This window comes from Gossypium hirsutum, chromosome A01 (genome assembly GCF_007990345.1).
Source record: "Gossypium hirsutum isolate 1008001.06 chromosome A01, Gossypium_hirsutum_v2.1, whole genome shotgun sequence".
NCBI lineage: Eukaryota > Viridiplantae > Streptophyta > Magnoliopsida > Malvales > Malvaceae > Gossypium > Gossypium hirsutum.
In genome coordinates this window covers 34,901,439-34,973,527 of record NC_053424.1, presented here as the reverse complement: position 1 = coordinate 34,973,527, position 72,089 = coordinate 34,901,439, and the positions used below count along the sequence as shown (strand labels likewise).

The 72,089-nt window shown below is 35.9% G+C and overlaps 2 non-coding genes across 2 annotated transcripts; one reads left to right on the top strand and one right to left on the bottom strand.

The window, feature by feature from the left end:
• The first annotated feature begins 35,478 nt into the window (after nt 1-35,478).
• LOC121207769 (small nucleolar RNA R71) lies at nt 35,479-35,584 on the top strand. The gene has a single exon (XR_005902881.1). It is a non-coding gene; the product is annotated as a small nucleolar RNA R71 (small nucleolar RNA).
• Nucleotides 35,585-45,128: 9,544 nt separating this feature from the next.
• Nucleotides 45,129-45,235, bottom strand: LOC121207496 (small nucleolar RNA R71). Its single transcript, XR_005902591.1, has one exon. It is a non-coding gene; the product is annotated as a small nucleolar RNA R71 (small nucleolar RNA).
• Nucleotides 45,236-72,089: the final 26,854 nt, after the last annotated feature.

Genomic DNA, 72,089 nt, shown 5'->3' with positions numbered 1-72,089 from the left:
GACAGCAGCAGTAACATGAATTTAGAAAATCACCATAAATTGTTGGAGTTGAATTAGAGGCTGAATAAATTATGAAATTAAAGCTTAATGAGTCTAGTTTCTTATAAAAGAAACCGTGTAAGAAAATTAATTTCCGATAATGAGATATTTAAAGTTGTGTGAGACAGTGCAGAATGACACTGTAATCCTCTGTTCTGTTTTTAGAAAATCATTATAAATTGTACAAAAATTTTTAAAAGACAAAATTTATATTCTAGATTCCTTAGTGAGTCTAGTTTCAAATGAAATAAACAAGAACATATTTCGAATTTTGTACAATGAGAAATTTGATTTTTAGTGAAGAGTGGTCAGAATAGTCAAACAGTGAAATAGGGGAAACTTTAAGAAAAATCTGGTATTGATTGGCGAAACCAAAAATTCTGAAAATTTTATGGATAAAATATATATGAGTCTATTTTCAGGGAAAATTAACGGCACTTCATTTGGAGTTTCGTAGCTCCATTTACGAATAATTTAGTGACTATTGCTCAGGAAAAACAGCTCGTAGTGAATATGTGATTTTGTTGTAAACATGGATAAAACTGTTTTAGTTGCTCATAAGCTATTGATTAAACCCATACGTGAATTCTAAATAGTGATATTGTAAAACGATATATGAGTATTCGAATATGAAATGATAGTATGGCGTGAAATTGAATTATTCATTGGAAAATGATTGATGTAGATTCGGCCAAGATAAAGTGTATACATGATAGTATGTGTGGTATGTGAAGTATATTTGGACAATTGTGATGTGAATACATGAAAATTTATATTTTGATTTAGGATTTTATGTGATGAATGTGAATGTGCATATATGTGATAAGGCCTAATAGCCGATGTGATGAATGCGAAAGTGTATATATGTGATAAGGCCGAATGGCCAATGTGATGAATGTGAAAGTGTATATATATGTGATAAGGCCTAATGGCCGATGTGATGAATGTGAAAGTGTATATATGTGATAAGGCCGAATGGCCAATGTGATGAATGTGAAAGTGTATATATATGTGATAAGGCCTAATGGCCGATGTGATGAATGTGAAAGTGTATATATGTGATAAGGCCGAATGGCTAATGTGATGAATGTGAAAGTGTATATATATGTGATAAGGCCTAATAGCCGATGTGATGAATGTGAAAGTGTATATATGTGATAAGGCCTAATGGCCGATGTGATGAATGTGAAAGTGTATATATGTGATAAGGCCTAATAGCCGATGTGATGAATGTGAAAGTGTATATATGTGATAAGGCCGAATGGCCAATGTGATGAATGTGAAAGTGTATATATATGTGATAAGGCCTAATGGCCGATGTGATGAATGTGAAAGTGTATATATGTGATAAGGCCGAATGGCTAATGTGATGAATGTGAAAGTGTATATATATGTGATAAGGCCTAATAGCCGATGTGATGAATGTGAAAGTGTATATATGTGATAAGGCCTAATGGCCGATGTGATGAATGTGAAAGTGTATATATGTGATAAGGCCTAATAGCCGATGTGATGAATGTGAAAGTGTATATATGTGATAAGGCCTAATAGCCGATGTGATGAATGTGAAAGTGTATATATGTGATAAGGCCTAATGGCCGATGTGATGAATGTGAAAGTGTATATATGTGACAGGGCCGAGTGGCCAACGTGATGGATGTGAAAGTGTATAAATGTGATAAGTCCCGAAGGGCATTTGTGTCAGTACTATATCCGGGTTAAAACCCCGCAGGCTTTATGCGAGAATATTATCACTGATTAATGTCCGTAAGCTTCGTGCTCGTACTATATCCGAGCTCTAAAGACCCGATGACTACGTGTGGAGATTTTGTCCGGGTAAGACCCGATAACTTCGTGTGGAGATTTCGTCTGAGCTAAAGGTCTTACCGATAATCCGAGTAGAGGTTAAAGCTATAAGACTTCGTAATAAGAATTGCTTGTAAATATATTCAATGCGAAAGGTTAAACAGGTATGTACTCCAAGTTTATATGTGAGCTTGATTTGCACTAAATCATAAGGTAGTTATGTGATGCATACGAGAGCAATCTATGAGACTATTCCTATGATTATGTGACATCGGATCAGTGTGAGAGGTTATGTGAAATCATACGATATATCTATGTCACATGAGCTCACTTTTATGTGAAAGTTTATCTGCCTATTGTATATGATGAGATGTGCATATTTGGTAAATGGATGGTATGCCCGAAGGAAGAGTGAAATAAAAATACGAACAACTATGTTATAATTTGATTGTTATCTGTTGACACTGCTTAAAACTTACTAAGCATTGTAATGCTTACTCCGTTTACTCTGTTTCCTCTGTTTTATAGATCTCATTTGGAAGCTACAGGCTCGGGGATCATCAGCAACTAGTCACACTATCACTATCCATTGTTTGGTACTGCTACGTTTTGGATTATCTTATGGCATGTATAGAATAGACTAGTGGCGGAAGAATATTTTTGGTTAATGTATATAAGCCATGCGAAAATGGCATCCTTTGAATGTTTACTTAGAGAAGTTTAAATTTTATCCCTGGCTGTGCTTAGTACTTATTTAAATGAATGATCTTTATTTCAAGAAAAAGTTCAAAATTTTACTGTTCTGACATGAGTTACAAGTCCGGTAATGCCCCTTACCTATTCCGGCGACGGTTACGGGATAGGGGTGTTACAAAATGTCCATAGTCGTGTAGTGCAGGACGAAAGAAAAACGACAAATACAAATTAATGTTTTTAGGCTCGAGTTTTGTGATAAGGTTCATCAAGAAGTGTTAACAGGCTCAAAAATTGGTACTAAGGGTGAATAAATATAGGTTAGTTTTTTTGGCTCTAGGCATGTTCCAAACAATGCATTAGGTTATCCCTTAAACATATCAGTATGCACAAATTTATTCAATCAAAGAAACTCAAATTCAACCATTTATCATTAATACTAGCATGCTCGTTTCCTTGTATTTTCTATATCATTTGGTACAGTCGACAGTTTAATGCCTATTTACAGTTTAAGATACAAAACATAGTAGTTTAATAATCAAAAGTTTAAAATCACCTATCATCATGCCAAATTTATTTGTAAACACAAGCAACCTATCTACATGCTCCTAACAAATCACATGTATTTTTACAAGCTCAAGAACACAAAAGAAAAAGAAAAAAAATCAAAGAACAACATAAAAATTAAAACAAATTTTCTATGTTATTCCCTCACAGTTTAGTTGACACATTGTCCTCAATGTGTAGCCCATAAAAAGATAAGGAAAGAAATTACACGAATGATTATGGTTATTCTAACTACTAACAGTGGGTGTTTCCTCCTTTGATTGTGTAAAGTTTGAATTGTTTGTGTCTCCTTTATGTTGGGTTCTTACATAGAAAACTTAAAATGCAACATAAATTAAGAGTCTACTATTAATCCTACTCCTACAAAGTTTACATTAAAACCTTCCAAAAAATAATACGAGTTTCTTAAAAACAAAATTATAAAAATGTTCAATCTTCCTTATCAAAATCCATCTCCTCGGTTTCGTTGTCCTCCTCATCCTCTCCTTCCTCTTTGTTTTCACGCACCTCTTCTTCGTGTTCCAAATTTGTTGCCCCAAACATGTTATGTGTATAATTGGGGACCCAGATGTTGTTTCAACTAGCAAATTCTTGAAAAATTGGCCTCGACTCTTGCATCCAATGCATCATCCAATCTAGCTTTAGATTACTACTCTCACTAACATCTTGTTGAGCTCGTGCCAACCTCTGTGATGAAGGTAGTTTAGCTATTGCTTCTTGTTGTCGTTTGTTATAATATTTTATTTGTTTGGCTCACAACTCTATGTATTATTAGAACAAGGTGTCTCCAATAAGACTTTGGGAATGTTTTAGTGACTGCTCAGTGGATGTCGTAGGTACACTTGCCTTTTTTGCATAAGGTTGTCACCAAGTGGGGAAAGAAAACTCCCATCTTCTAGCCACTAATACATCTTTTCATGTTTTGGTGGATCTATTTTCCAATACACCTATTTTTCTGTGAAATTGCATACAGTAAAACTGCTTGAAAGGTATTAACATTAGAAACGTTTAAAGCAGGAACTATTTGCGTGCACACAAATTGAACCCACAATGTGACAGCCCAAAATTTACCCTAGTCGGGAAGTGGTTTCGGGACCACAAGACCGAGTCGTAAAAATAATTACTTGCTATATTCTATGCTTATTATGTGTGAACATGAGTATGTGGAAGTTTCACTCCCTAATTTTACCAATTGCATGAGAAATTATTAATTGGGATCAATTTGAGACATTGTAAAAATATGATAGTCTAATTCAAATGGTCTATTAGTGCATGTACCAAAAAGAGTGGTTTTGCATGTCAAATTGCCCAAAAGATGATGGGTGGCCGGCCAAGGAGTGATAATGCTCCACTCATTCTAATTTAAAATGTTTCTTTGGTGAACAAATGATGGGATTAATAATAGAAAAGGGAACAAAAAAAAGGGTGTCATACTTGCCATCACCTAGCCGAAAAACCAAGAAAAAGAAGGGGAGAAAAGAACTTGGGGGGGATTCGGCCATTGCTTGCCTAGGGAGAGTGTTTGATGTTGTGGCATGAAAAATGAGGGAGTTTGAATGCTTAACAAGGAGGGAAGAAGGAGTGTTCATATTTTCTTTCTTTTGCAATTGTTCTAACTAGAGGAAGAAGGGGAAACAAGATTCGGCCAAGGTGGTCCTTTAGACCAAGGTATGTTTAATGTTGTCTTAGAGATGCATGCATGTTTTAAATAGCCCATGTTCAAACCTTGAATCTTGTTGATAACATGAGCAATCGGTCATGAGAAAGTGTTCAAGGAATGGTTGTTGTTCATGTTATTTGGATGAGAAATGGTGAGTTTTGTTGTTTCATGTTAAAGTTAGGTGAATGATGATAGAGGAGTGGTTGAACTATATAAAAAAAGAAAAGAAGAATCGGCTACCTTGTTATGAGCTAGGGCCGAATGTGAGTTTGGTTGTGTTTGAATATTACATGCTTGGTAGAATGGTGGATGAAGATGCCGATTGTATGTTGGATTGATAGAGTCTTCAAATTGATTTTATGTGTGCATGCATGACCGAATATACGTGGTCACATGAGTAAGGAAGTAAGTTATTTGATATGTGGTAAAAGTTAGGTACTAAATCGAAGGTTGCTAAAAATTGCCATTTCTTAGCCGAATATGTGCTTGAACAATGAAGGAATTGTTGAAGAAAATAGGTGAACTTGGTGAGAGCAATCGGCCTAGTGTATAAATGATATGAAGATTTTAGGAAATTGTTTTGGTTAGGTGTATGTATGATTAAGTATATTCGGCAATATACTTAAAGTGGGTACATGATATTACATTATAATTATTGAGCTTGAGTATATGGATATGTGTATATGTGGTCATATAATGACATCTTGGTTTGAAAATTTAATGATGTGTGATTGCCGAATGTGACAAATAAATTCATGTTATTGAGTTAAATATTGAATACTCTTATTTGTATTATTTAAGCTCAAGAACCTAAAGAAGAGGCGTCCAACAAGGGGAAATCGAAGGTCATCGAGTAGCCGACTCGGAATTATTTTACCCAACATAAAGTAAGTCATTAAGCATGTAGTGGGTAGTATATCAAATGGTCATAATGTGTATGTATTGATGCTGATTGGAATGAATAAATATACATATATATATGCATGTACGTATGTGATGATGAAATTGTTGAATGAAAGAGAAGAGGTAAGATGTAATGAGTTGTTGATCTCGGCACTAAACGTGCGGGATAACCATTTATGACCATGAGATTGGCGCTAAGTGCGTGGGATTAAATTGTACAGCACTAAGTGTGCGATTTGACTATGTTGCACTAAGTGTGCGAAATGAATATGATGCACTAAGTGTGCGGATTGACCATGCGGCACTAAGTGTGCGAGATGGACTATGTGGCACTAAGTGTGCGATTTGATTACGTAGCACTAAGTGTGCGAGTTGATTATATAGCACTGAGTGTGCGGGCTCAATAAATATTCGTGAATCATTATGGACACTATGTGTGCGACATTATTGAGTCGATCGCGGACAGCGGATCGGGTAAGTGTCTCAAGTACGTGGCTAATAGGTGCTATGCTTATACTTGGTGTTGAGCTCGGTAAGTTCGAACCTATGTGACAAATATACTTGAAGTCACGTACATAAAATTTATCGTAGGATGGGTGAAAGGCCGTATAGTCGTTTGGTTGTAACGAAAATAAATCGATTTATGAAATTGCTTCAATGTCCTATTGATGAGTATATAGAATGTGAATGCATGAATTGATATGAAATTGAATTGATAAGTTGGAGGAACTATGGTATGGTTCGGTATGGATGGAGTAAATTGTCTCGTTCCATTTTGTTTCCTCTTGTGATAATGTTGTTGATAGATGGTAGTGCATTGCTTATGACTTACTGAGTTATAAACTCACTCGATGTTTCCTTGTCACCCACTATAGGTTGCTTGGACTCATCTATTTTTTTTGCGGGGTCGGGCCGTCGTTGAAGTCATCACACCGGATAGCAAGTTTTGGTACTTTCTTCTTAGTGTGTTTAGAAGATCATTTTGGCATGTATAAGCTAGTACGTTGTGTTTGAATTATGGCATGTAAACTTTAAGCCATGCGAAAATGGCACGAATGTTCGATTGAATTGGATCAAGGGTAGGCATGAAATGGACCTAGTTACTTTCGTAACAGATGCTGGCAGCAGCAGTGTCATGAGATTGAAAAATCACTAAAAATAGTGGGAGTGGAATTAATTGATGAATAAATTATGTAATCGAAGCTCGATGAGTCTGCTTTCATGAGGAAGTAACAAAAAGATCATATGGGCAGTATATTAAGAGATAATCAGATTTTAGTGGGACAGGGCCAGAACGGTTTCTGGATTCCCTGCTCCGACTTTGGAAATTCATTATAAATTAACCAGAGATAATTACGGGTCGTACCATATATGTGCAGATTCCTCTCTGAGTCTAGTTTTTATAGAAACAAACGGCAACAGTATTGAAGCCCCGTGCAGGGAGATATCCCAGTCGTAATGGGCAAAGGTCAGTGTAGTCGACCCCTGCAACTTGGGGGACTTTGACTAATAAACTGTACTAATTGGCCCAACCAAAAATTCTACAAAAAAATACATAGATGGGCACATGAGTCTAGTTTCTGGGAAAAATTACGAAACTGATTTTCGAGTTACGAAACTCAAGATATGATTTTTAAAGCGGCTAGTACGCAGATTGGGCAGTGTCTGGAAAATAAATTTTGTAAGGGGTTAAAGCCAGTTAACACCTTGTGTTCGACTCCGGTGTCGGTTTCGGGTTCGGGGTGTTACATTTTATTGGTATCAGAGCTATGGTTTAGTCGGTTCTAGGACTACCATAGCACGTATGAGTCTAGCTATACATGCCATAATGTTAATGTTTAAAAGGGTGATGACTTCTGACGGTTGAAATGTTTTTGTCTTGATTAGTAAATGGATCCCGGTGAAGAAAGAACCCTAGCGGATGACGTTGAGAGCGTAGCGGCTGCTCCTGCACAAGGGATGCCGCCTGTTGAACCTCAGTCATCTGCGAATAATCAAGGTGAGGGGGCTAAACAAGCCTTCTTTACCATGATGAATGAGTGGGTCGCGCAGTATGCCCGAGCCAACCCGGCTGTCCAACAATTCCCAAATTTGAATAATCCACCCCAAGAGCCTGTAATGCCATCAGTCGCTGATCCTGTGAGGCTGAGTAAGCCACCTGTAGACTTGATTAGGAAGCGTGGGGCCGAGGAGTTCAAGGCCATAGTAACTGATGATGCCGAAAGGGCCGAGTTCTGGCTTGATAACACCATTCGGGTGTTCGATGAATTGTCATGCACACCCGATGAATGTCTAAAATGTGCTGTATCTTTGTTGCGAGACTCAGCCTACTATTGGTGGAGGACCTTGATTTCCATAGTCCCGAACGAGCGAGTAACTTGGGACTTCTTTCAAACGGAATTCCGGAAGAAATTTATTAGCCAACGGTTCATTGACCAGAAGCGTAAGGAGTTCTTGGAACTCAAGCAAGGCCGTATGACGGTATCTGAATACGAACATGAATTCGTAAGACTTAGTAGGTATGCCCGGGAGTGTGTAGCTGATGAGGTTGCTATGTGCAAAATATTTGAGGAAGGATTGAATGAAGATTTAAAGCTACTAATGGGTATTTTGGAAATAAAGGAATTTGTAACACTAGTCGAACGAGCCTGCAAGGCGGAGGAACTTGGAAAGGAGAAGAGGAAGGCTGAATTTGAAGCTAGAGATTATCGTAAAAGATCGACGGGTAAAGCTCCGTTCTCAGCTGTGAAGAAGTTAAGGGAGGACATTAATAAGTCGAGGGCGACTGCGGGAATTTCCATCAGGGCAAGACCATCGATGGGCTCCCGAGCTACTTCGGTAGCTAGTGTGGGCAATAATCGTCACGAGAAACCTGAATGTCCCCAATGTGGAAGACGACACCTAGGTGAATGTTGGGGCAAGTCTACTAACAGGGCCTGTTACGGATGTGGTTCGAAGGACCACTTCATTAGAGATTGCGCGGAGCTGGATGAGAAGAATAAGATTCAAGGTGCAAGACCTAGTGGAGTGACATCTAGAGGTAGACCACCGAGAATATTAGGAGGCAGGGGTGGTAGTCAGAGGGGGGCCTCTGATACGGCCGATCGCGCCGAGAACCGTACTCCTGCTAGAGCATATGCCATTCGCGCACGAGAGGAGGCATCCTCCCCCGACGTCATCACTGGTACCTTCACTCTCTTTGATACTAATGTGATTGCATTAATTGACCCTGGTTCTACTCATTCATATGTATGCGAAACCTTAGCAACCAGTAAGACTCTACCTGTTGAGTCTACTGAGCTCGTAATTCGAGTATCAAACCCTTTGGGTCAATGCGTACTTGTTGATAAAGTGTGTAAGAGATGCCCTCTAATAATCCGAGAATCCTGTTTTCCGGCTGATTTGATGCTTTTGCCTTTCGACGAGTTTGATGTTATTCTTGGTTTGGATTGGTTAACCGCGCATGATGCGGTTGTGAATTGCAAAAGCAAGACTATCGATTTGAGGTGCGCAAATAACGAGATAATCCGAGTTGAGTCTGCGGACTTAAGGGGGTTGCCAGCTGTAATATCAGCAATGTTGGCCCAGAAATATGTAAGGAAAGGGTCCGAAGCATACCTCGCGTATGTACTTGATGACAAGGAGTTAGAAAAGAAACCCGAATCGGTGCCGGTGGTCTGTGAATACCCGGATGTTTTTCCTGAAGAGTTACCGGGTTTGCCACCTGTTCGGGAGGTAGAGTTTGGTATTGAGCTTGTACCTGGAACTACGCCTATTTCGATCGCTCCGTATCGTATGGCACTAACCGAGTTAAAAGAGTTGAAAGCTCAGTTGCAAGAATTGACGGATAGAGGTTTCGCTCGACCGAGTTTCTCACCTTGGGGTGCACCAGTATTGTTCGTGAAAAAGAAGGACGGAACCATGAGGTTGTGCATTGATTATCGTCAACTGAATAAAGTGACGATAAAGAATAAATATCCGTTGCCGCGTATTGATGATCTGTTCGATCAATTAAAGGGGGCATCGGTGTTTTCAAAGATAGATTTGAGATCGGGTTATTATCAGTTGCGGATTCGAGATTCGGACGTACCCAAAACTGCTTTCAGAACGAGGTACGGTCACTACGAGTTCTTAGTGATGCCGTTTGGGCTCACTAATGCCCCTGCGGTGTTTATGGATTTGATGAATCGGATCTTTAGGCCGTATTTGGATCGGTTCGTAGTTGTGTTTATTGTTGACATCTTGGTCTATTCAAGAGATGAGGCCGAACATGCTGAGCATCTGAGGCTAGTGTTGCAAATTTTGCGGGATAAGCAGTTATATGCTAAGTTCAGTAAGTGTGAGTTCTGGCTAAGAGAGGTTAGCTTCTTGGGTCATGTGGTATCCGCATCGGGTATTCGGGTTGACCCGAGCAAAATTTCAGCCATACTTAACTGGAAGCCTCCGAAAAATGTTACCGAAGTCCGGAGCTTTCTAGGGCTCGCCGGTTACTACCGACGATTTGTCAAAGGTTTCTCGATGATAGCCACACCAATGACGAAGCTACTTCAGAAGGATGTTAAGTTCGAATGGACGGAGAAATGTCAGAAAAGCTTCGATCAACTGAAAACTCATCTGACTGAAGCTCCAATTTTGGTACAACCCGAATCGGGTAAGGAGTTTGTCGTTTATAGTGACGCATCCCTACTCGGGTTGGGTTGCGTATTGATGCAAGAAGGTCGAGTTGTGGCCTATGCGTCGAGACAATTGAAGCCACACGAGAGAAATTATCCGACCCATGATCTCGAACTAGCCACCATTGTGTTTGCATTGAAAATATGGCGACATTATTTGTTTGGTGAGAAGTGCCATGTGTTTTCGGATCACAAAAGTCTCAAATATTTGATGACTCAACGGGACTTGAATCTGCGACAAAGACATTGGCTTGAATTGTTGAAAGATTACGAGCTTGTCATTGATTACCACCCGGGAAAGGCTAATGTGGTTGCGGACGCCTTAAGCCGGAAATCACTGTTTGCTTTGCGAGCGATGAATGTACACTTGTCTGTTCTACCTGACAATGTGTTAGTAGCTGAATTAAAAGCCAAACCATTATTGACTCATCAAATTCGTGAAGCTCAGAAAGTCGATGATGAATTGGTTGCAAAACGAGCTGAGTGTGTTCCGAACAAGGAATCGGAGTTTCAGATTGATGATGATGGTTGTTTGAGGTTTAGAAGTCGTTTGTGCGTTCCAAGGAATTCGGAACTCATTCCGATGATCCTGAACGAAGCCCATTGTAGCCGAATGTCAATTCACCCGGGGAGCACGAAAATGTACAACGACTTGAAACGTCGATTTTGGTGGCATGGTATGAAGCGAGACATCTCCGACTTTGTTTCGAGATGTTTAATATGTCAACAAGTGAAAGCGGAACATCAAGTGCCTTCAGGGTTACTTCAGCCGATCATGATACCCGAGTGGAAATGGGACCGAGTCACAATGGACTTTGTGTCCGGACTGCCAGTGTCCGCAAGTAAGAAGGATGCGATTTGGGTTGTTGTTGATAGGCTGACTAAGTCGGCTCACTTTATCCCCGTGCGTACGGATTTTTCATTGGATAAACTAGCCGAATTGTATGTTACTCAGATTGTGAGATTTCATGGAGTACCTATTTCTATCGTGTCGGATAGAGATCCGAGATTCACCTCGCGATTTTGGAAGAAATTGCAAGAAGCTCTGGGTACCAAGCTGCATTTTAGCACCGCTTTTCATCCCCAAACCGATGGTCAATCCGAGCGGATAATTCAGATACTCGAGGACATGCTGAGATGCTGCATCCTTGAGTTTAGTGGTTCATGGGAACGGTATGTACCTTTGATCGAATTCGCTTACAACAATAGTTTCCAATCAAGTATTAAGATGGCACCTTACGAGGCTCTGTACGGTCGTAAATGCCGTACGCCATTGTTTTGGACCGAGCTCGGTGAAAATAAAATTTTCGGAGTTGATTTGATTAAAGATGCCGAACAGAAAGTAAAAGTAATCCGTGAAAGTTTGAAGGTAGCCACAGATCGTCAGAAATCGTATGCGGATCTTAAACGGAAGGACATTGGATATCAGGTGGGAGATAAAGTGTTCCTTAAAGTTTCGCCTTGGAAAAAGGTACTTAGGTTTGGCCGTAAAGGCAAGTTGAGCCCGAGATTCATTGGGCCGTACGAAATCTCTGAACGAGTGGGGCCGATTGCATATAGATTGATTTTGCCCCCTGAACTTGAAAGGATACACGATGTCTTTCATGTTTCGATGCTTCGACGCTATAGGTCTGATCCTTCGCACCTAATTAGTCCGTCGGAGGTTGAAATTCGAGCCGATATGAGTTATGAAGAAGAGCCGATGTGTATCCTAGCTCGTGAAGTGAAGGAGTTGCGAAACAAAAGGGTTCCATTAGTAAAGGTGTTATGGCTCAAACACGGGATCGAGGAAGCTACTTGGGAAACCGAGAGTTCGATGAAAGAACGATACCCAAACCTATTTACCGGTAAGCTTTTCGGGGACGAAAATTTCTTAAGGGGGGGAGAGTTGTGACAACCCAAAATTTACCCTAGTCGGGAAGTGGTTTCGGGACCACAAGACCGAGTCGTAAAAATAATTACTTGCTATATTCTATGCTTATTATGTGTGAACATGAGTATGTGGAAGTTTCACTCCCTAATTTTACCAATTGCATGAGAAATTATTAATTGGGATCAATTTGAGACATTGTAAAAATATGATAGTCTAATTCAAATGGTCTATTAGTGCATGTACCAAAAAGAGTGGTTTTGCATGTCAAATTGCCCAAAAGATGATGGGTGGCCGGCCAAGGAGTGATAATGCTCCACTCATTCTAATTTAAAATGTTTCTTTGGTGAACAAATGATGGGATTAATAATAGAAAAGGGAACAAAAAAAAAGGGTGTCATACTTGCCATCACCTAGCCGAAAAACCAAGAAAAAGAAGGGGAGAAAAGAACTTGGGGGGGATTCGGCCATTGCTTGCCTAGGGAGAGTGTTTGATGTTGTGGCATGAAAAATGAGGGAGTTTGAATGCTTAACAAGGAGGGTTCATATTTTCTTTCTTTTGCAATTGTTCTAACTAGAGGAAGAAGGGAAAACAAGATTCGGCCAAGGTGGTCCTTTAGACCAAGGTATGTTTAATGTTGTCTTAGAGATGCATGCATGTTTTAAATAGCCCATGTTCAAACCTTGAATCTTGTTGATAACATGAGCAATCGGTCATGAGAAAGTGTTCAAGGAATGGTTGTTGTTCATGTTATTTGGATGAGAAATGGTGAGTTTTGTTGTTTCATGTTAAAGTTAGGTGAATGATGATAGAGGAGTGGTTGAACTATATAAAAAAAGAAAAGAAGAATCGGCTACCTTGTTATGAGCTAGGGCCGAATGTGAGTTTGGTTGTGTTTGAATATTACATGCTTGGTAGAATGGTGGATGAAGATGCCGATTGTATGTTGGATTGATAGAGTCTTCAAATTGATTTTATGTGTGCATGCATGACCGAATATACGTGGTCACATGAGTAAGGAAGTAAGTTATTTGATATGTGGTAAAAGTTAGGTACTAAATCGAAGGTTGCTAAAAATTGCCATTTCTTAGCCGAATATGTGCTTGAACAATGAAGGAATTGTTGAAGAAAATAGGTGAACTTGGTGAGAGCAATCGGCCTAGTGTATAAATGATATGAAGATTTTAGGAAATTGTTTTGGTTAGGTGTATGTATGATTAAGTATATTCGGCAATATACTTAAAGTGGGTACATGATATTACATTATAATTATTGAGCTTGAGTATATGGATATGTGTATATGTGGTCATATAATGACATCTTGGTTTGAAAATTTAATGATGTGTGATTGCCGAATGTGACAAATAAATTCATGTTATTGAGTTAAATATTGAATACTCTTATTTGTATTATTTAAGCTCAAGAACCTAAAGAAGAGGCGTCCAACAAGGGGAAATCGAAGGTCATCGAGTAGCCGACTCGGAATTATTTTACCCAACATAAAGTAAGTCATTAAGCATGTAGTGGGTAGTATATCAAATGGTCATAATGTGTATGTATTGATGCTGATTGGAATGAATAAATATACATATATATATGCATGTACGTATGTGATGATGAAATTGTTGAATGAAAGAGAAGAGGTAAGATGTAATGAGTTGTTGATCTCGGCACTAAACGTGCGGGATAACCATTTATGACCATGAGATTGGCGCTAAGTGCGTGGGATTAAATTGTACAGCACTAAGTGTGCGATTTGACTATGTTGCACTAAGTGTGCGAAATGAATATGATGCACTAAGTGTGCGGATTGACCATGCGGCACTAAGTGTGCGAGATGGACTATGTGGCACTAAGTGTGCGATTTGATTACGTAGCACTAAGTGTGCGAGTTGATTATATAGCACTGAGTGTGCGGGCTCAATAAATATTCGTGAATCATTATGGACACTATGTGTGCGACATTATTGAGTTGATCGCGGACAGCGGATCGGGTAAGTGTCTCGAGTACGTGGCTAATAGGTGCTATGCTTATACTTGGTGTTGAGCTCGGTAAGTTCGAACCTATGTGACAAATATACTTGAAGTCACGTACATAAAATTTATCGTAGGATGGGTGAAAGGCCGTATAGTCGTTTGGTTGTAACGAAAATAAATCGATTTATGAAATTGCTTCAATGTCCTATTGATGAGTATATAGAATGTGAATGCATGAATTGATATGAAATTGAATTGATAAGTTGGAGGAACTATGGTATGGTTCGGTATGGATGGAGTAAATTGTCTCGTTCCATTTTGTTTCCTCTTGTGATAATGTTGTTGATAGATGGTAGTGCATTGCTTATGACTTACTGAGTTATAAACTCACTCGATGTTTCCTTGTCACCCACTATAGGTTGCTTGGACTCATCTATTTTTTTTGCGGGGTCGGGCCGTCGTTGAAGTCATCACACCGGATAGCAAGTTTTGGTACTTTCTTCTTAGTGTGTTTAGAAGATCATTTTGGCATGTATAAGCTAGTACGTTGTGTTTGAATTATGGCATGTAAACTTTAAGCCATGCGAAAATGGCACGAATGTTCGATTGAATTGGATCAAGGGTAGGCATGAAATGGACCTAGTTACTTTCGTAACAGATGCTGGCAGCAGCAGTGTCATGAGATTGAAAAATCACTAAAAATAGTGGGAGTGGAATTAATTGATGAATAAATTATGTAATCGAAGCTCGATGAGTCTGCTTTCATGAGGAAGTAACAAAAAGATCATATGGGCAGTATATTAAGAGATAATCAGATTTTAGTGGGACAGGGCCAGAACGGTTTCTGGATTCCCTGCTCCGACTTTGGAAATTCATTATAAATTAACCAGAGATAATTACGGGTCGTACCATATATGTGCAGATTCCTCTCTGAGTCTAGTTTTCATAGAAACAAACGGCAACAGTATTGAAGCCCCGTGGAGGGAGATATCCCAGTCGTAATGGGCAAAGGTCAGTGTAGTCGACCCCTGCAACTTGGGGGACTTTGACTAATAAACTGTACTAATTGGCCCAACCAAAAATTCTACAAAAAAATACATAGATGGGCACATGAGTCTAGTTTCTGGGAAAAATTACGAAACTGATTTTCGAGTTACGAAACTCAAGATATGATTTTTAAAGTGGCTAGTACGCAGATTGGGCAGTGTCTGGAAAATAAATTTTGTAAGGGGTTAAAGCCAGTTAACACCTTGTGTTCGACTCCGGTGTCGGTTTCGGGTTCGGGGTGTTACACACAATTTAGCCTTTGGAAACATAATAGCTTGATGAAATGATGTGCAGATATTGGTACCTTGGTGATATTTCCATATGCCCCTTCCTTCATTGAAAAAGTTTATAATGTTATCCATATCTATGTCCTGGAAATACTCTAAATCAGTTTCATCGATAAACTTTTTTTCATAGTATGGAGTATTATAAAAGTTGCTAATAATTCAAGGGGTTACTCGTACTTCTTTCCCTCGCATAGGTACTATATCCTACATATGGCCTTCAACATTATCTTTTGGGATTGTCCAGAAACACTCCCACCTATGATAACTCACCACAAGCCATATTTCCTTACAAAGAATCATGGATGGATCAAATCCCATCTCTTGAATGAATTTTTTCCTTGAAGTTCATTAAAATAATTTTCAACATTCGGATTCGAAAAACTAGAGGGATTTTGAATCATCTATGGCTATGGTTCCATAGTTCCTCTAACTTTTCTAGGAGGCATGTTTAATTCTACTAACTAAGCAAGTGACTTTAATAGAATAGTAAAAGTTGAGTTAGGAACCCTTAACCTCATGTCTAGACATTTGGTTTCTTTGTCACGCATTGTTTTCATCATCCCTTGATATGCTTCCTTCTTTTTCTTACACCAAATAAGAGTACAAGATCAAATTTTTCTAAACAAATAAAGAAAAAAAAGTAATGGATTTTTAAGGTTTAAAAGGTTTGAGAGATTTTTGGGAGATTAGATGATTAAAGATATTAAACTAAAGGTAAAATATGGTTTTAGGTTATAAAATAAGTGTTTTAATGGTTACTAGGTAAAATAGGGTTTAGTTGCTAGGTTGCGCGAATGGGTCGGGTCAACCCTCTAGAAAATTGTAGCCAAGTCGTGACACGAAGGTTCTATGTCGTGACATGCCTGGTAGATTACCATTGTTGTAACACTGGGTTCGATGTCGCAACACACTCTAGATTTTTAAATTTCTGAGTACACTGACTTTGGTGTCATGACACTAAAAGTCTGTGTCACGACATCTAAAGAATTTTTTCAATTTTGTTAAAGCTGCCTTTACTGTTGCGACACAAGGGTCCTGTGTTTTGACACTAGCTCTATTTTCACTCAAAATTCCATTTTCTATAGTGCTACGGTTTCTATAAAATGCAAAGTTATTGAAAATTAAAATCTATACTAAACAGTTAACCAAATATATAATAATTTATAAAATTTTAGCATCAATTATAATAATTTAAGTTTTATTGCCAGATTCATCCGATAGTATCATCAATTCACAACTGGATAATTCTTCCGTTCTATCAGTATTAGTCCATCGTGCCATTCTACCTCTGCCTGCTTGTCCCTTTCCTAAATCATGTTTATTCTTTCTACATATATAAAAGGAAGCATATCCCTTGGCTTGGGAGTGTTAGAAAAAATAATTCTTTACACTGCTCCACTAACTTCCTCCTACCGTCCTCTTCACTCGATTGATGACCGCATTTAAAGAATTCAGTCTCACTATTTATTTTCATGGATAATTCATTTTTCTCTAAATCGATGGTGGGACCTAAAAGTGGCTAGAAAAGGTCTACATAATAAGATCGATATCTCACGATCTTTTTCAAAATCTAGAACCACAAAATCTACTGGGATAATGGAGCTACGCACTTTGACCAACACATCTTCCAATACCCCTTTTAGATGTACTGAAGACCTATCAGCCAATTGGAATGTTATTTGAGTAGTTTTGAGATCCCCCAACCTGAGTTTTTGAAAAATGGATAAAGGCATTAAATTAATACTAGCTCCTAAGTCACATAGAGCTCTATTAAAATGAATGTCCCCTACCTTTATGGGAATAGTAAAACTTCTCAGGTCTTTCAATTTTTAGGGAACCTGTCTTGAAATAATAATGTAACACCCCGAACCCGAGGCCGTCGCCGGAGTCGAACACGAGGTGTTAACAGACTTCAAACCACTTATTAAATTTTTTCCAGACAAGTTGTCAATCTGCGTACTAGTCGCTTTAGAAATCATATCTTGAGCTCTGGAACTCAAAATCCAGTTCCGTGAATTTTCACTGAAACTAGACTCATATTCCCATCTACATATTTTTTCTAGAATTTTTGGTCAGGCCAATTAGTACAGTTTATTAGTCAAAGTCTCCCATGTTACTGGGGTCGACTACACCGACCTTTGCGCATTACGACCTCGATATCTCCCTGTACAGAACTTCCATACTGATGCCGTTTCTTTCTATAGAAACTAGACTCAGAGAGGAATCTATACATATATGGTATGACTCCTAATTATCTCTGGTTAATTTATAATGAATTTCCAAAGTCGGAGCAGGGAATCCAGAAACCGTTCTGGCCCTGTCCCACGAGAACCTGATTATCTCTTAACATACTGTCCATATGATCCTTTCGTTACTTCTATATGAAAATAGACTCATCGAACTTCGATTACATAATTTATTCATCAATTAATTCCACTCCTACTATTTTTAGTGATTTTTCAATCTCATGTCACTGCTGCTGCCAGCATCTGTTACGAAAGCAACTATGCCCACTTCGTGTTTACTCCTTGATCTAACTAATAATTCATCATGCATATCACAAATTATGATCATGACTAACCATGCCAAAGGCTAATCACTGTCAAACTTCCCCCTACTACACTATTGCCATATCATGAATTTTAACACCAAAATAATCAACCATGACGTATGGCATAAAAAGGTCGAATTATCAAGATTTGCGACCTAACGTTATGAATCCAAACCCAACCGAACATTTATGCCATTTTCGCATGGCTAAAAGATTACATACCAAAGTTCAAACACAACATAATAGCCTATACATGCCGAAATGTTCTCCTAAGCCAACTAAGAAGAAAGTACCAAAACTTGCTATCCGGTGTGATGACTTCGATGACGGCCCGACCACGCAAAAGGAGATGAGTCCAAGAAACCTAGAATAGGTGACAAGGAAACACCGAGTGAGTTTATAACTCAGTAAGTCATAAGCAATACACTACCATCCATTAATAACATTATCACAAGAGGAAACAAAATGGAACGAGGCTAGTTACTCCATCCATACCGAACCATACCATAGTTCCTCCGACCTATCGGTTCAATCTCATACCAAATCATGCATTCACATTCCATATACTCATCAATAGAATATTCGAGGCATTTTCATAAATCATTTTATTTTCGTTACAATCATACAACTAAACGGCCTTTCACCCATTCCACGATAAATCTTATGTACGTGACTTCAAGTATATTTGTCACATAGGTTCAACTTACCAAGCTCAACTCCAAATATAAACATAGCACCTATTAGCCATGAACTCAAGATACTTACCCGATCCGCTATCCGTGATCGACTCAATAGTGTCGCACACTTAGTGTCCATAATGATTCAAGAATATTTATTAAGTCCGCACACTCAGTGCTATATAATCAACTCGCACACTTAGTGCTACATAATCATACTCGCACACTTAGTGCTACATAGTCAACTCGCACACTTAGTGCTACATAGTCAAACTCGCACACTTAGTGCTACATATTCAATTCGCACACTTAGTGCTGCACAATTTAAACCCGCACACTTAGCGCCAATCTCATGGTCATAAATGTTTATACCCACACATTTAGTGCCGAGATCAACAACTCAATACATCTCACCTCTTTTCTTTTCATTCAACACTTTCATCACCACATACGTACATGCATATATATATTTATTCATTCCATTCAGCATCATTACATAAACGTTATGACCATTTGAATTAATACCAACTATATGCTTGATGACTTACTTTATGTTGGGTAAGACGGTTCCAACTCGGCTACTCGATGATCTTTTCTTTGCCTTTGCTTGATTCTCTCCCTTTGATGTCTTGATCTATAATAAACACATTTAGTAGTTTAATTTTCTTGCTGGATACTTATGTATAATTTAACGGTTTTCACTCCATTTCACGATTATCCTTGTTCAAAATATCAAAACCTTAACCATATTCGATTAATGCTTCAAGGCCGAATGCATTATCGCTATTATGGTAACCTAGTCTTGAGTATTTTTGATTCTAATATACAACATCATGAATCAACTCAACCTTATAAGCCAATATTACTCCCTTAATTGGTTATCAAGAGTTAACAAAAATAGTATCACAAACATATACACCTATATGGCCGAATATACCAAATTAAATTTGACCTTACGTATGTGATTACCTATAGTTAATATACATCAAATTTCATACATTTAACCCTTAATTTCCACCACATAACAAGCATAAATCGGGTTTATGGATATACCATGGCCGATTCAATCTAATCACTTCCAAAATCATCAACCATTTTCAATGCATATAACATATATAAACATGAATAAGTTTCATATAATCTCTTAACACATTAACTTCTTCCATCAACAACCTTTTGTTTCTTTATCCATCAAAACTTAAAGGAAATAATCAAATTCCTTCTTTAATAGCCATAGCCGAATGGTCCATCCATCCATCAAAGTTTTTTTAAAAAGAATTAGCATGGTCTAAGTAAGAACCATGATAATTAACCTAAAACAAGCTAAAATTTCACAACTTTAACACAATATACTAACCTTATTAAACATTCAAATGGCCGAAAGTTCTTTGCCCCTATTCCTTCCTTCAATTCGGCCAAGAAGACAAGAATGAAGCCCCTTTTTTTTTCATCACATTTTCATTCTTTTCTTTTATTTATTAAATCCCATAACCCAATATCAATTTCAACAAATATTTTGCCCATCATCAACCCACCTTGGCCGGCCACTATAAGGAAAATTGGGCAATTTGACATGCAAGTCCTCCTTTGTGTTGACATGCACTAATAAGCCCCTTTAAAATTAACCTATCATTTTTCACCATGTCTCATGTTGATCCCTATTTAATAATTCCTCATGCAATTGGCAAAATTAAGGCATGAAACTTCCACATATGCATGTACACACATAATAAACATAGAATATAACAATTAATTATCTTCATAACTCGGTTTTGTGGTCCCGAAACCACTTCCCGACTAGGGTAAATTTTGGGCTGTTACAACTCTCCCCCACTTAAGAAATTTTCGTCCCCGAAAATCTTACCGGTAAATAGGTTTGGGTATCGTTCTTTCATCCAGCTCTCGGTTTCCCAAGTAGCTTCCTCGATCCCATGTTTGAGCCATAACACCTTCACTAACGGAACCCTTTTGTTTCGCAACTCCTTCACTTCACGAGCTAGGATACGTATCGGTTCTTCTTCATAACTCATATCGGCTTGAATTTCAACCTCTGATGGGCTAATTATATGCGATGGATCAGATCGATAGCGTCGAAGCATCGAAACATGAAAGACATCGTGAATCTTTTCAAGCTCAGGGGGCAAAATCAATCTATACGCAACTGGCCCCACTCGTTCGGAGATTTCGTACGGCCCAATGAATCTCGGGCTCAACTTGCCCTTACGGCCAAACCTAAGTACCTTTTTCCAAGGCGAAACTTTAAGGAACACTTTATCCCCCACCTGATATTCAATGTCCTTTCGTTTCAGATCCGCATACGATTTCTGACGATCTGTGGCTGCCTTCAGACTTTCGCGGATTACCTTTACTTTCTGTTCGGCATCTTTAATCAAATCAACTCCGAAAACTTTACTTTCACCGAGCTCGGTCCAAAACAATGGTGTACGGCATTTACGACCGTACAAAGCCTCGTAAGGTGCCATCTTAATACTTGATTGAAAACTATTGTTGTAAGCGAATTCAATCAAAGGTACATACCGTTCCCATGAACCACTAAACTCAAGGATGCAGCATCTCAGCATATCCTCGAGTATCTGAATTATCCGCTCGGATTGACCATCGGTTTGGGGATGAAAAGCGGTGCTAAAATGCAGCTTGGTACCCAAAGCTTCTTGCAATTTCTTCCAAAATCGCGAGGTGAATCTCGGATCTCTATCCGACATGATAGAAATAGGTACTCCATGTAATCTCACAATCTGAGAAACATACAATTCGGCTAGTTTATCCAATGAAAAATCCGTACATACAGGGATAAAGTGAGCCGACTTAGTCAGTCTATCGACAACAACCCAAATCGCATCTTTCTTACTAGTTGACAATGGTAACCCAGATACAAAATCCATCGTGACTCGATCCCATTTCCATTCAGGTATCATGATTGGCTGAAGTAATCCCGAAGGCACTTGATGTTCCGCTTTCACTTGTTGACATATTAAACACCTTAAAACAAATTCCGAAATGTCTCGTTTCATGCCCGGCCACCGAAATTGACATTTCAGATCGTTGTACATTTTAGTACTACCCGGGTGGATAGACATTCGGCCACTATGAGCCTCATTCAAAATCATCGAAATAAGTTCTGAATTCCTTGGAACACACAAACGACTTCTGAACCTCAAACAATCATCATCATCCATTTGAAACTCCGATTCCTTGTTCGGAACACACTCAGCCCGTTTTGCAACCAATTCATCATCAACTTTCTGGGCTTCACGAATTTGATGAATCAATAATGGTTTGGCTTTTAATTCAGCTACTAACACATTGTTGGGTAGAACAGACAAGTGCACATTCATCGCTCGTAAAGCAAACAGCGATTTCCGGCTTAAGGCATCCGCAACCACATTAGCCTTTCCCGGGTGGTAATCAATGGCAAGCTCGTAATCTTTCAACAACTCAAGCCAACGTCTTTGTCGCAGATTTAGGTCTCTTTGAGTCATCAAATATTTGAGACTTTTGTGATCCGAAAATACATGGCACTTTTCGCCAAACAAATAATGTCGCCCTATTTGCAAAGCAAATACGATGGCGGCTAGCTCGAGATCATGGGTGGGATAATTTCTCTCGTGTGGCTTCAATTGTCTCGACGCATAGGCCACAACTCGACCTTCTTGCATCAATACGCAACCCAACCCGAGTAGGGATGCGTCACTATAAATGACAAACTCTTTGCCTGATTCGGGTTGCACTAAAATTGGAGCTTCAGTCAAATGAGTTTTCAGTTGATCGAAGCCTTTCTGACATTTCTCCGTCCATTCGAACTTAGCATCCTTTTGAAGTAGCTTCGTCATTGGTGTGGCTATCATCGAGAAACCTTTGACAAATCGTCGGTAATAACCGGCGAGTCCCAAAAAGCTCCGAACCTCAGTAATATTTCTCAGAGGTTTCCAGTTAAGTATGGCTGAGATTTTGTTCGGGTCAACTCGAATACCCGATGCGGATACCACATGACCCAAGAAGCTAACCTCTCTTAACCAGAACTCACACTTACTGAACTTAGCATATAACTTCTTATCCCGCAAAACTTGCAACATTAATCTCAAGTGTTCAGCATGTTCGATCTCATCTCTTGAATAGACCAAGATGTCATCAATGAACACAACTACGAACCGATCCAAATATGGTCTAAAGATCCGATTCATCAAATCCATAAATACTGCAGGGGCATTAGTGAGCCCAAACGGCATCACTAAGAACTCGTAGTGACCGTACCTCGTTCTGAAAGCAGTTTTGGGTATGTCCGAATCTCGAATTCGCAACTGATAATAGCCCGATCTCAAATCTATTTTTGAGAACACTGAGGCTCCCTTCAGTTGGTCGAACAAATCATCGATGCGCGGCAACGGATATTTGTTCTTTATCGTCACTTTATTCAGTTGACGATAGTCAATGCACAACCTCATGGTTCCGTCCTTCTTTTTCACGAACAATACTGGTGCACCCCAAGGTGAGAAACTTGGTCGAGCGAAACCTCTATCCGTCAATTCTTGCAACTGAGCTTTCAACTCTTTTAACTCAGTTAGTGCCATACGATACGGAGCTATCGAAATTGGCGTAGTTCCAGGTACAAGCTCAATACCAAACTCTATCTCCCGAACAGGTGGCAAACCCGGTAACTCTTCAGGAAAAACATCCGGGTATTCACAAACTACCGGCACAGATTCGGGTTTCTTTTCTAACTCTTTGTCATCAAGTACATACGCAAGGTATGCTTCGCACCCTTTTCTCACATATTTCTGGGCCAACATTGCTGATATTACAGCTGGCAACCCCCTTAAGTCCGCAGACTCAACTCGGATTATCTCGTTATTTGCGCACCTCAAATCAATAGTCTTGCTTTTGCAATTCACAACCGCATCATGCGCGGTCAACCAATCCAAACCAAGAATAACATCAAATTCGTCAAATGGCAAAAGCATCAAATCGGCCGGAAAACAGGATTCTCGGATTATTAGAGGGCATCTCTTACACACTTTATCAACAAATACGCATTGACCCAAAGGGTTTGACACTCGAATTACGAACTCAGTAGACTCAACAGGTAGAGTCTTACTGGATGCTAAGGTTTCGCATACATATGAATGAGTAGAGCCAGGGTCAATCAATGCAATCACATTAGTATCAAAGAGAGTGAAGGTACCAGTGATGACGTCAGGGGAGGATGCCTCCTCTCGTGCGCGGATGGCATAAGCTCTAGCAGGAGTACGGTTCTCGGCTCGAACAGCCGTATCAGAGGCCCCTCTCTGACTACCACCCCTACCTCCCAAAATTCTCGGTGGTCTACCTCTAGTTGTCACTCCACTAGGTCATGCACCTTGAATCTTATTCTTCTCATCAAGCTCCGTGCAATCTCTAATGAAGTGGTCCTTCGAACCGCATCCGTAACAGGCCCTGTTAGTAGACTTACCCCAACATTCACCTAGGTGTCGTCTTCCGCATTGGGGACATTCAGGTTTTTCTAGACGATTATTGCCCACACTAGCTACCGAAGTAGCTCGGGAGCCCGTCGATGGTTTTGCTCTGATGGAAATTCCCGCAGTCATCCTCGACTTATTAGTGTCCTCCTTGAACTTCTTTACAGCTGAGAACGGAGCTTTACCCGTCGATCTTTTGCGATAGTCTCTAGCTTCAAATTCAGCCTTCTTCTTCTCCTTTCCAAGTTCTTCCGCCTTGCAGGCTCGTTCGACTAGTGTTACGAATTCTTTTATTTCCAAAATACCCATTAGTAGCTTTAAATCTTCATTCAATCCTTCTTCGAATCTTTTGCACATAGCAACCTCATCAGCTACACACTCCCGGGCATACCTACTGAGTCTCACGAATTCATGTTCGTATTCAGATACTGTCATACGGCCTTGCTTGAGTTCCAAGAATTCCTTACGCTTTTGATCAATGAACCGTTGGCTAATATATTTCTTTCGAAATTCCGTCTGAAAGAAGTCCCAAGTTACTCGTTCGTTCGGGACTATGGAAATCAAGGTCCTCCACCAATAGTAGGATGAGTCTCGCAACAAAGATACAGCACACTTTAGACATTCATCAGGTGTGCATGACAGTTCATCGAACACCCGAACGGTGTTATCAAGCCAGAACTCGGCCCTTTCAGCATCATCAGTAACTATGGCCCTGAACTCCTCAGCCCCGCGCTTCCTAATCAAGTCTACAGGTGGCTTACTCAGCCTCACAGGATCAGTAACTGATGGCATTACTGGCTTCGGGGGTGGATTATTCAAATTCGGGAATTGTAGGACAGCCGGATTGGTTCGGGCATACTGCGCGACCCACTCATTCATCATGGTAAAGAAGGCTTGTTTAGCCCCCTCACCTTGATTATTCGCAGATGACTGAGGTTCACTAGGCGGTGTCCCTTGTGCAGGAGCAGCCGCTACACTTTCAACGTCATCCGCTAAGATTCTTTCTACACTGGGATCCATTTACTAATCAAAACATAAATTTTAACCGTCAGAAGTCATCACACAGTTAAACATTAACATTCGGCATGTATAGCTAGACTCATACATGCTATGGTAGTCCTAGAACCGACTAAACCATAGCTCTGATACCAATCAAATGTAACACCCCGAACCCGAGGCCGTCGCCGGAGTCGAACACGAGGTGTTAACAGACTTCAAACCACTTATTAAAATTTTTCCAGACAAGCTGTCAATCTGCGTACTAGTCGCTTTAAAAATCATATCTTGAGCTCTGGAACTCAAAATCCAGTTCCGTGAATTTTCCCTGAAACTAGACTCATATTCCCATCTACATAGTTTTTTCTAGATTTTTTGGTCAGGCCAATTAGTACAGTTTATTAGTCAAAGTCTCCCATGTTACTGGGGTAGACTACACTGACCTTTGCGCATTACGACCTGGATATCTCCCTGTACAGAACTTCCATACTGATGCCATTTGTTTCTATAGAAACTAGACTCAGAGAGGAATCTATACATATATGGTATGACTCCTAATTATCTCTGGTTAATTTATAATGAATTTCCAAAGTTGGAGCAGGGAATCCAGAAACCGTTCTGGCCCTGTCCCACGAGAACCTGATTATCTCTTAACATACTGTCCATATGATCCTTTCGTTACTTCTATATGAAAATAGACTCATCGAACTTCGATTACATAATTTATTCATCAATTAATTCCACTCCTACTATTTTTAGTGATTTTTCAATCTCATGTCACTGCTGCTGCCAGCATCTGTTACGAAAGCAACTATGCCCACTTCGTGTTTACTCCTTGATCTAACTAATAATTCATCATGCATATCACAAATTATGATCATGACTAACCATGCCAAAGGCTAATCACTGTCAAACTTCCCCCTACTACACTATTGCCATATCATGAATTTTAACACCAAAATAATCAACCATGACGTATGGCATAAAAAGGTCGAATTATCAAGATTTGCGACCTAACGTTATGAATCCAAACCCAACCGAACATTTATGCCATTTTCGCATGGCTAAAAGATTACATACCAAAGTTCAAACACAACATAATAGCCTATACATGCCGAAATGTTCTCCTAAGCCAACTAAGAAGAAAGTACCAAAACTTGCTATCCGGTGTGATGACTTCGATGACGGCCCGACCACGCAAAAGGAGATGAATCCAAGAAACCTAGAATAGGTGACAAGGAAACACCGAGTGAGTTTATAACTCAGTAAGTCATAAGCAATACACTACCATCCATTAATAACATTATCACAAGAGGAAACAAAATGGAACGAGGCTAGTTACTCCATCCATACCGAACCATACCATAGTTCCTCCGACCTATCGGTTCAATCTCATACCAAATCATGCATTCACATTCCATATACTCATCAATAGAATATTCGAGGCATTTTCATAAATCATTTTATTTTCGTTATAATCATACAACTAAACGGCCTTTCACCCATTCCACGATAAATCTTATGTACGTGACTTCAAGTATATTTGTCACATAGGTTCAACTTACCAAGCTCAACTCCAAATATAAACATAGCACCTATTAGCCATGAACTCAAGATACTTACCCGATCCGCTATCCGTGATCGACTCAATAGTGTCGCACACTTAGTGTCCATAATGATTCAAGAATATTTATTAAGTCCGCACACTCAGTGCTATATAATCAACTCGCACACTTAGTGCTACATAATCATACTCGCACACTTAGTGCTACATAGTCAACTCGCACACTTAGTGCTACATAGTCAAACTCGCACACTTAGTGCTACATATTCAATTCGCACACTTAGTGCTGCACAATTTAAACCCGCACACTTAGCGCCAATCTCATGGTCATAAATGTTTATACCCGCACATTTAGTGCCGAGATCAACAACTCAATACATCTCACCTCTTTTCTTTTCATTCAACACTTTCATCACCACATACGTACATGCATATATATATTTATTCATTCCATTCAGCATCATTACATAAACGTTATGACCATTTGAATTAATACCAACTATATGCTTAATGACTTACTTTATGTTGGGTAAGACGGTTCCAACTCGGCTACTCGATGATCTTTTCTTTGCCTTTGCTTGATTCTCTCCCTTTGATGTCTTGATCTATAATAAACACATTTAGTAGTTTAATTTTCTTGCTGGATACTTATGTATAATTTAACGGTTTTCACTCCATTTCACGATTATCCTTGTTCAAAATATCAAAACCTTAACCATATTCGATTAATGCTTCAAGGCCGAATGCATTATCGCTATTATGGTAACCTAGTCTTGAGTATTTTTGATTCTAATATACAACATCATGAATCAACTCAACCTTATAAGCCAATATTACTCCCTTAATCGGTTATCAAGAGTTAACAAAAATAGTATCACAAACATATACACCTATATGGCCGAATATACCAAATTAAATTTGACCTTACGTATGTGATTACCTATAGTTAATATACATCAAATTTCATACATTTAACCCTTAATTTCCACCACATAACAAGCATAAATCGGGTTTATGGATATACCATGGCCGATTCAATCTAATCACTTCCAAAATCATCAACCATTTTCAATGCATATAACATATATAAACATGAATAAGTTTCATATAATCTCTTAACACATTAACTTCTTCCATCAACAACCTTTTGTTTCTTTATCCATCAAAACTTAAAGGAAATAATCAAATTCCTTCTTTAATAGCCATAGCCGAATGGTCCATCCATCCATCAAAGTTTTTTAAAAAGAATTAGCATGGTCTAAGTAAGAACCATGATAATTAACCTAAAACAAGCTAAAATTTCACAACTTTAACACAATATACTAACCTTATTAAACATTCAAATGGCCGAAAGTTCTTTGCCCCTATTCCTTCCTTCAATTCGGCCAAGAAGACAAGAATGAAGCCCTTTTTTTTTTCATCACATTTTCATTCTTTTCTTTTATTTATTAAATCCCATAACCCAATATCAATTTCAACAAATATTTTGCCCATCATCAACCCACCTTGGCCGGCCACTATAAGGAAAATTGGGCAATTTGACATGCAAGTCCACCTTTGTGTTGACATGCACTAATAAGCCCCTTTAAAATTAACCTATCATTTTTCACCATGTCTCATGTTGATCCCTATTTAATAATTCCTCATGCAATTGGCAAAATTAAGGCATGAAACTTCCACATATGCATGTACACACATAATAAACATAGAATATAACAATTAATTATCTTCATAACTCGGTTTTGTGGTCCCGAAACCACTTCCCGACTAGGGTAAATTTTGGGCTGTTACAAATAACACTATAGGAGGCACTTAAATTAACTTGTTCTCCTACCTTAATTTTCCTATTCCTAGGCATAATTTCTTTTAAAAACATGGCGTACTTAGGGACTGTCTCAATTAACTTGATTAAAGGAAGGTTTACATTTAGTGTGTTGAACAAGTTTAGGAAACTTACAAACTCATTTTCATCCCAATTTTCTTTTCTTCTAGTGTTGAAGGGAATGAGATTTTTGTAACGACATCATTTTTAGTTATTTCTTTCTCTGGCTCCACTGCTGGTGCAATTACCTTGTTTAATTCTGGTTCATCTTCAACCTCTAGGGATATCTGTAACACCCTATACCCGTAACCCACGCTGGGGAGGAGTACAAGGCATTACCTAACGTGATCTCATGCATACAACAAAATTCAAGTCACCGAGACTTGGTCCAAACTTTAAACTTTTTCAATATCTACTTTAAACTTCTTATTATAGGCCTACAAGCCCCAAATTGATCATTGAAAACTATTCGAAACCATTCTGGGTCCTTAAACCAACCTTAAGAAATTTGCCTTTAAAATAGGGACACGCCCGTGTGACCATTTCGATATGGTCGTGCTGATGGCCCGTTTGGCTCACACGGCCTAAGCACCCTAGGACATGCCCGTGTCCCACACCCGTGTAGAATTAATTTCTAATTCACACCTACAAGGGTTTTCACATGGCCAGGCACACGCCCGTGTCCCTCACACGGCCACGACACGCCCGTGTCCTAGCCCGTGTGCAAAAACATGGACATTTTGTTTCTGACATCAGCATGCTCATGATGTCACACGGCCATGGCACACGTCCATGTGCTAGGCCGTGTCCTCCACACGGTTGAGGCACATGGTCGTGTCTCTACCCATGTGTTTATTATCATGCATACTGACTTGAAATTTTTACGTACAGGGGACACACGACCAGACCACACGCCCATGGGGCAGATCGTGTGTCACACACGGCCTAGACACACGCCCATGTGCCTACCTGTGTTGACAGTTTAAGGCTATTTACCAAGCCTCATTGCCACCCTTACATATATAGTTCCATACAAATACCAACCAATATCAAGACAAGTATAATCCCTATAACTAAATCAACCATAATAGACATTCATTCAACCATGAGAATGTATCTTTCATAAACTCAAAATGAATATTAACTATCATTCAAAGATTAATACAAATTAAAGGGTTTCCAATCCAAGCCAACACATTTGGCCAATTCTCAAAGACACAAAATAATAAAGTCTAAGTCCTATACATTCCATATTCAAAAATATAAATCCAACTATACCGAATGCTTCGGTTGATAGTGTGATCGATATATCTGACTTCTGGGATCCTTGAGCTAGTTAGGCGGCACTGTAAGGAAATGCAAAGGAAATGGGGTAAGCATAAAAGCTTAGTAAGTTGCATATAAGTAAGTACACAACAATAACATTTTATCAATGATCCACATGCTTATGATACCAAAGTAGACATAAGCATAACTTACTCATCACCATCCATGCTAGTCAAATATTGTTCAATGAGCTCATATCTCATACGTACCAATTAGGTACCTGTACCACTCACAACACGGTTATATTTTCCTCATTAGCTTAAGAACATAACGTTCACTATTAAACCATTTGGAACACTACTAGATATTCATTAAGCGTAAAACATGGGTAAAGTGCCGATGCCATGTCCCAGACATGGTCTTACACTAGCTATCATCTAGTAGCCGACGCATGTCCCAAACATGTCTTACACTGGCTTACGTCTCGAGGCCGATGCATGTCCCAGACATGTCTTACACTAGCTCTCGTCTCAATGCCAATGCAATGTCCTAGACATGGTCTTGCACTGGCTCTCATAATGTGGCTGATGCATGTCCCAGACATGTCTTACACTAGCTCACAAACAAATGACCCAAACGTCACGGCATGAATATCCGATTTATTTCCTAGGTTCTAACAGGAACTCTACTATCTTTATTATCATCATACCATCTCAATTTCACAATCAAGAAATTCATGCTATATTAATTCAAATACAATTCAACACATACATTAGTAATGTAGTTGTAATATTTACATACAACTTACCTCGGACTACAAAACATATACGACTAGTCGCTTTAGTCAATTTGCTTGGTTTTCCCCCGGTCCAGGTTTGGACTTGGAAATTCTTGATATAAAATAGAAAAATGCACTCATTTAATCAATAAATAAAATTAAGCAATTAAAAATTCACATATTCAGTAAAATGACCATTTTGCCCCTAGACTTTGGCAAAATGACCATTTTACCCCTATGCTTGAAAATCGATTTTTATCAAATTTCTACACATCTTAAGCCTAGCTGAATTATTTTTAATCTTATAGTGACTCCAAAATATCTCTATTTCACACATTTATCAATCATTTCACAACTTGTGCAAAATAGTCCCTTTAGGTGTTTTCATGGTAACACCTTTCACAAAAGTTGTCTATTACACAACTAAGACTCATATTCTTCCATAAAATTTCAGAAAACACTCTAAATAATGTCATGGAAAAACCCTAGGCCTTCAACCATTTTGCAAGATGTACCCCTCATTTGAAAGCTCATGCTACAAGGGTTTCAAAAATGCAAAAATCATCAACAAAGGGTATGGAAATCACTTACTTGTGAGTGCTTCAAGTTGCTAAAATTTTAAGCTCTCAAACCCCCCTTTAATGGAAAATTTTTTATGGATAAAGGAGATGAGAAATGGATGATATCATCCTTCTTTTATTTATTTCTATTTTAGTCAAAATATGTCACCTAACCCACCAAATTTTAAAATTTTATCTCCTTTTTGACTCTATGGCTTGCTATGCTTCCTAAAAAGGGTATAATTACCCTTTAAAATCCCTAAATTTTTATTCTATAATAAAATAACACCTTTTAGCTATCAAAATAGAACTTTTGCACTTTATGCGATTTAGTCCTTTTTTGCAATTGGGCTCACAAACGTCAAAATTAACTCACCAAATTTTTCATGTACTAGTATAGACATGCTATGACTACAAAATAATAATAATAATAAAATAATTTCTCCAACTCTGGATTTGTGGTCCTCAGACCACTATTCCGTCTAGCCCTAATATTGGGCTGTTACAATTTCTCTGGAGGATCATTAGCATTCTCCATATTTATCTCTAGAGTAGGATTTTCTGGGTGAATCAGTACTTTGCCCAGTCGGAGCACTATTGCTTTCACGTGCTCCTCACCTTCTCTCTGAGGATTATTTTCTATGTTGCTGGGAATTCTGGTGCCAATTTTCCTTTTATTGTAACCCAACATGCTCATTAATTGGATCATCTGGTCCTCAAGTTTAGTCAATGTTTTGATTGAATTGGCACAATCAGACTGCACTTGATTTACGTCTGTTCTTATTGACTACACCTCTCCCTCAATTCTGTCCAACTGTTGACCACATGCATTATGGTTGGCTGGGTTGCCCTATCCTGAGGTTTCTGTAGATAAGGAGGGTGAAAATTTGCATTTTTGGCTTTATTCAAACTATTACCTCCTCATTGGTTTCCTTCCCATCTCAAATTTGGGTGATCTCTCCAGCCGAGATTGTAGATATTTGAATAAGGGTTTTCACCCTTATTTCTGATATAATTCACATCTTCGGTAGAATTATTGATATAGTGGAAGAGTGATTTGTTCTCTCCACACATAGACGGTTTATTAGCAGATTCAATACGGTTACGTCTATACACTAACTGTAATGACCCAAAATTCACGGGCATCGAAAAAGTACATTATTGGGCCTCCGTCTTAGTGAATTAGATTCATAAATAGTTATTAGAAATATTTATAAGTCTAGTAGCGTGTCTAATTATGTTTTAATTAGGCGAATTTAGTTTAATTTGGAGAAAATAGAAAAAAAGATTAAATTGAATTAATGATAAAAGTTGAATTATAGAACAATAGAAAGTAAAAAGGGCTAAAATGGGAATTAAGCCAATTTGCTATAGTTGAGGCGGCATAAGAGAATAAAATCTAAGGTTTTATTTGTTTTAAATTATATAATTAATGATATATAAATATAATTTATATAATATGAATATAAATATAAATATAATTTATAAATATAATTAATGATATATATAATTTATATAATATGAATTTATGATAATTAAATTATAATGATATTATATTATTAAATAAATTTATGCCAATTGTGTGGATATGATAAAATACATGTGTAATGCTTGTATTTATACAATTGTAAAATATATGTATATTTTCTTAAATAATAGGTAAAATATATTTATTAGTTATTAATTAAATTATTATATTATAAGATTTTTATTTATTAAATTAATTAGATTAAGACAAATGTATGGCATACAATTAATACAATTTATACATGTGTAAAAATTATATTAGTACAATTGTAAAATAAATAATTAAATTACTTATTATTTAAGTTAAAGATATTTATTAAATTAAATAATTAAATTATATGATTTTTGTATAATAAACAAATTGAATAATGACAATTGTAATAAGAATACTAGTACATTTGCTATAAAAGAATTTGTTTATTTAATATTAAAGTAATAGATAATTAGAATTAAAGTATTAATATAAAACAAATAAATTAAGGTAAATTAAAGTAAATAGAATAAAACGAAAGTAAAGGAAAAAGAAACAAAAGCCAACAAACAGAATAAGAAACAAAGAGCATTCGAAAAACAGGGGCAGAATAGGGAAAGAAAAGAAAAGGGGAAAATTGGGATTCTAAGCTTCAAGTTTGTTTCGTAAGCTAAATTTAGTCCTTTTCTCTTAAATTTGATGTTTTAGAAGTCTTAAAACAAGGTTTTGATGAAATTAATTTGACAGTTTGAAAGTTTATAAGCTTTTAAACAAAGTTCCTGTTGAAGAAAAAGATGAATTAGGGATAGAATTGAATAAATTTTAAGTTAGAATTAGTAAAAGGATTAAATTGTAAAGTAAGCTATAAGTTTTTTATTAGAGGGATTAAATTAAAAGAAAATTTAAATTATGGTTATATTATGAATACTTGATAGTTAGGATGAATATGGAAGAAAAATGAATAGAATTGAAGTATGAAATAAATGAAACAAATAAAAGAGTCAATTAGGATTAAATTTAAAATTAGGCATAAATTGAGTAGAAATTTAATTAATTATTTAAATTAATGTTGTAATTAATAATGTAAAATGTTATTTTTATTTTTATTTTCGTAGCTAACAAGGAAAACGAGGAATCGACATCCAAAGGAAAAAAAATCGTTGAGGAGTAAACTCGTATTATTACTATAACTCAAACTATTTATTAAATGTATATTGAATTTATAGTTATGGAATAATTAAGATAAGGTAAGTATTATATTTGAAATTAAATATGAGTATGTGTGAAAATTAATTTGTATATGAATTAAGATAGTAGATTTTTTAATTGATTGAGTACTGAAAACTTTTGTGGAAATGAAATTGAAATTGGAAAAGTAAAATAATATCCTATTAACTTGTCGGACTAGATTTGATACAAATGGCATGCCATTGGATTTGTGATGTGATGAGGAGGTTTGTAGTTTAGCTAAAAAGATGTTTCTGTTATTATATATTCGGTTTATCTGAAAAGGCATTTAATGCCTTATTGGTGTGTTATGGAGGATTTATAATATTTTGGGTGTGTTTGGGCTGGATATTCTGGTGTGTTTGGGTGGAATCCGTGTATCTTCCAGAGTCCGAGCCTTGTTAATAGGGTAAATAATTTAAATGAAATTTTGAAAATGTGATTAATTATGTTGGCACTATTGAAAAGTATGAGAAAGAATGTATGAGTTAAATTATGAATTGAGTTAGTATGTGAAAAATGAAATATGAATTTAAGAGTTATGAAGTAATATAATTATATATAATTAGTTTAAATGATTATAAAGTTTATGGTTGGTGTTTGTAATTTATTAATGTTAAATAGTTTTGATTTATAGTAAGACCATTGAGTATGAAATACTCACTGTACGGTTGTTTCCGTGCGTAGGTCATTAGAGTTTCGGATCCGGTCCAGCATCCAAATCAAACCCGCCTGAATCCAACAAGAAAATTTTGGTGATGTATTTCTTCCTTTTGTTAAGTGGCATGTACTAGGTAGTTGAATATGAATTATGTATATACATTTAGGTTAAATGATTTTGGTTGTATATAAATGATTATAATATTTTGGATTATGAATATGATATAAAGTTATAAAATGGTAAATTTGGTATTAAATAATTGAAATGAAATACAAGTTATTAATTATACATATATACTAATATGTTATATTGTTTAAACTAAGGTATTAAATTATTATTTTGATAAAAATTGGATGTATTTAGTATACCTAATCATTGGTTAGAGTATTGATATTGGATTGTTTTGGGTTTGAATTTTGCAGGGGTTTTATGTAAAAATAAGCAAAAATGCTATCGAAATTTTTATAAAAAAATTACAAAAAATTTCCGGAGAATTCGAACAAGTTCCGTTTCACTTTTAATTTATGTTTTGGCTTAGAGCGTCTATTATTGGGACTTAACTATTACATTATACTATGAATGCTATTTTATTTGTGAATTATTTTGTAAGTTGTCTGATATGTTTGGTAATGTCTCGTAACCCTATTCTGGCGACGGTTTGGGGTTAAGGGGTGTTACACTAACTATTGATACTTGTTATCCTCTTGGATAACTTTCACCGTTGCAAGTTTCGGGCGATATGTGAATCTTTCAATGGGCCAATGATTGGAGTTTAATGTCATGTTTTCAATTATTTCATACGCATCCTCATACGTTCTATTTTTGAGGGCTCCTACTGTTGCTCCGTCTAGTCCTGATCTTGCATTTGCATCCATTCAGGGAATTTATGGTGTGGGCAGTTTTGAATAAACTTTTTGAAGTGCTCCCATGACTCATTAAAACTTTCCTCTTCCATCTATCTAAAGATAACAATCTCTCTTCTTAGTTGAACTGCTTTATTAATAGGGAAGAACTTTTGCAAGAACTTTCTATCAAGCTCATCCCGTGTCATGATAGACCTTGGAGCCTACGAATCTAACCAAGAAAAGATGTTATCAATAAAAGAAAAGGGGAATTCAAAGATGAATAGCGTCGTCAGTGACCCTGTTATTGTAACATCCCAATTTTAGCTAAATCAGAACAGTGGTTTTGAAACCAAAAATTGAATGTCAAAAAATTATTTTAATATTTTTTTTGGTGTTTGCAATATATTATTTGATATGTGTGAAAATTTCGCGAGCTAATTTTGTTGTTTGAATAGTCAATTTGAGAAAAAGAACTAAATCGCATAAAATGTAAAAGTTTCATTCTATTTGTTAAAGGTGTTTAACTGCTATGATTTATTAAACCAAAGGTATTTATGATGATATTATACCATTGGTATTGTAAGTGGGAAATTATGGCCATCCATTATAAGTTTTTATATGTTTATAACCAAGGGTATTATAGTAAATTAGTTATTAATTGATGATTTAGAGAAACAAAAGAAAAATGCTTTCATATTCTTCTTCATTCCACCAAAAATAGAGCTTGAGAAAGCCATTAAACAAGCTTGAGCATTTGGCACATTCCTAGCTTAATTAAGGTACGATTTTAGCTCAGTTTTTGATGATTTCTATGTTTTTGTAATCGTTGCAACTCAATCTAGCTAGCCCATACCTTAGATTTTGAAAATGTTGAATATTTTGAGAGTTTCCATTGTTGAACCTATGAGTTATTTGATGTTTTAAGATGAAATATGAAAGATTGATGATAGATTTTACTGTTTTGTAAAGTGATTTTTGACAAAAATGTCAAATATGGATTAAATTGTGAAATGTACAAATTGAGGGGTTTAAATATGAAATAAATGAAAGTTATAGGCTTCTAGGGACCTATAGGTAATTCGGCTAAGCATGAGTTAAATTGAATTGTGTGAATTTTGTGTATTTGTGAAATAGGGACTAAATCGATAAAATGTGAAAATTTAGGGGCTAATATGCAAAAATGCCGAAATGTTTATTTTTTGGACTAAATTGAATGAGTAGAAGATTAAATGAGTTAATTTGAATACATTTAGATCAAGAAAGCAGGAATCTGGAATTAGATCGGGGGAAAGGCAAGGTTATCGAGTAATTGACTCATTTCACTGTTTTCATACTCGAGGTAAGTTCGTATAATTGAAGTTAAATGTGTACCTATCTACTTTGATGGATGAAATTGAGATATTAATTATTCTATTGAATAAATGTCGATATATTAAATGAAAAGTACGAATTGAGGAAGGCAAGTTGCCGTATAAGACCATAGCCTGGCTATGGCAATCAAATAATAAGACCATAACCAGGTTATGACATACGAATGAAAGACCATGGCATCGGAAAATTGATGAAATTGTATCGTGAGCATTTGTAAAACGGAGTGGTTTAATAAGAGTATTGATGAGAAATAAAAATGTATTTGTATAGATAACAACTATTCAAGTATCGAGTTCATAAAGTTGTGAACTTATGAATTAAGATATGGATAAGCTTTATGTTAATTTATGAATTGATGCTTTAAATGATAAGGATATTGTCCAACTTAAGTTGTTAATGAATGCTGTAATTATTTCATGTTCACATACGAACTTACTAAGCTATAAAGCTTACTTTGTGTTATTTGTCTATGTTTTATAGTTCTACGAAACTAGCTCGGATCTGAGAATCGTCAGAGACTTCATCGCACTATCGAACATCTATTTTGGTACTTTTGAAGCGATGTATATATGGTATATGGCATGTATAGGCTTGAGTCATTTTGGGCATGTTTGATGAACATGTATTTGGCCATTTGTGTTGGCATAAGTTGATGAACTTGATGATGTTTATGAATATGCAAATAATTCTACTCTTAATGTTAAGTAATAGCCCTATGTTGAATGAAAGTGTTTATGTATGTTTGAATTGGTTTAGTTAAATGAAATATATATGTGAATTATGCTTAGTAAAGCAAGTTAAATTGTTTGGTATTTGATTGAGTAAATGGTATAGAAATGGGTATTAAATTTAGTTGAAATGGATAATGTATGATTATATGTTGGTTGGTGAACTTTGGCTGCATATTTGTGACTTAAAATGTTACCATATGAACTTGTGTAGGTATGTGTAAAAAGGGTGGCAATTTGGCTTTGAAAATGGCTTATTTTTGTCCCAACGGGTAAAGACACGGGTGTGTGTCTCAGCTGTGCGCAACACACGATTAGGTTACACGACCATGTGCCCCTTGGTGTTAAATTAAATTGAATTTAGTATGCTCCACACAACCTCACACACGGGCGTGTGATTGGCCGTGTGGCACAAGTCAGTATACCCCTCTAAAAGGCACACGGTCTAGCACAAGTGCGTGTGACTTGGCCTTGTTGTATAAGTTAGTATACCCTACAGGTTTGGCATGGCCTAGTACGCGGCTTGGAACACGGGTGTGTATGGCCACTTCAAAGGGCACACGGGCTTGTGGTCGGCCATGTGACCCAAGTCAGTATGTATGCCCTGTTTTCACATGGTCTGGGACACGAGCGTGTCTAGAGCTGTGTGAGGCACACAGCCTGTTCACACGGGCGTGTGACCCTTTTATGTTTGAAATTTTTTGTAAGTTTTTAAAATTTTCGTATGTTATTGGCTTAGTCCCGAACCACTTCTAAAGTTTGTTTAAGGCCTTGTAGGCCCTTATAAGGGACAATGTGTATATGATTGAATGGCATTTGAGTATGAATGCATAAATGTATGAATTATGTATGTTAAATGATGCTGATTGATCGGTAATACCTCGTAACCCTATTATGACTGTGAAAATAGGTGAGGGGTGTTACAATTATACTTAAAAGTATCAAACAGTTGGAGAAACCATTTTAAGTGTTAATTTGGATCCTTTATCATTGTGCCCCTAAGCTGCATATTATTCTTAATCATCTGAACCATTCCGGTTTAATCTCAAAATTATTTTCTGTAATAGCCGGCCTCGTTATGTTTTCCTAAACCATGTTCAAACTTGGTAATGTGTAATCCCTTAGGGTTCTTTCATTATGAGCCATGTGTAAGTTCACGTATAGCTGTGATGGTGCTGGTGGATCTCCTATGTATGGTGCTGGTGGATCTCCTAAGGCATTATCGTTAGCGTCGTCGAACAACAAATTTTTGTGTGCTATGTTGCCTTCAGTAGGTGGTGATGGATCTTACATCTACTATTGTTGCTGTTGCTGATATCTGCCAATAATTCTCTCTGGATCTGTGACTGCTTTAATAGGTGTTTCCCTACTACGTGTCATACACTAGACCCAGAAAGAGAAGATTATTAACAATAAAGAAAATAAAATTGTTTCCTAGTTATCCTTACTGAGTGCAAAAATTAAAATCAAACTAGTGACGTTGCCTCCCCGAAAACGGCACCAACAACTTGACTGCCTCTGGACGTACTAGCTCTAGAGTGTTAATACTACAGTGAAAGTTATATCAATGAGGTGATATCCACAAGTATACTGGTCCAGTTGTAATATAATTAAAACGGAGTGGGTGAGTACTCCGAAGATTGTACCTAAGGGAGTCTAGTACTAGGTCAATTTTAACCTAAACATCGAAATGTCTAATTAGTACTTTGATTTAGTTATAGTATGATCGTAAAAGAAAATGGAATTTTTAAGATTTTTATGATAATAAAATAATAGAACATAAGAAAATAAAATCAAATTTGATTAAGGGTAATTAGCTTGCTTTTGTAATCCCCATTAACTGTTACTTTGAGTTCCTCGTCAACCAATAGTTGCTATCCCAACATGATCTTTTTATCTTCCACTCAAATAACAAGTCAACAATGACTACTTATCTTCCGAGCTCGCAGTCCAGACCGGCTTGGGGTGAAAGTGTTCTGTAAACTCAAAATTATATAGGGTTTTTCTATATGTTTTTACCACATTTTTACTTAATTATTATGTTTATCTCAAGTAATTATTATTGAAATAAGTAAATTTTACTTAATTAGTAATTTTTGACATGAATTTGGAAAGTATGTGAAATTATGCTTAATTACATGTTTTTCATGCATATTTTGTATTAATTCATGTTAATTTTTTTAATGTATGTACTTTTCAATATGTTGGAGGTCCATTGGAGACATGATTTAAATAAATAAAAGATGGCCATGCATAAATTATCCATGTAGATGGTAAGACCATGTAATTTTGGGCATGGGGTTAACTACTTGACCCAATAAAGAAGGTGGTAAATGATGGACATGTCTGCTAAGTTAATAGACTGAAAAATCTATCCAACAAGGGGAATTAAAAGCCCAATTTCGGCACTTGATGTTGGCTGCCCAAAATATATTTTGGGATATTTAATTGAAGGTCCCTACAGTTGGAAAATAATTAGAATTCAGCCTAACAACTTCTTTGTTGAAACCGTCCACTTTATAGCTATTTTTAGTTTGAAATTCGAATTCAAATTGAGAAGATTTCATCATCCTTTTTCCTTGAAGCATGGCTGGCCACATGAGAGAGGGAAGGAAGGAAATTTAAACATACTTTTAATAAACTCAAACCCTTACCTTCACTTATAAATACCTTGCCATTCCTTACTTTTCCATCATCCCTCATTTCTCAACATTCCTCTCTCACTCACTCTAGTTTTCTCTCAATTCTTTTTCCTTTTTCCCTTGCATAGCTGTCCAACCCCTCTCCCTTCTTTAGCCTCAAAAGCTTTGTCAAAAGCACTATTTAGTTGGCTACCTTCTAGACCCTTAGCAAAAGAAGCTTCAATCAGAACGGAGGAGCGCTTCAGTCAAAATAGATCCAAAGGGCCACTGAATTGAGCAGAGTTGAGCACATCAGTCAGAATAGATCTAAAAGGCTACAAAACTGAGTCCATTATTTCCTCTTGATTATCTATTTTAACATGTTTGCTTTGAGTTTTATGTTTTGAAATCAACTATGAATTTTTAAATCGTATTTGTTGGGATAATTATATTAAGTTAATGATATTTATTTAATTCATGTTAACATGTTTTTTCTTTAGTCGATTATGTTTTGAATTAATATCATGATTCATTTCATTCATACGTGATTCGGTGCACTCAAATTGGTTGAGCAATCCTAACCAGATGATGACTAGTAGACGTATAATTGAAAAGTGCAATTTTTAGTTTAGGTCATTAAACCCTACTAAGTTAAGGTTCATAATATCTTTAGTTAGCTCTATTATCTTGCATGGTTTTTAGATTTATGTAATTAAACTGTTAAAAACGTAAATGTCCCTGTGACCTTACATAAATGCTAAGAAACCCTTAGTATAATATGATTAGTAGCATACATGTTTAACTAAGTAAAAGATATGAGAGGACTTACTTTGGTTTCCAAACCTTTAAGAGATTGAGTTGCCATGGAAGTAATTCTGAACATGTTAGCATGATGAAAGTAAGTTGATTTGATTAATATAATTATCCTAGCCCATTTAATGTTGATTGCTATTTTTACTAAAACCTTCATTCATACATTTAGGTAAATTGCATTTAGATTAGAAATTGCATTAGGGATCACTCTTGCATTTAATTAACTAATCATCACTATCCAAATTTGTTGAGTTTTTTTTTTACATCAAATTGCTAATTATAATTTTGCAACTAATTGTTTAAGCTTATACAGTCCTTGTAGAGACGATAACTCATTTTTACTTACTTATTACTTGAATGACTACGTACACTTGCGTGAGCTCATGAGAATTCGTTACAAGTTTTTGGCATTGTTGCTGGGGACTATTGCCTTAATCATTTTCTTTGTGGAATTATTTTTACAATTTGGTTTTTTATTTTATTCACTTTATATTTAATTTTTATCCAAATTTAATTGGGTTAAAAATAAATATAAAGCTTGAAGGAGAAAGTGGCTCAATTGTGCTAATAAAAGAAGACTGATCCAACAAGAGAAATGGCAGCCCGAAACCGTCCAACTAGTTGACCCAATCAGCTAAATTTTGCTTAAAATAATTAAAAATTTGAATTTTTATTTATTATGCTAACTTTTAGTATAAATAAAGTTCTTTTATCTCAATAATTGTTATGTTAGCTGAACTATCACATAATGTTACTCTTAATAAAGTTTGCAAATCATACTATAAAATTTTTAATTATTTAGAAGATCTAGACATGCATGAAATTTTAAGTCTCTAGAATTGGCTTAGTAATATCTTGAGGCGAAATCCTAATAAGCATGGAATTTTGAAAATGACTTAGCCAAACTTTTGTTTGGACTGATTGAACCTTTCAAGCCAACTTTAATGAATATTTATCCCTTGAAACCCAACTTTGAGATTATATGACCTAATTTTATTTGAACCTTTGCAATATTTAACCATCACTTCTCTCATAATTATCTTTAAATTGTCTCAAACACTAGACTCAGTGCTATTCAGAGTATTCTTTGAAATAAGTTTGGGGGAGTTGAAAAGAAGTATCAAATGCTCAAAAAATTGTAGTACATACAATAAAATGCTCGTGTTGAAAAAATGAGTTGGTGTACTGAAGGTACTTATTCCGAAGGTCCGATACAAGCTGAACCTAAGGTTTTTAGCTTAAAATTTTCTATCTTTAACCCAGCCACATTACAACCTATTTAAAAGAACTTTTGTTTTTGATTTTCATGCCGCCTACATTAGTGGAGAGAAATTGCTAAGTTCAATATATGAAGACATAAACTTGGTAGTTGTAGTTTGGTCTTAAATAAAGGGAATAAAAGTTAAGTGGTAAGAATTAGCATGTCTTTATTAAGAAAAAAATTAGTCTATTCTTGCTAGCATGATAACAATTGAGAATAATTCGAATAATATGTATACTTGAGTTGCATAATTTCAAAATTCTTGTTCTTAAGCATAATTTCACTAAACTCATAATTGTCAGGGAAATGTATTCTAAAGACATTTTTTAATAATGATCTCAAGCACTTCCTCTTTTTAATTTGTGCATTACTTGGGATGAGTAATGAATCAAGTTTGGGGGTGTAGAAACACAAAAATATATAGACTTTTTCAGTACCTTTTGAGCCCGAATTCATGCAGTTTTATAGTAAATTTGGTCAAAATTCACACTTTAATTATAAAATAATTAATTTTCACTTAAATTAATAACATATTGAAATTTAATTATAATAAATTTTCACAAATTTCCTTTATTTTACACAGTTTTGCACAAAAGGTGAAAATTAGCTCGGCAAACACCTCGAAAGGCTTGAACTGTTGGGGAATTTTTGAATAAAGTGAACCAAGAGTAAGGCTAAATATTTTTCCAACCAAGGACGGTCCAACTGATGATTATTTTATTCACTTTATATTTAGATTTTATCCAAAGTTAATTGGGTTAAAAATTAATATAAACCTAAAGGAGAATGTGGCCTAATTATGCTAATAAAAGAAGACTGATCCAACAAGAGAAATGGCAGCCAAAAACTGTCCAACAAGCTAACCCAATCAGCTGAATTTTTTTATTTTTATGCTTGCAAAACAGCCCTTGGAATTTTCCTCAACTCCATTCAAACCCCTCCACATTTTGTGCCTTTGAAAATTTGCCCCTAGCTTAAAATAACAAGTTTGAAATATTCAAACTTGCTTATTGTATGCCCGACCAAGGAGAACTGTGTGGCTGATAATTATTTTATATTTTTAACAGCCACTTCCACCTATAAATACCCCCTTTTTCTACTTCATTCAACTCAACTCACCTCTCATCTCACACATCTTTATCTCTTTCACTCATTTTCTTTCCTTTGTTCCCTATTTTTCCCTTCTATTTTCCTTTGCCAATTTCCATCTTGGAAAAGAGCCTTTCCTCCACATTTGGTAGTAGCATTGAAGTGCTTATAGAAGTCTCGATTCAACATAACGAGCAAAGAAGGAAAGAGCAAACTAGTTTGGCTTCGGAAAAACACTGGATTTGATTCTAGTTTCCTATCCTTTAACTTTCCTTCTTGTTGTTATGAACATGTCTATGAATATTTGTTATGTTGTTATTCTAAATTTAATTAACATGGCTTAAATTTAATTCATGTTAGGTTGATTGCATTTCGTCTACTTAAGTTATTAAAATCATGTTTGTGTTGTTATAGGTCTTGGTAAATTGTTTGATTAAGTAAAACCATGATTATATTATACTTGCATTATAATTGCAAGGTAACTAATGAATTAATTATTAATCTTATTGAAATTGTAATTAATTGACACAATACTTAATTAGTACATGTTTAATCTTCTAATGTAGCTGAGGTTAAATTAGCGACAATATTAAACGGTACATTAGCCTTGCATAACTTGCAAGATTATTGTGATTAAACTTTTTCAATGTAGGAATATATTGTTATTTCACTTCTTTTACTTGCTTATTAACATTGATTAATTGTATGAATTGGCATAGTAATATGTTCAAGAGATTAGTTAATTCAGTAAGTCTATATGTGCTATAGTTAACAAATTACCAAGTTGTCGTGAATTTATTCGTAACAACATGAACATTGTTTTAGTAATAATAAGTTAAGAAATGTAATTGATCTAACACAATTATGTCATATTGATTAAACTTATTTTTTAGAAACCATGCTTTGGAATTTTAACCTTTTAATTTTCTTAGTTAAAATCTAGTTTTATTAAATCATTTTCTTCAAAACAAAAAGATTTTCCTTCATCAAAGTGTTTTTAATTTCATTTCATAATATTTTTTTACACAGACCCTATGGGTACGATAACTCGACATTTTACTTATCACTTTATTACTTGATAACGATTGTTTACACTTGCACATTTCAATTGTTCCAAGTTTTTGGCGTTGTTGCCGAGGACTGTTTTAAATGACATTATTTGTGAAATTGTTACTTTTGCATTTTGGTCTATTTTTTAATTAAATTTTTTATTCCAATATTTTTATTGTGTTTGTTTCAAGTGTTTATGAGTATTGATCAAATTATTTACTTACTCCCCATAGACCCTAAAATTTAAATGACTTTCAGAAAAAGAAGAAGACAAGTAAATTACAGAAGAATTGAAGCGATGAATTTTGAAAATCAAAACCAAAATCAAGGAGGAGCATTCGCTTATAATACTCACAATTCGATTATTGTTTCCGATGACAGAAACTATGCCATTCGACAATATGCCATTCCTCTATTCAACGAGCTCAATTTGAGTATTGTGAGACCCAAAATTAAGGCATCGCAATTCGATCTAAAGCCAATCATGTTCCAAATGTTGCAAAATATGGGTCAATTTAGTGGGATGCCTACTGATGATCCCCTACTTCATCTTCAACTATTCATGGAAGTGAGTGACTCATTTAAACTAGTCGGGGTGGCTGAGGACTCTTAGATACTGAGATTATTTCTATACTTCTTAAGGGATAGAACACGAGCGTATGGTTGAACTCTCTACCGTCAGGTTCCATAACTACATGGCAAGAGTTGGTTGAACGTTTCTTAATGAAATACTTTTTTCCATCTCTGACTGTTAAGATCTGAAATGAAATCACTTCATTTTAGCAACCTGATGAAGAATCTTTATATGAGGCATGAGAGTAGTTCAAGGAGTTATTATGAAAGTGCCCTCATCATGGCATTTCTTACTGTGTTCAAATGGAGACTTTCTATATTGGTTTCAATATTCATACTAGACTAATGGTGGATGCTTCGGCAAATAGAGCCTTTCTTTCTAAGTCTTACAATGAAGCTTACGAGATTATTGAAAGAATATCCAATAATAACTATCATTGGCAATCAACCGAACAGCCTTAAGAACACGAGTATCAAGAATACATGAAGTTGATGCCCTTACTTCTTTGACATCCCAAGTATCCTATTTGTCTTCTATGCTTAAGAACATAACTGTTAATGGTTTCAATAGTAATCTGACAGGTCAATAGTCGAACCAGTTCGAGAATATTTCTTGTGAATACTGTGGAGATGGCCATTTCTTTGAAAATTGTCCATCGAATCAAGATTCAAAATATTACATGGGAAATTAGAATTGGAATGGTCTACAATCAAAGTCTTACACCTCTTCAAGGAAGAATTATCGAATTTCTCTATAGAGTAGTCAATGGGCAGACCATAGTGACTCTTTTATGCCATTTTAACCAAATTATCTGCCATAATATTCTCGAAAAGTGCAACAACCCCACCAACTGAATCTTTAAGTAATCTTGAGAATTTACTAAAGGTTACATAGCAAAGAATGATGAACTAATCCAAAACCAAGCAGCAACATTGAAGAATTTAGGAAACCAAGTGGGACAACTAGCCAATGAGCTTAGAAGCAGCCACTAAGGATTTGGCTAAGTGACATAGAAAATCCAAGAATTTCAGGCAAAGAACATTGCAAAGTAGTCACTTATCCAACTAGAAAGACATTGGAGCCCAAGGTGGTTGAGGTTCAAGATGAGCCTGTTGTAGCTCAAGTCAAAGAGGAATTTCAACCGATTGTTAAAACTCCTATTTCACAAAAGTTAGATTCAGTGGTCCTTGATGAGATAAACTCTAAAGCAGTTAGTTCTGATTATCTAACACCCTTGTCGGATGTAGAAAATTTTCCACAGAAGAGTTGTCTGGCTAAAGCTAAGATTCCACCACTACCATATCGTCAATGATTCTAGAAGTAGCAAAGGGATACTCAGTTGAAAGAAATCTTTGATGATGAGCTGACTTTTAATGACTTCGATACAGATAAATCCTTAGATATAGTTGAATAATGCTCTGTTATTTCCAAGATCGAATTGTTGGCTTCTACAGAATTGGAGCTCAATTCTTAAGGCGATCAGTTAGAACATATTCTACTGGAGGATTCGCTAAGCGATGATGAAGAAATTAATGTTTGGCTTGGTTAGAAGCTAATTCAAAGGAAATCACTCAATAAGTTCCACTCAAATCATTAGAGTTATCATCTCAGGAGTATACGCAACCAAAGTTATCGATTGAAGAGCCAGCTGAATTGGAATTGAATGTTTTGTCTCCTCATTTGGAATATGACTATTTGGGTTTGTCTTCGACTTTGCCTATCATTATTTCAGTTGAGTTCACCAAAGATCAAGAAGAAGAGGCACTTGTGATTTTGGAAAGGTACAAGAAGGGTACTAGATGGATTATTTCATATATTCGAGTCACAGGTTGGAAGATTTGTAGAAATTATAGGAAGTTAAACAAGGGCACCAGGAATGATGATTCCGGGTTTTCTTTCCCTTATAAGTTGTTGGATAGTTTTGATGGGAAAGAATATGATTACTTCCTAGAAGGGTATGGTTGGTATGACAAATGGCCATTTGACACCACCATGGTCAATGATGATCCTCAATAAAATGGAGGGAGTTCTCTTCACTTTCTCTATCGTTATTTTATATTTTTAGTTTTTTTCTCATTTGAATAAAATGGTAGACTTAGATAAAAATTTTTTTGGATCATTACATTAATTAAAATTCTATCTAGGAGATTAAGACTTAAGCGGGACCATCTATGACCCCTCCAGTCTTTCTTGGGAGTTTAATTTAATGTAATTTTTCAAAAAATATTTTTCTAAGTAGCCTAAAGAATTTAAGTATTTGTTTTGTTAAATAAAGGCTCAACTTTTAACCCAAGCACTAATTTCTTTGAGTTTTTTTTAGTTTGCTTTTAAAGGGGACTACAAATAAATAAAAATGGGGCATCTTGTTTTTACTTTTTAGGGTTTTTAAGTTTTTACTTTTAAGCTCTTTTAGGAATTTATTTCTCGCATAATAAAATAAGATGTGTAAATCATCAATAAAATTGAAAAAAATTACAAAATAAGAAGTGTGGCAATAGATATGTACATATCTAGGATTGGATTTGCTTTAGATGTATTCTAAAGACATTTTTCAATAATGATCTCAAGCACTTCCTCTTTTCAATTTGTGCATCACTCGGGATGAGCAATGAATTAAGTCTGGGCGTGTGGAAACACAAAAATATATAGACTTTTTCAACACAATTTGATCTTAAATTCATGTAGCTTCGTAGTAAATTTGGTTGAAATTCACACTTTAATTATAAAATAATTAATTTGCACTTAAATTATAAACATATTGAATTTTAATTATATTTATAATAAATTTTCATAAAATTTGTTTATTTTCGACAGTTTTGCACAAAATATGAAAATTGGCTTGGCAAACACCTCGAAAGGCTTGAACTGTCGGGGAATTTTTTCATCAAGTGAACCAAGAGCAAGGCTGAATATTTTTCCAGCCAAGGATGGTCCAAATGATGATTATTTTATTCACTTTATATTTATTTTTTATCCAAATTTAATTTGGTTAAAAATTAAAATAAAGTCTAAAGGAGAAAGTGGCTTAATTGTGCTAATAAAAGAAGTCTGATCCAACAAGAGAAATGACATCCCAAAATCGTCCAACAAGTTGACACACTCAGCTGAATTTTTCTGATTTTTATGCTTGCAAAACAACCCTTGAAGTTTTCTTGAACTCCATTCAAACCCCTCCACTTTTTGTACCTTTGATTATTTGCCCCTAGCTTAAAATAGCAAGTTTGATATATTCAAACTTGCTTGTTGTATGGCCGGCCAAGGAGGACTGTGTGGATGCTAATTTTTTTCTATTTTTAGCAGCCACTCCCACCTATAAATACCCCCATTTTCAACTTCATTCAACACACCTCTCATCTCACACATCTCTCTCTCTTTCACTCACTTTCTCTCATTTGTTTCCCATTTTTCCCTTTTATTTTCCTTTGTCGATTTCCCTCTTGGAAAAGAGCCCTTCTTTGACCTTGGGTAGCAGTATTAAAGTGCTTATAGAAGCCTCGGTTCAACAGAATGAGTGGAGAAGGAGAGGAGCAAACTAGTTAGCTTCGGAGAAACAGCGGATATGATTCTTGTTTGCTATCCTTTAACTTTCCTTGTTGTTGTTATGAACATGTCTATGAATATTTGTTATGTTGTTATTCTAAATTTAATTAACATAGCTTAAATTTAATTCATGTTAGGTTGATTGCATTTTATCTACTTAAGTTATTAAAATCATGTTTGTGTTGTTATAGGTCTTGGTAAATTGTTTGATTAAGTAAAATCATGATTATGTTATACTTGCATTATAATTGTTAGGTAACTAATGAATTAATTATTAATCATATTGAATTTTAATTAATTGACACAGTTCTTAATTAGTGCGTGTTTAATCTTCTAAGGTAGCTGAAGGTTAAATTAGTGACGATATTAAACAGTATATTAGCCTTTCATAACTTGCAAGATTATTTTGATTAAACTATTTCAATGTTGGAATATATTATTTCTTCACTTAATCTTTTACTTGCTTATTAAAATTGATTAATTGTTTGAATTGGCATAGTAATATGTTTCAAGAGATTAGTTAATTTAGTAAGTCTATATGTTCTATAGTTAACAAATTACCAAGTTGTCGTGAATTTATTCATAATAACATGAACATTTTTTTAGTAATAATAAGTTAAGAAATGTAATTGATCTAACACATATATGTCATATTGATTAAACTTATTTTTTTTAGAAATCGTGCCATGGAATTTTAACCTTTTAATTTTCTTAGTTAAAATCTAGTTTTATTAAAACATTTTCTTCAAAACAAAAGATATTCCTTCACCAAAGTGTTTTTAACTGTATTCTATAAATATTTTCTTACACAGTCCCTGTGGGTACAATAGCTCGACCTTTTACTTGTCAGTTTTTTACTTGATAACGATTGTGTACACTTGCACATTTCCATTGTTCCAAAGGTGAAAAAGGTAAGATTGGTGGGCAAAGGAGACTAAAACCTATCATAAAAGAAGTGGTTTGGAAAGAGGTAATTAAGTGGTTAGATGTGGGAATTATTTACCCCATATCAGATAGTTCTTGGGTAAGTCTGGTGCAATGCTTGATGAAGAATGATGGAATCACGATTGTTGAGAATGAGAAAAATGAGTTAATCCCGACCAAAAATGTCATGGGTTGAAGAATCTATATTGACTACAGAAAGCTAAACAAAGCCACTCATAAGGATCATTTTCCTTTACCTTTTATGGATGAAATGTTAAATCGTCTAGCAAGTAATTAATTTTATTACTTTTTAAATGGATATTTGGGATACAACCAAATAGTTGTAGCCTTAGAAGACCAACATAAAACTACTTTTACCTGTCTATATGGTACATTTTCTTTTAAGCGAATGCCTTTCGACTTATGTAATGCTCCTGTCACATTTCAGTGATGTATGATGGCAATTTCATTGATATGGTTGAAAATTATGTTAAGGTTTTCATGGATGATTTCTCTGTGTTTGGTAATACTTACGATATTTGTTTGAATAATTTGGCTAAGGTACTCAAAATATACGAGGAGAGTAATCTTGTCCTTAACTGGGAGAAATGTCATTTTGTAGTTAAAGAGGGAATTGTCTTAGGGCACAAAATCTCCAAGAAGGGAATCGAAGTGGATAAAGCCAAGGTGGATGTAATTGAAAGATTACCATCTCCAGTTAGTATGAAAGGAGTTAGATGTTTCCTAGGCCATGCTGGTTTTTATTGTAACGCCCCAAAAATTGGGCCTAGAAGTATTGGGTTTGGAGTTCGAGTTCGGATAGAAGACGGCCCGAATAAATGAGATGATTTAATTTAGTATCTTCAGTTAGTAATTAAATAAATTGCGAAGGGATTATAGTGCGGGAAAAGTCCTGGGCTCGACCCAGGGCTTTGGCAAAAATTTGAGCATTTTTTTTCCTAAAGGGATCTGGACAGTAGGCCTTATAAGTGATTTGGGCTGAGTTTTTATCACAAACAAGCACCTGGCCCAGTGGCTAAGCACGGTAGGAGGGTGTGGGAGGTGCCTAGGTTCAAGGCACGATGCGCGTAAATGGTTGTTTTTTTAGTATTCAGGTTGAGGTTAAAATAGGAGTTAAGAGGAGTTGCGAGCATAATCCTGCACAAAGAGCGCCCTTGGCGCAGTGGCAGCCACGCGCTAAGGAGACCTAGTGGTCACAAGTTCAAATGCAGGGGACAGCGAAGCTTGTTTTATTTTTTAAGTAGCCCATGACTGAAGCGAATAAGGCTTATAAGTAAACGCAGTCGTATTATAACAAAAGAGAGGTTGTGTCGCAGCGGCAAGTAGTGTAGCTGGGTTTTCTTAAGGTCACGGTTTGAGTGGCGGGGAAGGCAAATTTCTCCTTTATTTTTAAGCAGACCGGAGCTTCAGCAGGTAAGGCTTATAATTAATTGTGACCTTATATTGGTAAAGAAAGAAGCATGGTGCAGTGGCCAGCAGCATGGGCGAAGGGCAAGGGTAGACAGAGGCCTGGGGTTCGAGCCTCACCTTGCGCACAGAAGGTTGGGTTTTTGTTGCACGCGTGGGGAAGGAGTTGGGGTCTGATCAGGACTCTCTTGGCAGCGTGCTGAAGCGGTGCAAGGAGTGGATAAGGATGCTGCTAATTGGTGGAAGGAGTTTGAGTGAAATTCAAACTTTGCTACGGGCTAAATTCAAGGGATTTGAATTAGAGGGAGTGGTGTACCGAAAGTAGGACTTTGGAGTTGCATATTCGGCTAGAAGAGTTTGGTGTAGTAAATTAGCATTTTTAGTTTGTAGAGGGGTACCGATTGTTTAGTTGCCGAATAGGTGTAGGTTCTTTAGGGGCTGAATTCTGTTTGTTGCTTTCATTCTTTTATTTTGCCGTTTTACATAAAGCCGAATTCTTTCTTATTTTCTCTCTTTCTTTTTCTCATCTCTTCCTTCCTTGATTTCCTTCAAAGCCGAATCTCTACTATTATCTCATCTCTTCTATTTTCTTTTCTCTTCCTCTCTTTTTCATCCATATCTCTCATATCTTGTTAGCCGAATTTCTTTGTGGCCGAATCCTCTATTCTTTCCTTAGAAGACGAAACCTTCATAAGTCATAGTGATTTGGGAATTAATATCTAGTTCTATTCTCTACTCCCATTTTAATATTGGATTCACTGTGGATCTGAGATTGGGAAAGTATTGGAAACGCTCTTGACAAGTACATCATTGGTGGTAAGTACTGGGAATCTTATTTCCATTCTTTATTTCGGGATTTAAAGAAAAGCCGAAAACCCCTATATACAAAGGGTGCCTGTCGACTAAACTAAAAGGGTTTAGTGGTGTTATTTGATTTGTTTTGCTCTAGTGTGGATTAAAGGCTACTGATCTAGGGCATGGATAATTGGAACGACTAAATTTAGATCTAATCCATATTCTGGCAAAGGCAACTCGTGTGTGGAACTCGTCAACGTTTCATCCAAAAATAGGTGTGTAAACGACACCCACTAGTAGACTAGATCGACAAAAGCCGAAAAGCTGAAATGCCGAAAAGCCGACATTTCGAGAACTTGCAAGCATGCGAGCGTTCATGGGATTGTTTGTATTGATAATTTTGGTATCTTCAACAGTAAGATTGCAAAGTGCGCAATTTCGTACACCTCGGTGAATTTGGGCCTCGATGGGCCGAAATTAAGTAATGGGCAACGGGCCCATTTCGGTAAAAACGTTTGGTAAGTATTCTGAAGACACGTTAATAACTGTAATGAGCATGAAACCCTAAAAAGAATGATAAAATTACTGAAATACCTCTGTAAGGTAGAATTACCGTAATACCCTTAAAGGGGTAAGTTTACGATTACGCCCCTCGAGGGTAAATAATTGTTCTTACGCTATAATCTGACTGTCTTTCTGAAGCATGCCTTGTTAATTATATATATTCTGCATACATGTCATACTACATAGGGTTGGGTTTTGTTATGGAGGAAGAACCCGTTCTGGTGGCTATGCCACATATTCTGATATAAGCAGCTTTGCTACGGATTATAGTTAGTGCCGCAACTGGTGCTAACACTGTAAGTGTAGGGATGGCGCGTGTGATTTATTCCCCACAAGAAGTGTAGGGATGGATGGAGGCAAGTGCAGGGTTGGATGGGTTATCATGCATTAATCATATGAGACTGTTTTGTTATGGGCCAACTGTATTGAAATGGGCCCAACTGTGTTAATTGGGCAAGGCCCAATAGATCTCGACTTGTAATAGGGTTATGGCCCAGATTGATACTGATATGGGCTAGGCCTAGTATACTCTGAAACTGTAAGGGGCTATGGCCCAGATTAATACTGGTATAGGCTAGGCCTAGTATACTCTGAAACTGTAAGGGGCTATGGCCCAGATTAATATTGATATGGGCTAAGGTCCAGTTAACTCTGATTTCTAAATAAGGCTTAGGCTCAGTAAAGCTTGAACTAATTTGGGCTCTGGTTGGGATACTTTACACACTGAGTTTTCCAAACTCACCCTTCCTCTTTACCCTTGCATGTGAGCCTTAAACTGGGGACTTGGAGCTGGTAGGATTCAGGGTGGCCACGTGGACAGCGCAGATGGTTTTTAATTAAATTAGTAGTTCTTTAAGTTATTTTTCAGTTATATTTCAGGTTGTAACAAGGCCGCTTTAATTATTTTTAACTATTTTTAGTATGTTTTGTTAGCTTAGATATGACATTGTTTTAATTATTTGAAATTGAATAGCTTTAGGGCACGTTTTAAAAGGGTTACTTGATTTCAAAATATCGCAATAACAAAGCAAAGCTTCCGTAACGAAAACGTTTTCAAAATTAATAACCTTTTCAAATGGTTTTAAACGAATTGGTTTTCCATGAACAATCACTCAGTTAAAGTGTGGCAATGGTTGTATGGATGTCTAGGATTGGATCCGTGGAGAGCTGGGTACTTAAGCAGTCTAATTGACTCACCTCCTCTTTTCTGGCATCCTACCTAGTGCACAGCTTCTATTCACTTTAATCTATAACGAAGATATTCTTTAAACACTAAGAAAGACTTTAGATAAAACATGACTTTTCTAGTAACGCTTCAATGTGACACGCCGAATTCGGTCATAACATCTGGGCCGGGTTTGGGGTGTTACATTTATCGTAGATTTATAAAGGATTTTTCAAAAATTTCTAAACCTTTATGTATACTTTTAGAAAAAAGATGTTTTTTTTTAACAAAGCATGTTCAGAAGCATTTGAAAATTTGAAAAACTAGTTGATTTTAGCACCAATAATTATCACACCTGATTGGAACATGCCTTTTGAGTTAATATGTGACGCAAGTGATTTTGCTATTGGAGCTATGATGGGCCAAACGAGGAACAAAGTCTTTCATCCTATCTACTATGCAAGTATAACTTTGACAGAAGCCCAGATCAATTATATGGTAACTGAAAAAGAACTCTTTGCTATAGTTTTTTCTTTTGACAAGTTCCGTTCATATCTTATTGGTACCAAAGTCACAATGTCTACTGGTCATGCTACCATTAAGTTCTTACTCACAAAGAAAGATGCTAAACCAAGGCTAATTCGATGGATACTTTTTCTCCAAGAATTTGACCTTAAGATCCAAGACAGAAAAGGTGTTGAAAATCAATTAGTCGATCATCTGTCAAGGTTGGAACAAAATAAGGCAACTTCTTCACTTGTTCCAATTAATGAGAACTTTCCTGATGAGCATATCTTCAAGATAAGACAAATCTATGATACACTTTGGTTTGCTGATTTTGGCAATTACTTAGTATGTTGAATAATTCATCGAGAAATGTGGAAACATGAAAATATACACACTTTTTCATGCCCTTTTTAACTCATATTCATGTAGTTTCAGTAAAATTCTTTTCAAAAAATATACAATAATTATAAAATAATTAAATTGCACTCAAATTATGGAAATGTTAATTTTAATTAATTTTATATCAAATTTTGATTATTTTCAACAGATTTGCACAAAGGGCGAAAAACGGCTCGGTAGACACTGCTAGAAGCTCAAAACCGAGAAGCAATTTTGAAGCATCAAGGCGAATTAAGTTTTTACCCTAAGACGGTCCAAATTATGTGTATTAATTCATAATATAATTAAATTTAATTTTAATCCAATTTAATTTGGGTTAAATAAATTATTATTAATTAATTATGAAAAGGGGCCCAATTGAGCTGAACCAATAGAACAGATCCAATTGAGTACTGGGCAGCCCAAAACCATCCCACATGCTGACCCAATCAGATTTTTTGTTTGATTATTTTGCTTGCAAAATGGCCGTTGAAGACTCTTTCAATTTGCATTCAAACCCCTCCACTATTCATGCCTTTCAAGATTTGCCCCTACCTAAAAATAGCATGTTTGAAATCTTCAAACATGCCACATGTGTGGCCAGCTATGGGGGGAGTCTTTGGCTATTTTTAGCAGCCTTCTCTACCTATAAATACCCCATTGGCTGTTTACTTCAAACATATCTCAAAACCATTCATTATTCACTTCTCTCTCACTTTTCTCTCTTCATTGTTCTTCATTTTCTTCCCCATTCCCTTGCCGATTTCACCTCTTGAAAAAGAGTCATTCAAATACCATTTGGAGCAGCATTCAAGTGTTCACGGAAGCCTCAGTTAAACAAGAACAAGCGGAAAAGGAGGAGCGGAGCAAACTAGTCAAGCCTCGGAGAAACACTGGATTTGATTCTTGTTCCTTATGATTTTAATTTTATTGTTGTTGTTATGAACATGTCTATGAATATTTGTGATGTTGATATGTTTAATTTAATTAATATAGCTTAATTTTAATTTGTGTTAGGTTGATTGCATTTCATCTACTTGAGTTATTAAAATTGTGTTTGTGTTGTTATAGGCCTCGGTAAGATGTTTGATTAAGTAAAACCATGACTAAGTTATTCTTGTATTACAATTGTAAGGTAACTAATGAGTTAATTATTTAAACGGATTGAAATTGTAATTAATTGACACGATACTTAATCAGTGCATGTTTAATCATCTAAGGTACCTGAGGGTTAAATTAGCAACGATATCTAACGATACATTAGCCTTGCATAACTCTTATTGTGATTAAATTGTTTCAAGGTAGAAATACATTGTTACCTTGCGTAATCTTTTATGTGCTTATGAGATTGAATTAATTGTTTGAATTGACATAGAGATATGTACAAGAGATTATTTTAATTTCATAAGTATGTATGTGTATTAACACATTTGCTTATTAAAATTTGTTTAATCGATTGAATTAACATAGAGATATAGTCAAAAGATAAATGAATTTTGGTAGGTAAGTATGTTCATAAGTTAGTAAATTACTGAGTTGCCATGAATTTATTCGTAACAACATAAACATGAGTTTAATAATTCTATGTTAAGAAATGTAAATAATCTAGCACAATTATATTCTTGATTAAAATCATCTTTTGAAATCGTGCATTGGAACTTTTATTTTATTTTTATTTATTTTAATTAGTTAAAATCTTAGTTTTTAATTACCTCCTCAAATCAAAATTTTTTTCTTCACCAAAGTGTTTTTAAAATTTCATTCATAAATAGTTCTTTTCACAGTCCCTGTGGGTACGATAACTCGACATTTACTTGTCGTTTTATTACTTGCTGCGATTGTGTACACTTGCACATTTTCGTCGTTCCAAAATGACGTACCAACAAAGGAAGAAATTCCTTCATGATAGTCGATACTATTTCTAGAAGGACCCTTTTTTTAAACAATATATAGATAACATAATCAAGAAGTCCGTAGCTGGGAGTGAAATTTGCAGAAATTTTGTACCATTATCATTCATCTCTGAGTGTGGGACACTTTGGTGGTTTACATATAGCAGTAAAGATTTTACAAGCTGGGTTCTTTTGGCCTACAGTTCAAGGATGCTTATGCATATCTGAGAATTTACGATAGATGCCAAAGAATCAGACACATATCAAGAAGGAACGAGATGCCCTTGACGAATATTTTAGAGATAAAACTTTTTGATGTATGGGGCATTGATTTTCTAGACTCATTTCCTTCTTCATATGGTTATAAGTTTATTTTGGTAGCTGTGGATTACGTATCTAAGTGGGTTGAAGCCGAGGCATACCCAACTAATGTCGCTAAGGTAGTCATGCGATTCATACATCGCGTATTTACACAGTTTGGGACTCTAATAGCTATAATTAGCGATGACGGATCTTACTTTGTAAATAAGTGGCTTAAGTGGTTGCTTGAAAAGTACGATATAAAGCATAAGATTGCTACTGCCTATCATCCACAATCGAATGGGCAAGTTGAAAGGGTGAATCGAGGAATCAAAGGTATACTTGAAAGATAGTGCACCCTAGCAAAACAGATTGTTCTCAAAGGCTCGATGATGCACTATGGGCCTATCAAACTGTTTCTAAGACACCATTAGGGATGATTCCCTATCAGTTAGTTTTTGGAAAGGCATGTCATTTGCCGCTCGAATTGGAGAATAAAGCTCACTAGGCTTTGAAGTAATTGAATTTTGATCTTAAGCAAGATGATCAAAGAAGGATGTTAAAACTCGATGAGTTGGAAGAGTTGAGGTTATTTTCATACGAGAATGCCAAGATGTGTAAGGAAAAATATAATAAATGGCATGATAGTCGTATTCAACCTTGTGAGTTCAAAGAAGGTCAGAAAGTGTTATTGTTTAATTTGAGGCTAAGGTTATTTCCTAGAAAGCTCAATTCCCTATGGAAAGGACCTTATACCATCTAAAAAGTTTATCCATATGGAGCTATAGAATTGTACGACAACCATGGAGGTACTTTTAAAGTTAATTGTTAACGTCTCAATCACTATTGGGATGGTGAAGTTCAGCGAATTAAAACCTCATTCAAATTAAGAAACCCTTAATCTTTCATAAACCTACTTTTTAATAAAAAATTAGAAATTATTTTCTTAAATTAGTACATTTAATTAATTCTATCTAAGGAGATTGGAACTTAAGCGGGACTGTTGTGACTCCTCCAACCTTTCCTAGGAATTAATTTAATATATTCTTTTAAGAAGAAAATTTCTAATTCATTTTAATCTTTTCTTAGTTTAATTTTTATTTCTCATTTTTATCTTTGTCTTTAATTTTAATTTTAATCTTTATTTATAATGTTAGTTTTATTTATATAAAGGGGGTCAAATTGGCCCAAGTAATATTAAGTTTTTTTATTTTTAAGCAATCCAATTTTTAAATAAAGTTTGGGCCCAAGGCCTGAAATAGAAAAGAGGAGAAATTTAACCCATGTTGCCATCCATAGGGTTCCCTGAAGCTAAAATATTTTTCCACCACATCATCCCTCCATCTTACTTATCGTTCAAGTCACTTATGTTAGCTAAATTTTAGCTATGAAATTGCCCTAATTCATCACTATATAAACCCCTCTCTACCTTCATAATTTTCACAACCCTTCAAGCTATTAGCTTAATCTGAGGTCCCAATGGATTATAAGAAGTATGATAGTCATTCTTGCGAAAGGGAATACTTAAAGCCATTGGCTAGGGTATGTTTTTACTTTGTTCGATATAGATTCATGCCAATCTCACACAGTTCCACCATCTCGATGGAGCGAATACTTTTGTTGTATGCAATTATGACAGAAAGGTCCATCAATATTGGGAAGATTATTCTTAAAGAGATCCATGATTGTGCTAGAAAGAACACCGAAAGTTCTTATTTCCCATCATTGATAACTTCACTTTGTTTAAGGGCCCAAGTTAAGACGAAAGAAAACATGAAAAGGCCATATGTTCAAGGTTGCATCACAGCCCATAATCTTGAAAGATTAGTGAAGAATGTCCATGAACTAAACCAATGAACCAAGTGAGCCCACAGAACTAGAAATCGTTGAGTCATCGAACAAGTCTGAAACTAAAGCTAACTTAGTTACTGAAACGGAATATGTAGAATTGGAGAAGAACCGAATGAGTCTAAACTGATAAAGAAACCAAAAACTTTTGAACCAAGAGATGAGCCAAATGCTAATGAGCTGGTTAAACCAAGTATTGACCCAGAATTGACTAATCCAATGCCCACTTCTTCAAACAATGGGAAGAGAACAAAATTGTCAACTAGATGGATATGATGAAATTTATGCATAACCAACAACAGGCTTATTAGAAATATGCAAAAGTTAAAGATGATTCTGTAAGAAATATTTTTAAAAGCATCTCTAACTATTTTGTTCCTGAGTTCCCAGATTATATCTTCGATTTATGGACGAAATATGATAAAGAACGCGAGGACGAAGAAACAAAGGAGGAAGATGAGGAGGATAAGTCAAATAAATAAAAAGGGGGAGTTCTTTTTCTTTAGTTTTAATTTCTTTTTAAGTGTTTATTTTTATTTCTTAGTTAGAATTTTTAATTTTGCAACAATAATTTAGCAAGCATGAATAAAATAAAATTAATGCCTCTCAATAGAAAAAATAAAGTGATGTGGTGATGGGAATGAACATGTCTAGGATTGAATTGTAAGAAAGACTTAGTACTTAAGCAGTCTTTATGACTCATCTCTCTTTTCTTGCAAACCTATTTGGTGTTCAATTTTTATTCATTACTTTTTTTTTCAATGAGGACATTACTTCATTTTAAAGAGGGGTAAGGTATATTTCGTATAAAATTTAAAGAATGTTTCAATCTTTTTACCTAAGTATGTTGTAATAAATGAATATTCAGAAATAAATTCTTTTCATAAGTATGTTCAAATGTAGACATGATTTTTGATTTTATCTATGTTATTCGTATGTTATCTTGAGTGATAGAATGCTTGAATGATCTTAGTCTTATGTAGGATTTGCCATGAAAAATTGATTTCTTTAGAAATAGACATGTATGAAGGTTTAAGTCTTTAGAATTGACTTAGTAACTTTCTCGATGTGAAATCCTAGGAGGTATAAGACTCTAATAAGATATAGGCACACTTTTTTTTATCGTTTGAGCCTTTCACCGACTTTATGAAATTTAACCCTTGGAACTTAATTTTTAGCCTAATGGCCTATTTATTGCAAACTACCTACATTATAAGTCACATTAACATCTTTTTTATTTTTATCCTATTCTTTTGCATCTATCTTAACCAAAAATTTGTCTTAGTGATCAAAGTTTGAGGAAAATTATGAGAAGATGCACATGCTCTTCTCATATTAAAAGAGAGAGAGAGAGAGAGAGAAATAAATAAAGAAGAAAATAAAAGTTTGCTCAAATGCAAAAAAAATAAAAGCAAATAAAGGAGTGCTCAAAGCCTCAAAAATAAAGAGCAAAGTTTGCTCAAAGTTCGAGAAAAATAAAAGTGAAGCATAAGTTCAAAATAAGTTTGGGGGTATCCCAAAGACCCATTTGTATGAAAACTGTGACACCAAAGGATCTAAGACAAAGTTAGGGTGAAGATGTTTTGAACCTGAAAATCACTTCTCTTTATCCCTACCTTTAGCTTAGCCCCATTACAATCTAATAAAAGACCTATTGATTAAATGATTATACCGACTACATTAGTGGAGAGGAATTATTGAGTTCAACTTATGAAGATACTAATTAAACCTTGGGATTACTATGTTTAGTTGATAAGGGAAGCTTATTGATTGTTGAATGTTATGTATGACTTTGAAAATGCATGCAAACTATGATTCATGTTGACATTATGAAGTACTTAGTATAAAGTTTGAAAATAATATTTGTATTCAAGCTACTCATGAATAAATAATATTTTCTAACATGATTTTATTGAAGCATGATTATGCACAAAGACTAATGATGCTTTATCATTTTGTAAAACTGCCTTAGAAAAAATTGTGCTTTGCATGAACATTACTCGGGACAAACAATGGTTTAAGTTTGAGGGTGTGTAAAATCAAAATTATATAAGGTTTTTCTAATTATATTAAGTTAATAAGATTTATTTAATTCATGTTAACATGTTTTGTTCCTCAGTCAATTTTGTTTTCAATTAATATCATGATGCATGTTATTCATACGTGATTAGGTGCACTCAGATTAGCTAAGCGATCCTAACTAGACGACGACTAGTGGACGCATAATTGAAAAGTACAAATTTAGGTCATTAAACCCAACTACGTTAATATTTATAATATTTTTAGTAAGCTCTATTATCTTGCATGGTTTTAGATTTATGAAATTAAACTATTGCAAACATAAATGTCCCTTGACCTTGCATAAATGCTAAGAAACCCTTAATCTAATATGATCAGTAACATGCATATTTAACTAAGTAAAAGATCCTAGAGGACTTAATTTAGTTTCCAAACCCAGAAGAGATCGAGTTTCCATAGAAGTAATTCTGAACATGTTTGCATGAAGAAAATAAGTTGATTTGATTAATATAATTATCCTAGCGCATTTAATGTCTATTTTTTTTGTTGCTAAAGCCTTCATTCGTACATTTAGGTAAGTTGCATTTAGATTAGAAATTGCATTAGGGATCACTCTTACATTTAATTAATCTAATCATCACTATCCAAATTAATTGAGTTCTTTTTTTTACATCAAATGGTTAATTATAATTTTGCAACTAAATGTTTAAGATTATACAGTTCCTGTGTAGACGATAACTCATTTTTACTTACTTATTACTTGAACGCTACGTACACTTGTGTAAACACGTTACAATTCGTTACATGTTCCCGTATACATCATACCAATTTTGGGTTAATTCTCACCTTGATGACTTCTTAGGGTTTGTCAGGCATAGGGTTTTAAGTTCTTCCTTTCCCAAAAAATTGATCTATTGAGTAACCCTATAAAACAATTAATAGATCATACCTCCACTTGCTAATCCCCCATAGAAGGATTAGTTCCTCATGGCTTTCATAAACAATATGGATTTGGTGTAAAGAGAAAACATTATAAATGAATTGAAAAGTAGAGTTTAAGAAAATGCCAGATTTGTATTAAAGATGAAAACAAATCAACAAAGTTTTATTATCTCCACAAATCAAATCTCTCGAGATAAAATAAGAACAAATTGAAAATAAACTTAAAACCTATGAAGAAAGAAAACTAAACTGAAATTTAAAAGAGAAATTCTACACTAAGTAATTGGTCCCTTTTATATGTGACAAAGGAGCCTATTTATAGATCTAAGGTGCTTATCGTCCTTAACCCTAGGTTAGTTGACGTTCCTGAGCTTTAATTGTGATTGTGTAGACCAAAACGCCTCCTGGCTCATGTTAATTGCCATCTAGAGTCGATGTCGTGACACACCAGGACCTGTGTTGTGATATAAGAGTTAGTATACTCCTCTTGGGATATCTTTAGGGGTAATTCACGACATCCTTAGGTTGTGTCGCGACATCAAAGGTAATTTCATAATTTCTCCATTCTGATTCCTATGTTGTGATATTGAGCATTCCGTGTTGTGACATAGCAACCAGTATCTATTTAATATTCCTTACTATGGTTTCCTACACACTTATAAAGTTTATTAGCTCACCTTTAGGCATCATTCGACCCCTAAGGCTAATAAAAGACTCAATTTGCTCATTTTATTAACTTAATGAAAACTTACGAAAACATAACTAAAACCAAATGGAAATGCTTGCTTTCAAGCTCTTAAAGTGCAAAAGTTAGGTTAATATGCAACATCGAATTATGATAGATTAGTAACCCACTAACAAAGTCCATCGTTATTCGCTCCCATTTCTAGTGTGGTATTTTAATCGGTTCCAAAAGGCTGAAAGGGAACTGGTGTTCAACTTTCACTTGCTAACACATTAGGCACTTAACTACGAAGTTTTTCATGTCTCGTTTCAGTCCAAGCTATTAGTTTAGTTCATTTACATCTTGATACATCTTATTCTTCTAGGATGCATAACATAAGGGCTAGCAAGCACTTCCCGAACTATGGAATGCTTTAAATCCTTATCATTTGGCATACAATACCTTCCATGGAAGCACAAAATACCCTCATCATTACATCTAAAATCTTCAAATTTTTTTGTCCACCATCTGTTTAATCTGCGGCAACAAGGACACATTTAAGGGTTGTTTAGCCTTGATCTTATTGGCTAAGGTGGGTTTCACTTGTAGCTCAGCTAGCAGGCCATCATTATCCACTAAACTTAACCTATCAAAAATTGCTCTTAAATCGATCATTTGTTCCCTACTTAGAGTGATTTCAGTACATTTGATACTCTGAGGTGGTATTCAATTACACAATCATAATTCTTTAACAGTTCTATCCACTTCTGTTTCCTCAGGTTCAATTCTTTTTGGGTGAGAAGGTACTTGAACCTCCTATGATCGGTATATATGTAACACTTCTCACCATACAAATAGTGTATCCAAATTTTAAATGTGAATGCCACCATTACTAACTCTAAGTCATGAGTTGGGTAGTTGCACTCACGCTGCTTCAACTACCTCGATTCATAGACAACTACTTTACCATCTTGCATCAACACACATCCAAGGACAGTGTACGATACATTATTGTACACCACATACTTTTTTTCTTGACTTGGGCTGAATCAACACAGGAGCTTGAGTTAAACACAACTTTTAACTTTTCAGAGCTAGATTGTTGCTCATCCATCCACTTAAATAGAACATTCATTCTTAACAACTTAGTCAATGGAGTAGCTATTAGAGAGAACCCTTCAACAAAGCAATGATAGAACCTAACTAAACCAAGGAAACTTTGGATTTTAAAAACATTCTTAGGTTGTTTCCATTCTAAGATGGTCTCTATTTTCTTCGGGTTCACTCGGATACCCTCTGCAGATACCACATGACCTAGAAACATAACTTCCTTAAGCCAAAACTCGCATTTGCTTATTTTGGCATATAGTTTCTTTTCTCAGAGGATTTGCAAGACCTTTCTTATGTGTTCATCATGCTCAATTTTAGTTTTTGAATAGACTAAGATGTCGTTGATGAATACAATGATAAATTGATCAAGAAAGGGTTAGAACACTCGGTTCATTAAGTCCATGAAGGAAATCAGAGCATTGGTTAAGTCCATAAAGGTAGTCAGAGCATTGGTTAAACTGAAAGACATCACAAGGAATTCATAGTGGCCATATCGAGTCATAAACATAGGCACATCCACCCCCTTTACCTTAAGTTGATAATATTTGGACCTTAAATCAATTTTGGAAAACACTGTTGCACCTTAGAATTGGTCGAACAGATCATTGATCCTAAGTAGGGGATATTTATTCTTAATAGTCAATTTATTCAACTGCTAATAATCTATACACAACCTTAGGGAGCTATCCTTTTTCTTGACAAACAAGACCGGAGCTTACCATAGAGAAACATTGGGTCTAATAAACCCATGATTTAAAAGCTCCTAAAGTTGGATTTTTAGTTCTTAAAGCTCTTTAGGTGCCATGCAGTAGGGAGCGATGGACACTGGAGCAATTCTTAGGAATAATTCGATTTCGAATTCTACCTTACATCTGGAGGTAACCCTGGAAACTCCTCGAGAAGTAGTTCTGGAAATTTCCTAATGGTTTGAATGCTATAGAAGAAATAGCTATTTGCATTCCCATCCATTACATAAGATAGATAAGCCTTACACCCTTTTTTAACTAACTTCTCAGCAACTATAGCAGAAATCACATTGGATAAATAGTTTCATCGCTCTCCTACCATAACAATCTCACTACCCTCTGTTGTTTTCAAGGTTACTCTCTTAAAGACACAATTGAGGCTAACTTGGTGTTCCACTAACCAACCCATACCTAGAATTAAATTGAACTCTCCAAAAGGTAACTCGATAAGATCCAGTGGAAACACTACCCTTTGAACCTCCAATGGACATATCTTATAGATCTTATTTACAATAATTTATTGTCCTAAAGGGCTTACTACGATAACATCAGTAATGGTTTCCTCTACCACAACACCCAGTTTTTAAGACATATTACAGGAAACATATGAATGGGTTGATCCTATGTCAATTAGAGCAAAATATGAGATAGAATGAATGTTAAAATTTCCTATGATAACATTGGACACAACACTATCCTCCAACTTCTAATGTCATATAGAAGGGAAGGTTGACTAGCCTCAGTTCGGTTCGCGCTAGTTGCTACAGTACATGTGGCCCTATTATGCCCTCGACCTCTTGCAGGTAACTAACTCGCTCCCTGATTTTGGGCTGGAGGTTGCACCTGCCTATTTGGACGAGGACAATATTTTGCCATATGCTCCACCGACCCACATTTAAAACAAGTGCCCAATTTCTTCCAACACTCACCCACGTGACACTTTCTACAATACTTACAGTTGTAAAACTTATCCCAGACTTAGTTACCGCGACCCTTTGCTGTAGTCTACCCTCTCTGACTCGTTTTATAGGATGAGCATCCGAACTAGTGGAACAAAAATCTCTCTCAACTGGGACATTACTCTTCTTTCATTTTTCATGTTGCACATGTTTGATCTCCTCCACAATTTTGGTTTTCTCCACTAGAGTCTCAAACAATTGTTCCTTGTAAAACCTTAACCCGAACTGTCGCCAAAACAGGGTTTTGGAGCATTACCAGAGATTACGAATCAAATAGGCAGCAATTTCAAATATTTCATAAAACATCAATATTCATAATAAAACCAATCAAAATCATACATATTGTCCCTTATAAAAGCCCTCGAGGCCCTAAATACGTGTTAGAAACATGTTGGCACTAAATCGGAAACTCATAGAATTTTTCAAAAAACATTTAAAACTTTTCAACACTGCAGGGGTCACACGGCCATGTGACTCACACGGCCAAGAGACACACTCATGTCTTAGGCTGTGTAGGCATTTGAACTGGGGACACACGGTCATGTCCCAACCCGTGTTCATGCCCACGTAACTTACTAACTTGGGTCACACGGCCGAGCCACATGCCCATGTGTTAGGCTGTGTACCCATCGAAGCAACCTTATACATCCGTGTGCCAGGCCGTGTAATAGCCTGGCTTGCAACCCTTTGAAAGCGACAGGGGGCACACGGTCGTGTGTCACATACAGCTGAGACACACGCCTATGTGGAAAAAAATGCTATTTTACAAGCCATTTTTCGCACCCAATTTGGCATGTACCTACAACCACAATTGCACATACTTACAAGCCATAACAATGCTTCCAAATCAAGCATAAACAAACCTTAAACATATGGTATAACATCATACAACCAATATGCCCTTAGGCACCACAATTGACAATTTATAACATGACCAACCATATGTTCAATTTAACCAAATAACCAAACAACTTGTGTGCATACTTGCATCAATTTACCATATGAATCATACCTACTTAAATTTCAATCTACCACAAATTCATCATAACACAAGACACATATACCATATGCACACTTAACCCTCATTTTACTATTCATCATTCAACCACAAATCAAGCCACACATCAACCATATTAAAACAACTTATATACATACCAAAACATGCCAAAATACAAGCCAAATCATATGGCCACAATTACAACAAAACATATAGGCCAAGATTAGCCAAACAGCCTATACATACCATTATAACCAAACCTAAACCAACTGAAAGTATCGAGTGAGCCGATGGATAGTGTGACATAGCTCCGACAAGCTTTCAACCCAAACGAGCTTTCGATTCACTAAAAACATGGAAAATACACTGAGTAAGCATTTAAGCTTAGTAAGTTCGTATAACATAGAATTTAACTTACCATTTGGTCATAATTTAGGTAAGTAAACATAGCATATCCCAACTCAACTTGACCAAATTCCTAAGCACATATTCACCAAATGTTAGCCATGTAAAACACATATAATAACCAATAAACTTGGATGAACAAAACCACTAAGCAAGTTTCATATACATGTATCATCCATTTCATGTTTCAATATATCATGTAATATCATTTCCATGTATTTCATGTATAAACCTGTAATAGTTCATATCAAACTCATATCATCTCGTAATAAAAAATTACCCATTGAAACATTTAGAATATCGTTGGATACTCGGGATAGCTCACACATAATGTGCTAAACTGTAATCCATCAATTCCTGTACATGTATGCTCATACGAGCTATGAATCAGTATGCTCTCACGAGCTATAAATCGATAAGTTGATACAAGCTAAGAATCGGTAATCCCTAATGACGTGTCATTTGTATCCTACGAATTCCTAAGGTTCAAACAAGACTTGATAATCATCGTACGTTGTCGAATATGCAATCAGTATTTATACATGGAAATTATACAAATCACATACATATAATTCAATTAAAACATATAAATACTTAATTTAATTACACAACCTTACCTCGACGAGTATACGTGGATATGGAGGCGATTAATCCGAGATTTTCTTTTTGCCTCGATCTAACTTCGTACAGGTCTAACTAGATCTATATGAATAAATTTAACTCAATATAATATATATTTCATTCAATTTAGTCCAACACATATTTTTGGAAAAATTACCATTTTGCCCCTATACTTTTAATTTCGTTGCAATTTAATCCTTAAGCTGGGAAAATAAAATTCATACAATTTTACCCCAATCCAAGCCTAACCGATTTTTATACATACTAATAGCATCTCATATTTTCACAAATTCACAAATTTTACCATAAATTTATCATATTTTTCAATTTAGACCCTAATTGATAATTTCATCAAAAATTCCTTTACAGAAGTTGTTTCTCTAACAACAAGCATTCATTCTCTATTATCAAACTTCAAAAATCATATATATTCATCAATGGTAAAACCCTAATAGTTTAATAGTTTCACAAATTAGGCCCTGGGCTAGCTAGATTAAGCTACAACATTCCCTAAAATATAAAAATCATTAAAAACGAATTAAAAATACATACCTAATTGAAAGAAATAGGAATGGCTGAATGAAGCTTAAAAAAATGGTTTCTTACTTTCATATTCGGTTGAAGATAGATAGTGGGCGATGATGATTAATTTGGTTTTCTTTTAATTAACCTTTAATTACTAATTTCCAAAATTAACCTTTATAATCTTTAAGAATTACAGAAATGCCAAGCCATGCTCATCCAATATCAACATTAATGTGTTAATTACCATGTAAGGACCTCCACTTTAAATTTCTATAGCTATTTAATACCTTTGGCTATTAGAACTCAACTTTTGCACTTTACGCAATTTAGTCCTTTTTATCAAGTTAAGAAAATAAACGGTAAAATTTCTTAACAAAATTTTTATACGGTACTTCTATCATGCTGTAAGAAATAAAATAATAATAAAATAAAATTTTTTACTTCAAATTTTTGGTACCGAACCACTGTTCTAGTTTCACTAAAAACGGGCTGTTACTACTCTCCCCTTAAAGGGATTTTCATTCACGAAAATCTTACCAGAAAAGAGGTTTGGATATTGCTTTCTCATAGGTTCCTTAGGTTCCAAGATGGCTTCTTCTATTCCGTGTCATTTCCATAGAAATTTTACTAAAGGTATATTCTTGTTTCTCAATTCTTTCACCTCTCGTGCCAGAATTCTGATAAGTTCTCACCTAAATCTTGACATCTTTTGGGGAAATAACATGTGAAGGATCATATTGGTACCGTCGTAACATAGACACGTGAAAGATATTATAAATTCTTTCAAGTTCTGATGGTAAAGCTAATCGGTATGCAACAGGTCTGATTCTTTCAGTAATCTCAGACGACCTGGTAAATCGTGGACCTAACTTTCCTTTACGATTCTGATTCTTTTAGTAATATCATACGACCCGATAAATCATGGACTAAGCTTTCTTTTGCGACTGAATCGAAGAACCTTCTTCTAGTTGCGATACTTTCAAGAATACTCTGTTGCTGACTTAGAATTCTATATCTTTACGTTTCAGATACGTATACAATTTCTAACGATCTAAAGCTGCTTTCAAGCTATCTCAGATTACTTTCACTTTTTCTTTAGTCTCAGAAATCAAATCAACCCCGTGTATCTTTTTCTCACTAAGCTCGGTCTAGTATAATGGAGTTAGGCATTTATGACTATACAGAGCCTTACACTCTGCCATTTTTATACTCGACTGAAAACTGCTATTATACGCGAAATCGACTAACGGTAAATATTTCTCCCAGTTGCCTTCGAACTCTAATACATAGCAACGAAGCATATCTTCGAGAATCTGAATCACACGTTCAGACTGACCATCGGTCTAAGGGTGAAATGCAGTGCTAAAATGCAATCGTGTACCAAGAGCTTCTTGTAACTTTCTCTAAAATCATGATGTAAACCGTGGATCTATATCTGAAATAATGGAGACTGGCACTACGTGTAATCTGACAATCCTAGAGGCATATAACTCAGCCAATCTATCAAGGGAGTAATCTGTATGTACCAAAATAAAATGTGCAGACTTCGTCAAATGATCAACGATAACTCAAATAGCATCTTTCGTCCTCAGAGATAGGGGTAAACCTATTACAAAGTTCGCAGTAACTCTATCCCATTTCCACTCCGATATCATCACTAGCTGTAACAGTCCTGAAGGTACCTGATGTTTAGCTTTAACTTGCTGACATACTAAGCATTTAGATACAGAGTCAGATATCTCACATTTCATTCCCGACCACTAGTACAACTATTTCAAATCACTGTACATTTTATTGCTTCCCAGATGAACAAACAAGCTACCACTATGAGCTTCATGTAAAATTTTATGTATAATCTTTGGATTCTTCGGTACACAAATTCTATCTCTGAACAATAAGCAATCATCGTGTAATGCCCCAAATCTTTAGTCATTTAATTGTGTGTTGTGTTGCATGTTGGCGTACTTGCTGTGATGGTTAAAGGTCCCGAGTAGTGTGAGAAGACCTGGGTTCAAACCTAGGCTTTAGCAAAAGTTTTTGGTTTCTACTAAATTAAACCTTTACTGCTAGAGGTTAGGTTCTTAATTAGTTGCGGGGAAATCAAGTCATGGAAAAAGCAGTTGGTACAAGGGATGAGGGCGTGTTTTTATTACTAGTAGGTCTTGGGTTCTAGACCTGTCATGCTTAAGTGTTTTATTTTGGCTTGCTGCCGTGTGCATGGTTGTTTATTACTAGGACTCTGAAGCTTGGGTGGTTGGTATTTAAAGGTAATGGGAGTGTGTAGCCGAAATTCTAGGAGGGAATTTGGGGAAGTAGATAGAGGGGGATCGGTTGAGAGATTTGTGAAGGATTTCTGGGAGGTGATTATGGGGAGTTGAGGAGTGAGAGAAGGTTGTGCTGAATGGGGACTCTAGGAACCCTTTGAGTTTCAATTTGGGGAGTCTTAGCTTTTGGTGTTTGGTTTTTTGCGAAAACCTATTGGTGTTTATTGGTTCTTGCTATGTTTTTCCTCTTGCTTTGGTGCTTTCAGTTTTTTAGTTTTAGGACCTTTTCCATTGCCGATTTTCTCCTCTTTTTCTGTTTCCAACTTTGGCCAAACTACTCCATTCTCTTCTCCCTTCATCTACTTCTGTGTAATCGAATACTGACTCTTCTTTTCTCTTTTCTGTTTCCCTCTCCAACCATTTCTCATTTCATCTTTGGTTCTTTGTTCATGCTATATGCCCTTCCTTTTCTCCTCTTTTTATGACATCCTTTTATCATAATATTTCGACTGTTACTGCACTTCTCCCCCTTTTGTATTTTGGCTACTGCAGTTGTTCTTTGAACAATCGGATTCAAGCCGAGATTGTTTCATCTCGTGCCTCAAATTTAAGAGGTGCTTTGGTGTTGGCCGAATACTACTATTCTTCATTCTTGGTTTTTGTTTTTGGTAATCTCTAAGGATTGGAAGTGGTTGCTTGCAACGGTGCTTGGGTAATCAAAGAAGGTTTTTGGACTCGTGGGCCAGTAAATGCATTTTTGCAACCAGGTGTGTAATCACACTACTTCAATTACGAAATGGCAAAAGTCGAAAAACTGGTATCATCGATGCCACACAGGCATGCGCTCGCTCGTGTGGTCATCTAAATGTATAAGTGCGATCATGTGATTGTAAAGTCCATCACGAGCGATTTCGTAGGTTTCGATCATTTTAGGCCACCTTAGGCCGAAATGAGCCATGTGGCCCCACGGGCTCGTGGGCCCCACATGGGTAAACCACACGGACGTGTGGAGTTTTGTGGGCCATGTTGTGTAGATCACACGGCCAAGGTCATTTTTGGGCTTAATAGGCTACACGGGCGTGTGGGCCCACATGGGCTGTATTATGGGCTTTTGGCCCATTTTCACTGTTTGACTATTAAGGTCGCATGGGTCGCCTAAGAAGACTATGGGCCTACTGATGGGTCGGTAAGTACACTTAGACCCCATACTGATGAATAGACTGTTATAGCCCTAGAGGTAAAATGATTGATATATCCCTATGCTATATTTGACTGTATTTGAGCATGACATTTTGCATACACGTATATATTATGACATGACATGTTGCATGGGAGTAGGGTTGATATATTGGAGGAAGTGTATTGTACTAGTAGCTCTGCTGCATATACTGATTAGTGCTGCAACCGGTGCTATATTCTGGAGTGTAGGGATGAGTGGGTCGATTTTATCCCCACATTGAGTGTAGGGTTGGACGGAGTAGAGTGTAGAGGATGGATGGGTAGGTTTCCTGTTTGCATCTCTGATACTGTACTGAATTGGGCTAACGCCCACACTGATACTATTCCATAATGGGCTAAGGCCCATACTGATATTGCCACTGATAAGGGCTTAGGCCCAGACTATTTTGCAATGCATAATTTACTGTGATAAATAGGGATTACACATTGAGTTTTCATAAACTCACTTTTCTGCTTATCTGTGCAGGTAATCCTTAGATGGGTCGGTGCTGCGAGGGACTCAGAGATGGCCACACCACTGTTTATGTTTTTGTATTTGACTTTCCCGTAAAAATAGTTTTAATTGGGTAAATTATATGTAATAAGGCCACTTTAAGTTTTTATTTTAATTTGGGGATTTATTTAAATTGGTTTATATCTGTTAGCAGTAGGACTCGGTTTTCTAGAAAAACAATTGATTTTCAACCACAACATTCTGGAACTCATTTTAAAATCCCCATCAATGAACAATGTTTTTAAAATGTAATAACAGCTTAGTATGACACTTGTTTTGCTAAACAAACCTGTAAATTAACAAGGAACAAGATAAGATAGCTTTTCACAACAACGGGGCTGATTACAGAACATATTTTTTTTCTTCCAACGGAACTACGCTTTCAAAATATATTCCAATGTGACACCACAGATTTTTCCATAACGTCTAGGCCAGGTTTGGGGTGTTACACATCGGGTCCTATTTAAAATCTTGAATCAGAAATCGACTCACTCTGTGCCCGTTTAGCTAGCAAATCGTCATCACTTTTCTAAGCTTCACAAATCTGCTATAAAAACATTGGTCTAACTTTCAACTAAGCTAAGATCGAACCATTTTCAGATAAGGTCAATTGTGTGGTCATCGCTCGCAGAGCAAATAAAGACTTTCTACTCCAAGTGCCAGCAACTACATTTGCTTTTCCCGGATGATAATCAATGATCAACTCATAATATTTTAACAGTTCGAACCATCTACGCTACCTTAGGTTCAAATCTTTCTACGACATTAGATACTTCAAACTCTTGTGATCAGTAAATATATGACATTTTTTGCCG